The sequence below is a fragment of the Cherax quadricarinatus genome, unplaced genomic scaffold (genome assembly GCF_038502225.1).
Source record: "Cherax quadricarinatus isolate ZL_2023a unplaced genomic scaffold, ASM3850222v1 Contig1686, whole genome shotgun sequence".
NCBI lineage: Eukaryota > Metazoa > Arthropoda > Malacostraca > Decapoda > Parastacidae > Cherax > Cherax quadricarinatus.
Window position 1 is genome coordinate 1 of NW_027196712.1, and position 72,089 is coordinate 72,089.

A 72,089-nucleotide genomic window follows, 5' to 3' on the forward strand; every position below is an offset into this window, starting at 1 on the left:
TTACTGTTCGTGTAGCAACAGTCACAATGTTACTGTTCCAGTGTAGCAACAGTCACAATGTTACTGTTCCAGTGTAGCAACAGTCACAATGTCACTATTCCATTGTAGCAACAGTCACAATGTTACTGTTCCAGTGTAGCAACAGTCACAATGTTACTATTCCACTGTAGCAACAGTCACAGTGTTACTGTTCCAGTGTAGCAACAGTCAAAATGTTACTGTTCCAGTGTAGCAACAGTCAAAATGTTACTGTTCCAGTGTAGCAACAGTCAAAATGTTACTGTTCCAATGTAGCAACAGTCACAATGTTACTATTCCACTGTAGCAACAGTCATTGTTACTGTTCCAATGTAGCAACAGTCACAGTGTTACTGTTCCAGTGTAGCAACAGTCACAATGTTACTATTCCACTGTAGCAACAGTCATTGTTACTGTTCCAATGTAGCAACAGACAAAATGTTACTGTTCCAGTGTAGCAACAGTCACAATGTTACTATTCCACTGTAGCAACAGTCATTGTTACTGTTCCAATGTAGCAACAGTCACAATGTTACTGTTCCAGTGTAGCAACAGTCACAATGTTACTGTTGTGTAGCAACAGTCACAATGTTACTGTTCCAGTGTAGGAACAGTCACAATGTTACTGTTCGTGTAGCAACAGTCACAATGTTACTGTACTAGTGTAGCAACAGTCAAAATGTTACTGTTCCAATGAAGCAACAGTCAAAATGTAACTGTTCCAATGTAGCAACAGTCACAATGTTACTGTTACAGCGTAGGAACAGTCACAATGTTACTGTTCGTGTAGCAACAGTCACAATGTTACTGTTCCAGTGTAGCAACAGTCACAATGTTACTGTTCCATTGTAGCAACAGTCACAATGTTACTATTCCACTGTAGCAACAGTCACAGTGTTACTGTTCCAGTGTAGCAACAGTCAAAATGTTACTGTTCCAGTGTAGCAACAGTCACAATGTTACTGTTCCAGTGTAGCAACAGTCAAAATGTTACTGTTCCAGTGTAGCAACAGTCAAAATGTTACTGTTCCAGTGTAGCAACAGTCACAATGTTACTATTCCACTGTAGCAACAGTCACAGTGTTACTGTTCCAGTGTAGCAACAGTCAAAATGTTACTGTTCCAGTGTAGCAACAGTCAAAATGTTACTGTTCCAGTGTAGCAACAGTCAAAATGTTACTGTTCCAATGTAGCAACAGTCACAATGTTACTGTTCCAGTGTAGCAACAGTCACAATGTTACTGTTCCAGTGTAGCAACAGTCACAATGTTACTGTTCCAGTGTAATAAGTCACAGTGTTACTGTTCCAGTGTAGGAACAGTCACAATGTCTCTATTCCATTGTAGCAACAGTCACAATGTTACTATTCCACTGTAGCAACAGTCACAGTGTTACTGTTCCAGTGTAGCAACAATGTTACTGTTCCAGTGTAGCAACAGTCACAGTGTTACTGTTCCAGTGTAGCAACAGTCAAAATATTACTGTTCCAGTGTAGCAACAGTCACAATGTTACTATTCCACTGTAGCAACAGTCACAGTGTTACTGTTCCAGTGTAGCAACAGTCACAATGTTACTGTTCCAATGTAGCAACAGTCACAATGTTATTGTTCCAATGTATCAACAATCACATTGTTACTGTTCAAGTGTAGGAACAGTCACAATGTTACTGTTCCAATCTAGCAACAGTCACAATGTTATTGTTCCAATGTAGCAACAATCACAATGTTGAAGATTGAGACACTTATGCAGCATATGTGAATCTTTATTCAGGAAACGTTTCGCCACACAGTGGCTTCATCAGTCCAATACAAAGAGGAAGGCGTAAGGAGAGGAGGAGTATGAGTTAATCAGTCCCTCAACTTGGAGTCGATGTGTTCAGTCCATCAATCTTGTAGAATGTACAGCATAGGGCCGTAGACGTGGCTTATATACTGTAGTGAGGTGAGGTGAAGCAGGCGGAGGCGGGGTGATAGTGGTACCATCCACACGTCTACGGCCCTATGCTGTACATTCTACAAGATTGATGGACTGAACACATCGACTCCAGGTTGAGGGACTGATTACCTCATTCTCCTCCTCTCCTTACGCCTTCCTCTTTGTATTGGGCTGATGAAGCCACTGTGTGGCGAAACGTTTCCTGAATAAAGATTCCCATATGCTGCATAAGTGTCTCAATCTTCAACTTGTCGGTATTTCAAACCATTCATCACAACTGTCAGAAACTGCAGCATCATGGGATCTTGTTACAAAGAATTCTTCAACACTTGTTCAACCTTTGGACGAAGACCTACTTCGACTAGTGGATGGTACCACTATGACCCCGCCTCCGCCTGCTTCACCTCACCTCACTACAGTATATAAGCCACGTCTACGGCCCTATGCTGTACTGTATGCTGTGCTGTACACACTGCGAAAATAACACGGCTACACTGCGACAACAACACTGCTACAATGCAACAACAACACTGCTACACTACCACAACGATGCTACACTGCAACAACACTGCTACACTGCAACAACAAAACTGCTACACTGCAATAACAAAACTGCTACACTGCAACAACAACACTGCTACACTGCAACGCCAGCACTGCTACACTGCAACAACACTGCTACACTGCAGCAGCAACACTGTTACACCGCAACAAAACTGCTACACTGCAACAACATCACTGCTACACTACAACAACAACACTGTTACACCGCAACAACAACACTGCTACACTGCAACAACAGCACTGCTACACTGCAACAACACTGCTACACTGCAACAGCAACACTGTTACACCGCAACAAAACTGCTACACTGCAGCAACAACACTGTTACACCACAACAACAACACTGTTACACTACAACAACATCTCTGGCTTTAATTAGAAAAACAACATACTTTGATAACTGTTATGAAAGTCTTTTACAAGGTTTCATTACATAGACAAACTGAGAGCTGCGAGAGGGACTACTATACTGAGGAGATAGGGGAGGAAGAAGGAGCAGAGGAAGAGGGGAAAAGAGAAAGAAAACACAGATACACATATAACAATTGATATTTAAGTAGCATTTAGCACAAATACTTGCACCTGGCGCAAAAGTCTGGTCTGTACACTCTTCTCCATAGTCGCAGTTCACAGTTTCCTGCCTACAAGGCTGCAAATTTATTTATATATTTTCTTTATAACAGAGCTTATTAATATTAACAGTTACCTGTTGATACTTCAGGTAAATTATTTATAAGAGAAACTGAAATTGTTTCTTGGCTGGACAAACACTGGAAAGATAATGCAGTATTATTCATCAAGAAATGGGACAACTTCTACGGGAGAAATTATATGTATGAAAGGGATGGAATAAACTTATCTAAGACAGGTTTGTGTGCTCTGGCTAGTTCAGTGGAGGCTGTACTTAGGGCCTTAAAAGTAGGAATAATTAGAGATAATGGCTTTGAAAGAGAAATGGATTGTGGAAATATTGATGTTGATATTATGAAATTTAGAAATAAGAATCAAGTAACACTGGTTATATATGATAACAGAAATCGTGGGAAAATAAAACTGAACAGGGAAAAGTCGAAGCGTTTGTTGGAATCACTTATGTTAGTGCAATAACTGAAACATGGCGTAATGTAAATAGTGGGGACATGATTGCCGAGTGTCATATTCAAGTCGTTCTATGTTGATGTAAGTAATGGGAAGGGGATGAGAGATAACATAAATTGTTGCTTAAAAACAATTATAAAATCGATGAGTTATACACAGAATCTCTTTGGGTAGAATTTCTAGGACAAGAAAAATTATTGTAGATGTAATATAGCAACCCCTGAACTTCACAGTACATATACAGCGTACATATACTAGCGTCACACACATTAACATCTACACATCACAGTACAACATAGTGTACTACACTAGTGTAATATACACTATCATCTACACAACACAGTACATAACACAACATAGTGTACTACACTAGTGTAATATACACTATCATCTACACATCACAGTACATAACACAACATAGTGTACTACACTAGTGTAATATACACTATCATCTACACATCACAGTACATAACACAACATAGTGTACTACACTAGTGTAATATACACTATCATCTACACATCACAGTACATAACACAACATAGTGTACTACACTAGTGTAATATACACTATCATCTACACATCACAGTACATAACACAACATAGTGTACTACACTAGTGTATACACTATCATCTACACAACACAGTACATAACACAACATAGTGTACTACACTAGTGTAATATACACTATCATCTACACATCACAGTACATAACACAACATAGTGTACTACACTAGTGTAATATACACTATCATCTACACATCACATACAGTACATAACACAACATAGTGTACTACACTAGTGTAATATACACTATCATCTACACATCACATACAACATAGTGTACTATACACATAGTGTATACACTAGTGTAATATCTATCATCTACACATCACAGTACATAACACAACATAGTGTACTACACTAGTGTAATATACACTATCATCTACACATCACAGTACATACACATAGTGTACTACACTAGTACATAACACAACATAGTGTACTACACTAGTGTAATATACACTATCATCTACACATCACAGTACATAACACAACATAGTGTACTACACTAGTGTAATATACACTATCATCTACACATCACAGTACATAACACAACATAGTGTACTACACTAGTGTAATATACACTATCATCTACACATCACAGTACATAACACAACATAGTGTACTACACTAGTGTAATATACACTATCATCTACACATCACAGTACATAACACAACATAGTGTACTACACTAGTGTAATATACACTATCATCTACACATCACAGTACATAACACAACATAGTGTACTACACTAGTGTAATATACACTATCATACACATCACAGTACAACATAGTGTACTACACTAGTGTAATATACACTATCATCTACACATCACAGTACACATAGTGTACTACACAGTCACAGTACATAACACAACATAGTGTACTACACTATACACTAGTGTAATATACACTATCATCTACACATCACAGTACATAACACAACATATCACACTACACACAACACAGTACATAACACAACATAGTGTACTACACTAGTGTAATATACACTATCATCTACACATCACAGTACATAACACAACATAGTGTACTACACTAGTGTAATATACACTATCATCTACACATCACAGTACATAACACAACATAGTGTACTACACTAGTGTAATATACACTATCATCTACACATCACAGTACAAAACACAACATCTGTGCGGTCTCAAGACCTCTGAAATACAATTATATTTTAAAAGGAAAATCATAGTTTGCACTCAACGATTAAATAAAACTTGCTGAATTACGTATTTTTATTTATTTAAATATTACTTAAACACTTACCAGTCTCTCTCAGGAAAAAAATTTGGAATGATTTTGACGTAGAGATGACTGGGGTTATGCAGTACGGGTATATATTGACGTAGAGATGACTGGGGTTATGCAGTACGGGTATATATTGACGTAGAGATGACTGGGGTTATGCAGTACGGGTATATATTGACGTAGAGATGACTGGGGTTATGCAGTACGGGTATATATTGACGTAGAGATGACTGGGGTTATGCAGTACGGGTATATATTGACGTAGAGATGACTGGGGTTATGCAGTACGGGTATATATTGACGTAGAGATGACTGGGGTTATGCAGTACGGGTATATATTCATCAGATCGCTCGGCTACCAAAATAAATTAAGGTTTTTGTTTGTCAACTGATTCTGCAGATACACCTCTGATGTAATTATTATCACTAGCTACCGCGAACATTTTAGTTTCGGTTGATCCAGTTCAGACTTCGCGGGTTCTCTATTAGTGTGATGTAAACCTGCCAATGTATTTTTATGAAAAACTGAAATATTTTTCTATGCAATAACAGGGATATGCCGCTTTTGAGCGGCTTCAGTCTTTAAGGCAGATGTCTCTTGTGAACAGATTAAAATTTGAAGGAGCCTTGGCTGTGCAAGTGTAATTTTTTCTATTTACTAATATAACTAATACACTTAGAAATTAGAAAACGTTTCGGTCCTGGAACCGAACTGCATAAGAATATTATGTCTCACTCTGTACTGTTCCTTTTTTGAACATTTGAGGAAGAGTGGCGGAGGTCCGATACATATTTAGTTGTTACTTACTTACAGTATGTTCTTTATCATAGGTTTGGTTCGTGCGACGCTGCGAACAACTGGTGATAATTATTCATATATAATATAATGTTAATCACTGAGGGAAGCACTTGATTCTATAAGACATAAAGCACAGTGTGTGAAAGAATTTTCCAAATAAAATGACTAAAAACATAATCTAGGCAGAATCACTTTTAATCAGCTTTTGCTTTAGGGCTGGAGAAACAAAGCCAGGAACACAGGTAAACTACAAGTCGTAGTGAGACGTAGCTGAGAATGATGAACAATACAGTCACTGATGCCCACACGTCTACATTATACAACTGATACCTGCAATTATAACAGAGATCGTTAGACTAGATAGCATTTCAGAATTAAACAGAAAAAGTCAATCAAAATAAATGAATAAAAAAAATTAAGTCAAATATTAAGCTTTACATTAGTAAATCGCTACATTAGTAAATCGCATTCTTTCAATTGGACTTTTCTTGGGAATATCAGGAGCTGCAACTTCCTAAGTTAGAATGGTGCAAACCTAAAGAACGTTCACTATTTATATATATATATATATATATATATATATATATATATATATATATATATATATATATATATATATATATATATATATATATATATATCGTGCCGAATACGTAAATCTGGTCAATTAGCAAGAACTCATTTAAAATTAAGTCCTTTCTAACATTTTCTCTTATACGTTTAAAGATGCATTTTTTCATTAATGTTGATTTAAAAATTTATAATTTTGCATCAAAGGGAACTTTGAAAACTTACCTAACCTTATTATAACAAGCGCAATTTATTTTAGCGTAACCCAACTAAATATATTTTAGATTTGTTTACAATAATTAAATACTAAACAAAGACAGTGAAATATATTTTTTTCGTTAGGTTCAGAATGATTTTGGCGAAATTATTGGATACACAAATTTTCATTTGTCGTATATGGCAAGATGAGCGCTGCTATTTAAGCCAAGATGGCAAGTTCTTCCTATTCGGCACGACATATATATATATATATATATATATATATATATATATATATATATATATATATATATATATATATATATATATATATATATATATATATATATATATGTATATATGCAAGGAATTCGCAAGAGCAGGCGAAATATACACAACCAGAGATCAGTGTTTGTGTATATTTCGCCTGCTCTTGCGAATTCCTTGCATACTTAATATCTCTAGTAAGGCTGATGCATGCAGGGGATGAGATGAAAAGCTGTAAGCCTTCTCTCTGAAAGCTGGCTGCCATGGATCAAAGTCTAGCGCAAGCTGGACTCCAAGGTATTGGTCCAGTGTGGGTAGATTGGTAAAGCACTGCGTACCTTGTTCCAAGATTCGTAGGTTCGAGTCTCCTTCAGCCAGAGATCAGTGTTTATATATATATATATATATATATATATATATATATATATATATATATATATATATATATATATATATATTATGTCGTGCCGAATAGGCAGAACTTGCCATCTTGGCTTAAATTGCAAAGCTCATCTTGCCATACAGGACAAGTGAAAATTTGTGTATGCAATAATTTCGCCAAAATCCTTCTGAACCTAACGAAAAAAATATATTTCACTGTGTTTGTTTAGTATTAAATTATTGTAAACAAATCTAAAATATATTTAGTTGGGTTAGGCTAAAATAAATTGTTCTTGTTATAATAAGGTTAGGTAAGTTTTCTAAGTTTCTTTTGGTGCAAAATATTTTTTTTTTTACATCAACATTTATGAAAAAAATATATCTTTAAACGTATAAGAGAAAATTTTAAAAAGGACTTAATTTTAAATGAGTTCTTGCTAATTGACCAGTTTTACCTATTCGGCACGACATATATATATATATATATATATATATATATATATATATATATGTATATATATATATATATATATATATATATATATATATATATATATATATATATATATATATATATATATATATATATATATATATATATATATATATATATATATATATATGATCATTATTTAGTTGTAGCTACAGTTAGAGTAAGAGGTAGATGGGAAAAGAGGAAGGTGGCAACAACAAGTAAGAGGGAGGTGAAAGTGTATAAACTAAGGGAGGAGGAAGTTCAAAGTTTATTCTCTATAAGGATTACAATGCTGAGTTTACAGAAATTTGGTTATTGTTTGGTTTACATGTAGTAAAATTGTGATTACAGAGTGTACCACTAGAACGCTTAGCATGGCTAGGCATTTCGGGCATACTTAGTTTTATTCTTAATTGTAAAATATTACAAATTATGAGGTAAGTTGGTATTATGGCTAAGTGACTAAATACTAGTTTGTGAGTTTAGCAATGTGAATGCTTTTGTTTTGGCACAGTACATAGTTTCAGTATTGGAGTATCACAGGATTCATTATTTTAAGACTGAGATTAATATTTCTGTTTATGGTCAAATGAGTGAGCGAGTGTAAGTGTGAACCACCAGGTGGTATTCGTGTAGTTAGTTGACGGGGTGTATCAGGGAGATAAGATGTTTTCTAATGGTAGTTTTGAAGGTGATGAATGTGTCTGCAGTTCTAGAGTTCTCAGGTAGGGTATTCCAGATTTTAGGGCCTTTGACATACATTGAATTTTTGTAAAGGTTTAGTCGGACACGGGGAATGTCGTAGAGATGTTTGTGTCTGGTGTTATGCCTGTGGGTTCTGTCACAACTATCAAGAAAGCGTTTTAGGTCAAGGTTGATATTAGAGTTTAAGGCCCTGTAGATATAGATTGCACAGTAGTAAGTGTGGATGTACTGAACTGGGAGTAAGTTTAGATCTATGAAGAGTGGGGGGGTGTGTTGCCAGGGATGGGATTTAGTGATTATTCTTACTGCAGCTTTTTGTTGGGTTATTATTGGCTTTAGGTGTGTTGCTGCAGTTGATCCCCAAGCACAAATAGCATAGGTGAGGTATGGATAAATAAGTGAGTGGTATAGTGTGAGAAGGGCATTTTGCGGCACGTAGTATCGTATCTTGGAGAGGATCCCAACCGTTTTGGATACTTTTTTGGCTATATGCTGGATATGGGTGCTGAAATTCAGGTTGTTGTCAAGGTATAAGCCTAGGAATTTTCCCCCATTATTTCTGGTAATTAGAGTGTTGTCAATCTTAATGTTAATTTGTGCATCTCCTGCTCTGCTACCAAACATAATATAGTAGGTTTTGTCAGTGTTAAGCGTAAGTTTATTGGCTGTCATCCAAGTCGATATTTTAATCAGCTCCTCATTCACAATGGTGTTGAGGGTGGCAAGATTAGGGTGAGAGATGACATAAGTCGTGTCATCAGCAAAGAGAATGGGTTTCAGGTGTTGGGATACGTTTGGAAGGTCATTGATGTATATGAGGAAGAGCAGGGGACCAAGGACACTTCCCTGCGGAACTCCAGTATCAAGTGGCCGTGTTGCTGATGCTGTGTCTTTAATGGTGACGTACTGATACCTATTAGTAATGTAAGATTTGAAATAAGCAAGCGCATGGCCTCTTATACCGTAGTGATCAAGTTTGTGGAGTAGGATGTCGTGGTTTACTGTGTCAAAAGCTTTTCTTAGGTCAATAAAAATTCCTAGTGGATATTCCTTATTTTCCAATGCTGTGTAAAGCAGATCTAGCATTTTTATGATTGCATCATTAGTGCTTTTATTTTTCCTGAATCCAAACTGGCAGGGGTTGAGTATGTTTTGAGCCGTTATAAATGAATACAGTCTCCTGTGCACGAGTTTCTCAAAGATTTTGGATAGCAATGGTAAGTTAGATATTGGCCTATAGTTGTTTAAGTCTGTAGGGCGAGATATAAGCGACTATTGGCAGAAACGTGGGCTAGTGCAAAGATGAGTAGTGGGGGGGGGTTGAAGAGGGTTGGAATAGATTTAAAAATGCAGTATTAGAATGTGGGGCAGAAGTGTGTGGTTATAGGAGGGTGGGGGCAGGAGGAAAGAGGAGTGATTGGTGGAATGATGAAGTAAAGGGTGTAATAAAAGAGAAAAAGGTAGCTTATGAGAGGTTTTTACAAAGCAGAAGTGTTATAAGAAGAGCAGAGTATATGGAGAGTAAAAGAAAGGTGAAGAGAGTGGTGAGAGAGTGCAAAAGGAGAGCAGATGAAAGAGTGGGAGAGGCACTGTCAAGAAATTTTAATGAAAATAAGAAAAAATTTTGGAGCGAGTTAAACAAGTTAAGAAAGCCTAGGGAAAGTATGGATTTGTCAGTTAAAAACAGAGTAGGGGAGTTAGTAGATGGGGAGAGGGAGGTATTAGGTAGATGGCGAGAATATTTTGAGGAACTTTTAAATGTTGAGGAAGAAAGGGAGGCGGTAATTTCATGCACTGGCCAGGGAGGTATACCATCTTTTAGGAGTGAAGAAGAACAGAATGTAAGTGTGGGGGAGGTACGTGAGGCATTACGTAGAATGAAAGAGGGTAAAGCAGCTGGAACTGACGGGATCATGACAGAAATGTTAAAAGCAGGGGGGGATATAGTGTTGGAGTGGTTGGTACTTTTGTTTAATAAATGTATGAAAGAGGGGAAGGTACCTAGGGATTGGCGGAGAGCATGTATAGTCCCTTTATATAAAGGGAAAGGAGACAAAAGAGATTGTAAAAATTATAGAGGAATAAGTTTACTGAGTATACCAAGAAAAGTATACGGTAGGGTTATAATTGAAAGAATTAGAGGTAAGACAGAATGTAGGATTGCGGATGAGCAAGGAGGCTTCAGAGTGGGTAGGGGATGTGTAGATCAAGTGTTTACATTGAAGCATATATGTGAACAGTATTTAGATAAAGGTAGGGAAGTTTTTATTGCATTTATGGATTTAGAAAAGGCATATGATAGAGTGGATAGAGGAGCAATGTGGCAGATGTTGCAAGTATATGGAATAGGTGGTAAGTTACTAAATGCTGTAAAGAGCTTTGATGAGGATAGTGAGGCTCAGGTTAGGGTATGTAGAAGAGAGGGAGAATACTTCCCGGAAAAAGTAGGTCTTAGACAGGGATGTGTAATGTCACCATGGTTGTTTAATATATTTATAGATGGGGTTGTAAAAGAAGTAATTGCTAGGGTGTTCGGGAGAGGGGTGGGATTAAATTATGGGGAATCAAATTCAAAATGGGAACTGACACAGTTACTTTTTGCTGATGATACTGTGCTTATGGGAGATTCTAAAGAAAAATTGCAAAGGTTAGTGGATGAGTTTGAGAATGTGTGACGGTTGGAGGCAGTGGAGATGTCCTGTCTAAGGGCAATGTGTGGTGTAAATATTATGCAGAAAATTAGGAGTGTGGAAATTAGGAGAAGGTGTGGAGTTAATAAAAGCATTAATCAGAGGGCAGAAGAGGGGTTGTTGAGGTGGTTTGGTCATTTAGAGAGAATGGATCAAAGTAGAATGACATGGAAAGCATATAAATCTATAGGGAAAGGAAGGAGGGGTAGGGGTCGTCCTCGAAAGGGTTGGAAAGAGGGAGTAAAGGAGGTTTTGTGGGCAAGGGGCTTGGACTTCCAGCAAGCGTGCATGAGCGTGTTAGATAGGAATGAATGGAGACGAATGATACTTGGGACCTGACGATCTGTTGGAGTGTGAGCAGGGTAATATTTAGTGAAGGGATTCAGGGAAACCGGTTATTTTCATATAGTCGGACTTGAGTCCTGGAAATGGGAAGTACAATGCCTGCACTTTAAAGGAGGGGTTTGGGATATTGGCAGTTTGGAGGGATATGTTGTGTATCTTTATACGTATATGCTTCTAAACTGTTGTATTCTGAGCACCTCTGCAAAAACAGTGATAATGTGTGAGTGTGGTGAAAGTGTTGAATGATGATGAAAGTATTTTCTTTTTGGGGATTTTCTTTCTTTTTTGGGTCACCCTGCCTCGGTGGGAGACGGCCGACTTGTTGAAAAAAAAAAAAATATATATATATATATATTTATATATATATTTATATATATATATATATATATATATAGATATATATATATATATATATATATATATATATATATATATATATATGTCGTGCCGAATAGGCAGAACTTGCGATCTTGGCTTAAATAGCAACGCTCATCTTGCCATATAGGACAAGTGAAAATTTGCGTATGCAATAATTTCGCCAAAATCATTCTGAACCTAACGAAAAAAATATATTTCACTGTGTTTGTTTAGTATTAAATTATTGTAAACAAACCTAAAATATATTTAGTTGGGTTAGGCTAAAATAAATTGCGCTTGTTATAATAAGGTTAGGTAAGTTTTCTAAGTTCCTTTTGGTGCAAAATTATAAATTTTTACATCAACATTAATGAAAAAATATATCTTTAAACGTATAAGAGAAAATTTTAGAAATGACTTAATTTTAAATGAGTTCTTGCTAATTGACCAGTTTTACATATTCGGCACGACATATATATGTGTGTGCAAGGAATTCGCAAGATCAGGCGAAATATACACAAACACTGATCTCTGGCTGAAGGAGACTCGAACCTACGAACCTTGGAACAAGGTACGCAGTGCTATACCAAACTCACCACACTGGACCAGTACCTTGGAGTCCAGCTTGCGCTAGACTTTGATCCAAGGCAGCCAGCTTTCAGGGAGAAGGCTTACAGCTTTTCATCTCATCCCCTGCATGTATCAGCCTTACTAGAGATTTTAACAATGCAAGGAATTCGCAAGAGCAGGCGTACCTTGTTCCAAGGTTCGTAGGTTCAAGTCTTCTTCAGCCAGAGATCAGTGTTTGTGTGTGTATATATATATATATATATATATATATATATATATATATATATATATATTTATATATATATATATATATATATATATATATATATATATGTACGATTGCAAATAAACCATACCCCCGGCCGGGATTGAACCCGCGGTCATAGAGTCTCAAAACTCCAGCCCGTCGCGTTAGCCACTAGACCAGCTAGCCACAATAAGATTCATCCAACTAGGTATATTTCTACACCATAGGAAAGTTAGCACAGGCACCTCTGTGACCACAAATGCAAGTTTTTACAGACCGCGGGTTCAATCCCGGCCGGGGTATGGTTTATTTGCAATCGTGTCATTACGATTTCTTGAGTCATGTAGTCTTGTTAAATAAGGAAACACTCGTAAATGATCTGGAGATCTCTGAAGAGCTTGGCGCAAGTGATCACAAATCCATCACTTTTAGCATTAACTGGGAATACAAGAATAATGATAATACGATAAAAATACCTGATTTTAGTTCTGCCGATTACAATGGACTTAGGGAACACCTGTACTAATCTCGATTGGGGTTATCTAGCTAGTGATTTTATTGACGATGATCATACTTATGATTACGAAGGGATCTTCATTTATTATTTTTTTCTTAATAATATGCACCATGCTCAGACTATGTACATTCCCTAAAGAGAAATTAGGTGTAATAATAACTATCCCAAATGGGTTAACAGGAGGCTGAAGAATCTATTAGGGAAGAGAATGGGAATTTATAGGCGCATCAGAAGAGGAGAGGTTAACCTTACTGACCAATATGTTCAGCTTAAAAGAGAAGTAAAAAAAGGGGAATAGAAAGGCTAAACGTGACTCTGAAATTAGAGTTGTTATTGATCAATACCACTCGTTCGTGGTCACAATAATATAAAATACTGCTCGTTGAACCAGTACACCAAACAGGGACTAGAATGAAATTACCCTAGAGTCATTCACACCATCGTGTGTCCTTGGGTAGGAAGTACAACATCCAGTTCCGTTGGATGCCCTACTCCTAAGGATCGTATGGTTCAGTGGATAAGGGCGTCATGTGTTTTCGCCCACCATGTGCCGAATATGTAAAACAGGTCAATTAGCAAGAACTCGTTTAAAATTATGTTCTTTCTAAAATTTTCTCTTATACTTTTAAAGATATATTTTTTTCATTAATGTTTATGTAAAAAATTTTAATTTTGCACCAAAATAATCTTAGAAAACTTACCTAACCTTATTATAACAAGCGCAATTTATTTTAGCCTAACCCAACTAAATATATTTTTGATTTGTTTACAGTACTTTAATACTAAACAAACACTGTAAAATATAATTTTTTCGTTAGGTTCACAATGACTTTGGCGAAATTATTGCATACACAAATTTTCGCTTGTCCTACATGGCAAGATGAGCGTTGCTATTTAAGCCAAGATTGCAAGTTCTGCCTATTCGGCACGACATATATATATATATATATATATATATATATATATATATATATATATATATATATATATATATATATATATATATATATATATATCAATAACAACAGCCAAGGATTCGAACCCATGTTGTACTGGCCTGCCTTACGGTAAGCGAGAATCAAATGACGCTTTAATCCACAGGTCTACCCAACCCTACAAGAATAGTGCAACCAGCAGAGCTAGCTGTTGGGCCGCCATCCGAGGGCATACGGAGGTGTGGGAGCTTCTACTCTAATTTCGGATGGCGGCCCAACAGGTAGCTCTGCTGGCTGCGTCATTCTTTTAGGGTTGGGTGGTCCTGTGGTTTAAAGCGTCATGTGGTTCTCACCATGAGGCAGGCCAGTACAACATGGGTTCGAATCCTTGGCTAGCGCAGTGTTGTTATTGATCAATATCACTCGTCCGATGTTACTAAAATAAATAAATATATATATATATATATATATATATATATATATATATATATATATATATATATATATATATATATATATATATAATATAATATAATGTACAAAATAGGCAAAACTAGTCAATTAGGAAGAACTCATTTAAAATTAATTCACTTGCAAAATTACTGCATACTCAAATTTTCGCTTCCTTTATTCGGCATGAAGAATTGCTATTTATGCTAAAATTGCAACGCTCGGACCGACACCACATACACACACACACACACACACACACACACACACACACACACACACACACACACACACACACACACACACACACACACACCAGTGCTATTTTTGATATATGTGAACGACATGATGGAAGGAATAGACTCTGAAGTGTCCCTGTTCGCAGATGACGTGAAGTTGATGAGAAGAATTAAATCGGACGAGGATGAGGCAGGACTGCAAAGAGACCTGGACAGGCTGGACATGTGGTCCAGCAACTGGCTTCTCGAATTCAATCCAGCCAAATGCAAAGTCATGAAGATTGGGGAGGGGCAAAGAAGACCGCAGACAGAGTATAGGCTAGGTGGACAAAGACTACAGACCTCACTCAGGGAGAAAGACCTTGGGGTGACCATAACACCGAGCACATCACCGGAGGCACACATCAACCAAATAACCGCTGCAGCATACGGGCGCCTGGCAAACCTGAGAATAGCGTTCCGATACCTTAATAAGGAATCGTTCAAGACACTGTACACTGTGTATGTTAGGCCCATACTGGAGAATGCAGCACCAGTCTGGAACCCACACCTGGTCAAGCACGTCAAGAAGTTAGAGAAAGTACAAAGGTTTGCAACAAGGCTAGTCCCAGAGCTCAAGGGAATGTCGTACGAGGAAAGGTTAAGGGAAATCGGACTGACGACACTGGAGGACAGAAGGGTCAGGGGAGACATGATAACGACATACAAGATACTGCGGGGAATAGACAAGGTGGACAGAGATAGGATGTTCCAGAGAGGGGACACAGGGACAAGGGGTCACAACTGGAAGCTGAAGACTCAGACGAGTCACAGGGACGTTACGAAGTATTTCTTCAGTCATAGAGTTGTCAGCAAGTGGAATAGCCTAGCAAGTGAAGTAGTGGAGGCAGGAACCATACATAGTTTTAAGAAGAGGTATGACAAAGCTCAGGAAGCAGAGAGAGAGAGGATCCAGTAGCGATCAGTGAAGAGGCGGGGCCAGGAGCTGAGTCTCGACCCCTGCAACCACAATTAGGTGAGTACAATTAGGTGAGCACACACACACAACCATTATATATATATATATATATATATATATATATATATATATATATATATATATATATATATATATATATATATATATATATATATATATATATGCAAAACAACCACTCTGAAAAAATAGAGAAATTCCAAGCGCTTTCGTGACTACTCACATTATCAAGGAACTATGTGAGTAGTCACGAAAGCGGAATTTCTCTATTTTTTCAGAGTGGTTGTTTTGCATATTCCGAAATCACCTGTTTACTGTGATCAAATTGCATATATATATATATATATATATATATATATATATATATATATATATATATATATATATACAAGGAATTCACAAGAGCAGGCGAAATATACATGAAGACTGATCTCTGGCTGAAGGAAACTCGAACCTACGAACCTTGGAACAAGGTACGCAGTGTTATATCATTCTCACCATTCTCACCATACTTGGCGTCCAGCTTGCGCTAGACGCTGATCCAAGGCAGCCAGCTTTCAGGGAGAAGGCTTACAGCTTTTCGTCTCATCCCCTGCATGCATCAGCCTTACTAGAGATTTTAACAATGCAAGGAATTCGCAAGAGCAGGCGAAATATACACAAACACTGATCTCTGGCTGAAGGAGACTCGAACCTATGAACCTTGGAACAAGGATCAACGTCTAGCGCAAGCTGGACGCCAAAGTATTGATCAAGTGTGGTGAGGATGGTATAGCACTGTGTATCTTGTTCCAAGATTCATAGGTTCGAGTCTCCTTCAGCCAGAGATCAGTGTTTATATATATGTTTATATATATGTATATATATATATATATATATATATATATATATATATATATATATATATATATATATATATATATATATATATATATATGTATATATATATATACAAGAACATCGGCCGTATACCACCAAGGCAGGGTGACCCAAATAGTGAGAAAAACCCGAAAATAAAAGAAAAACTTTCATCATAGTTCATACATAATCACTGTCTTTGCAGAGGCGCTCAGTTATGAAAGTTTAGATGTTCCTCTAAGCAGTCAATATCTCTAACCCATTCTTTAAAGTGTAAGCATTGTACTTCCCACCCTAAGGACTCAAGTCGGGCTAACCGGTTTCCATGAATCCCATCACAAAATGTTACCTTGTTCATACTCCAACAGCCCGTTAGGTCCCAAAACCATTCGTCTCCATTCACTCCTATCTAACACGCTCACGCACGCTTGTTGGAAGTGCAAATCCCTCGCCCATAAAACCTCATTTACCCCTTCCCTCCAACCTTTCCTAGGATGACCCCTATCCCACCTTCCTTCCCCTACAGATTAATAGAGTAGGGGAATTAGTAGATGGGGAGATGGAGGTATTGGGTAGATGGCCTCTCTAAATGACCAAACCATCTCAACAATACTTCGTCAGTCCTCTGACTAACACTTTTAGTAACTCCTCACCTACTCCTAATATCTACTCCCTATAGCCTCATCCTTGCTGCAGCCTTTGCAGCCCTTGCTTCACACCCATATTAAAGTGTTAGTTCCACTATACTCTCGCACAGTCCCTTCTTTGCCTCCATGGATAACCTTTCGTAGCTACAGTGAGAGTAAAAGGTAGATGGGATACAAAGAGAATGGAAACACGTAAGAGAGAAGTGAAGATTTATAAACTAAAGGAGGAGGCAGTTAGGGTAAGATAAAAATAACTGTTGGAGAACAGATGAGCTAGTGAGAGTATAGGCAATAATGGGGTTGAAGATGTATGGGATAAGTTTAGGAATATAGTGTTAGAGTGTTCAGCAGAAGTTTGTGGTTACAGAAAAGTTTGTGCATGAGGGAAGAAGAGCGATTGGTGGAATGATGATGTAAAGAGAGTAGTAAGAGAGAAAAAGTTAGTATATGAGTGGTTTTTACAAAGTAGAAGTGATGCAAGGAGGGAGGAGTCTATGGAGAGAAAAAGAGAGGTTAATAAAGTGGTGAAACAATGTACAAAGAGAGCAAGTGAGAGGGTGGGTGAGGTGTTATCAACATATTTGGTTGAATATTAGAAAAAAATTTGAAATGAGATTAATAAGTTGAAAGCCTAGGGAAGTAATGGATTGTTAGTTAAAAAATAGGAGAGGAGAGTTATTAAATGGAGAGTTAGAGGTATCGGGAAGATGGAGGGAATATTTTGAGGAATTGTTAAATGTTGATGAAGATAGGAAAGCTGAGATTTCAGGCAAGGAGGAATAACATCTTATAGGAGAGAGGAAGAACCAGTTGTGAGTGTGGGGGAGGTGCGTGAGGCAGTCAGTAGAATGAAAGGGGGTAAAGCAGCTGGGATTGATGGGATAAAGATAGAAATGTTAAAGGCAGGTTGGTATATAGTTTTGCAGGGGTTAGGGTAAGGTACCTAGGGATTGGCTGAGAGCATGCATAGTTCCTTTGCATAAAGGCAAAGGGGACAAAGAGAGAGTAAAAATTATAGGGGAATAAGTCTGTTGAGTATACCTTGTAAAGTGTATGACAGTAAGGCGGAGAGCAGGATATCAGATGAACAAGGATGCTTTAGAAAGGGTAGAGCGTGTGTGGACCAAGTGCTTGCAGTGAAACATAAATGTGAGCAGCATTTAGATAAGGGTAAAGAGAAATTTGTGGCATTTAGGGATCTGGAAAAAGCGTATTATAAGGTGGATAAGGAGACAATGTGGCAGATGTTGCAAACGTATGGAATAGAAGGTAGGTTATTGAAAGCAGTGAAAAGTTTTCACGAGGATAGTGAGGCTCTGGTTAGAGCATGTAAGCGAGAGGGAGATTATTTCCCTGGCCAATTCATGAAATTACCGCCTCCCTTTCTTCGTCGACATTTAAAAGTTCTTCAAAATGTTCTCGCCATCTACCCAATACCTCCATCTCCCCATCTACTAATTCCCCTACTCTATTTTTAACTGACAAATCTTGTTTAACTCACTCCAAATTTTTTTCTTATTTTCATTAAAATTTCTTGACAGTGCCTCTCCCACTCTATCATCTGCTCTCCTTTTGCGCACTCTCACCACTCTCTTCACCTTTCTTTTACTCTCCATATACTCTACTCTTCTTATAACACTTCTGCTTTGTAAAAACCTCTCATAAGCTATCTTTTTCTCTTTTATCACACGCTTTACTTCATCATTCCACCAATCACTCCTCTTTCCTCTTGCACCCACCCTCCTATAACCACAAACTTCTGCCCCACATTCTCATACTGCATTTTTAAAACTATTCCAACCCTCTTCAACCCCCCTTCCCCCAACTACTCATACTTGCACCAGCCCACCTTTCTGCCAATAGTTGCTTATATCTCACCCGAACTTCCTCCTCCCTTAGTTTATACACTTTCACCTCACTCTTACTTGTTGTTGCCATTTTTCTCTTATTCCATCTACCTCTTACTCTAACTGTAGCTACAACTAAATAATGATCACATATATCAGTTTCCCCTCGATAAACATGTACATCCTGGAGCCTACCTATCAACCTTTAATGATCATTGAGGCTACCCTCAATGATCATTAAATCTTTAAGAGACTTTCCTAGAACTGATAACCACATTTGCCTTCCCCTTCAATACAAAAACGGGAGAGGCAGAACCCCCACTCACTCCACTGACAGTGAAAAAGTCAGAGTGCAGGTGAACAAGAAAATTAAAGAGGGCAACGCAGTGGGGGCAATCAGAATCATTACCAGTGAAGAAACAGTTGCCCCCAGGGATGCTGACATGGCGGAAGCACTTAGAGGAAAGCACCCTGCCAGGGAAACCAGGGACACCAACAGTTCCAACACCTCTGTCCCCACTGTGGAACCATTGATCGTGGAAGACTCAGACTTTTACAAAGCAATAATGTCGTTCCCATCTGGCTCTGCTGGGGGTTACACTGGGATAAGGCCACAGCATTTAAAGGAAATGGTTAATCCAGTTATTGGGGGCATTGCAGAGACACTGCTTTCAGAGATCACAACATTCGTCAACAATTCCTTGGCTGGTCTTATTCCTGACGAAATTAAACATTTCTTTTTTGGTGCAACACTTTGTTCACTTAAAAAGAAGGATGGAGGAATTAGGCCTATTGTAGTAGGCAACACTTTTCGCCGCCTCGTTTCCAAAGCTGCTGTCTGAAGCATTCGCGCAGAGGTAGCCATGATGCTTCAACCAAACCAGCTTGGTTTTGGGGTCTCTCAAGGAAGTGAAGCAGTGGTTCATGCAACAAGGGTGTATATCAACAACCTGCCTGAGGACAATGCAGTGGTAAAATTAGACTTCAAGAATGCATTTAATCTCCTGAAAAGAGATGTGGTATTAGCAGCGGTACAACAATATTTCCCTGGTCTCTTCCCCTTTGTTTCAGCTGGATACAGCAATGAATCAATGCTCCTGTTTGGAGAGCATGAAATCACATCATCAGAGGGTGTCCAGCAAGGGGATCCTCTTGCACCATTTCTCTTCTGTATAGCAGTTAGGGAAATCACAGTCAGACTGACCAGTGAGCTAAACATCTGGTTCCTGGATGATGGCACAATAGCAGGTACAAAGGAGTCCCTCTTAGGTGATCTTACATAAGTGATGACACGGTGACAGGTCTCATCCTGAATCCATCCAAATGTGAAATCATTTCAGTCAACAAGTGATAAAATGCAGTGAGATCCAAACTACCAGGAGCATCAATCATTGCCCCTACAAATAGTGTCTTGCTTGGAGCACCTCTGGGAAGCGATGCCATTGACACAATCCTCAGGAAGAAATTAGAAGAACTGTGGAAAATGGAACAACGAATAGGCAATCTTGACACCCTCGATGCCTTGTACCTTCTCACAAAGTGCTTGAGTCTGTCCAGGTTGACATATTTCCTAAGATGTGCATCTTCATATGATAACTCTATACTGCACGAGTAAGACAGTATCCTGTGGCAGATTTTTACGAAAGTACTTAACCTTACTCTAGAAGACGGGCAGTGGAACCAAGCTACACTTCCAGTCAGACTAGGAGGCATTGGTGTCCGCAAGTCATTACAGATTGCACTACCTGCTTTTCTGTCCTCATGCATTGTATCCAGAGGGCTTATAGCAGCAATTCTCCTTGAACATCTTATGGACAAGACTGGACTCCAGGACCAAAAGTTCATTGACGGAGCCATGATCTGGGATAATCTAACGGGCTCTGAAACCAGACCTGCTCCCCCCAACAACTACAAACAGTCGCACTGGGATGGCCCGATAGTGGAGAAAACAGCCTCAACAATGCTTCAGAGTGTGTCAGGGAAGGATAGAGCCCGCCTCCTGGCGGTGAGAGCTCCTCATGTAGGGGACTTTTTGTTGGCTGTTTCCAACTCCAGCCTTGGCACACGGCTCAACCCACAGACCTTCCGCATTGGTGTTGCCCTTCGACTTGCCGCCCCTATTCTCGCCGAACACGGGTGTATTTGTGGCAGTGAAACAGCAGACCGATTCGGGTACCATTGTCTTGTGTGCCGTAAATCCGAGGGAAAGACTGCAAGACATGAGGAGGTTAATAACATCAAGAGGAGCCTCACAACAGCTGGATGCCCAGCAGTAAGGGAGCCACCCCAACTGTACAGATCTGATGGCAGCCAGAAGCGTCCAGATGGTATCACACTTCAAGCCTGGACACACGGTAAGCAAGTGGTGTGGAACTATGCATGTGCATCTACCTTGGCTGATACCTATCTCCAATACACCAGGGAGGAAGGAGGGGTAGCTGCCAGCTTCAGGGAGTCCCAAAAGTCTAGAAAATATGGAGAATTTGCCGATCATTATATGATTGTTCCCATAGACTCAGAGATCCTTGGCTCATGGGGAAAGAGTGCATCTAAGTGCCTGCTGTATTTTGGGCACGCGCCCCAGTTCTGAAGAGCTTAATGAGATTTTCGTATTATAATCATTGACAAACATGTAACAATATGTACTAGACATTTATCTCTCACATCCATGTACTGTATATGCCATTGTATATCAACAATGCATCTCTTAAACCTTTTTATACCATATGTAATAAATGTACCTATTTGTAAAAAAGAATGAAAAAATGGGGTGGTAGGGGAAGTAGAATATTCAAACGGCTTCAGGCAGAAAACCAAATATTCTCCCTTGAAGCCTTTCCATCTACTTTTCTGAGGCTATGGGTCCCACAATTTACACCAGAGGTGGGACACGAAATGGAAGCAGCCCAGCCACCGTGGAGAGAAGACGTCGTCGTTCCTGCTCTTCAGCTGAGCAACTCTGAACACTGTTGCTCGAGATTTTTCTTGGGTTATCCTTAGTAGTTCTTCACCAGAGCTGAGAGGAAACTTGCTTGCAGTCACTTCGAGCCCCATCCCATCAAGAGGGTAAGGCGGTGACTTGCTTGCTTGTTCACCCCTCTCATCCCCATCCCCCCATCCTTCCCCATCCTCCCCTCACCCATACATCAACACTGGCCCACACACTTAACACACTACATACATTGCTATCCTTCTGACTTTCCTATCTTCTTCTTTTTCGGCAACTTCGCTTTGGCGAGTTAACACAAGGCATTTTGACCATCCGGTAGCCCGTGTGGTTTTTTTTAAAATCCGGCCGATCTTTGCCTTGGGCCCTTTCCCCTCACTACTCGAGGGTAGGCTATCTTAGGGGCTGACCTTCATAAGTCAGCTGAAATAGGATGCTAGTATAACATCAAGGAAAGTTCCCCTTTTGTTAAGAAACTCCTCTGCCAGATGTTCCTTCCTAGACATCATGGCGAGGATACGAGTAAGATTACGTATTGATGGAAATCAAATGTCAATGAAAGAAATTCTAACATGTATTTGCTCCAACTCAACTGTTGCTCCAGTGGATGTTTTTCAAACCCACGCTGGAGCAGTACTTCTCCTCTCTTCGGAAGAAGAGTTACTTCAACTGCTGAAGCATGATGTCCTTGAAAAACTGAAGACTTCTGGTGTTACCCCAGTTGCACCTGAGAGCTATCAAGCTCAGAGGACTGTGTTTGTGGCCAGAATCAACAGTTTCATGAAACATAGCACAGCGAATGAAATTGTTGAGGACATTAATACAGAGAATTCTGAATTTAGGGCTGTAGAAGCACATAAATTCTCTAATCCTAACAACAACAAGGTAACCTTAAAGTTAATACTTGAGACACCTGAGGAGGCCAAACTTGTGTGTCAAAATGGCTTCAAATGTTTTGGCACCAGATGTACACCTGACCAAATCTCTCTTGAACGATTTGTCAGTGTGACACAATGTTTTAAATGTTATGCCTTTGGTCATAACACCAACAAATGCAGTACTCAAGGGCAGATTTGTAGCATTTGCTCTGGCCAACATTCTTATAGAGACTGTAATAATAAAAATACACCCAAATGCGTCCTCTGCAACGGAAAACATCATGCTGTTTCTGCTATTTGTCCTGAAAGGAAAAAGGAAATGCAGAAAATTATTGAGGCCAAGAAACTGTCCACTTCTAAGAAGACCACTCCCCAGGCACCGCCAACGATGTCCCAAACTTCCTTCCCAGCTCTGCCTGGATCAAGTGGGACTTCTCAAGTCTCTACCAATGGTTCCAATGTTTGGAATTCTGCCCCTCTTGGAGCGCCCCAATCTAACCCTCACTTACAACATACACAAACGCAACAACAAGGTTCAGTCTCATCTCCTATGTCTCAGGTATCCACAGCCGGGGATATGACGAGAGCACAACTAATGTATATGATGGCCAAAGACATAGCAGGTGGTGACATTCAACTCTGCTCTCAGGTTTTAAATGATCTGTTAATGACTAATGGGATCACTCCCATCACTATCCCAGAAAATGTGAAGGCTATTATGACCCAGCCTTCTCATAACAAGCAGTATGTACCCTACTCTACATCTAAAAATAAGCCTAAGTCATCCCTGGCCCAGGGATCGCCCACCTCGCAAACCCAGGTTGTCAACTCCCCTCAACCCGATAAGTCAACACCTGAACATAACAATGCCCCAGAAATTGGTGCCTACTCTCCTGCTATTGTAGCTGATCCTGTTTAACAGGAACTTTCCCAGGGTAACTCACCTTGCCTACCTAATTTTCCCTTGGAGCCTCCACAGTCTCCCATTAACTCTCACGAGCCTCTGCTTCCTGTAACTGGGAATATCATACCTCACTTTTCTGATGATGACTCTAACGATTCTAATGAGTCTGTTAATATTACTACCTCTAGTGAAGATGATGGCATTTTTAATACACAAGCACCTACGCAAAAGTTCCCTCCTCCCCTTGACGAGTCCAGCAGGGATAGTGTGGATACAACACATGACATTACTTGCAGGCGTTCAGACCGCAGTACACGAGCGAAGTGCAAGAAATAATGGGGATTACAATTTTCCAACTTAATGTTCAACATTTCTTTAATAACCGTTACCTTCTTGAGGTTGAACTACATAATTACAATCCCGATGTTATACTTTTGAACGAGACAGCTGCAAGAGTTGATCAACATATTAAATTACGTGGTTACTCTACTGTGGAGAAATCGAGAGGACCCTTTAGTGGTGTAGCCATCTTAGTTAAATTAGGCTATACATTTAAAAATATTCATGTTGATGAAGATAACATTCTTGCAATAGAAATGACAACGTCTCATGGACAACTAGTGATAGGAACTGGATATTTTCCCCCGAGACAACAATATATAGAATCAATTCCTCTACATAGGATATTAAGCAAGAATATTCCAACAATTCTAGCGGGAGATTTTAATGCTCATCACCCTGCCCTCTTCAACTGTGGAGCTGGTATTCCACTGGGTGACTTAAAAGGAAAACAACTCTTTAATATCATGACAGCTAGAAACTTGTCATTTCAAGGCCCATTCTTTAAATCGTACATTGGACCTCATCCAGGGACACCAGATATAGTACTGACAAACAGAGACTGTGACATCTTTCACTGTCGTATATCTCCTGGTGGAAATGTAGGATCTGACCATATCCCTGTTATAATACAACTACAAACTTCTCCATTTAGAATACCTGTACCTCCTAAACCCAATCTTAACACCCTAGGATTTGACCCCTTCAGGGCATTTCTGGGTGACGATGAAATTGTGTCATTGGAAAATCTACCTTCCACTGCAATTGATGATGCAATCAGGTCCCTGCATAATCGAATAATTGAAGCTACTAATGCAACTTGTCAATTAGCTTCCACAAAGATATACCAACAATATAAACCTACTAGGGAAATTAGAGACAATTTAAGAAATTATCAAGCAGAATGTCGAAGGCATCTTCAAACGCGACAACCACCAGCAGCTACACTGCACCGATTAAGGCAAGAATTAATTAACATGATTAGTCATCACAAACGGGACTTATGGAAATTGCTAGTTCTTCAAGCTAATCAGTATAAACGTGAACCAGCAAAATTTTGGAGTAAGATCCGACAACTTTTAGGGGCAAAGCACAAGGCTCCTAACTACCTAGTTCATACCTTCACTGATGAGGATGATGAAGATGTTGAAATTAAACTTGACGATCCACAGGACCAGGCTAATTTGATGGGTGATGTATGGGAGAAAATTCTCTCCCACAATAACAGTCGTCAATTTAACAATAATCATTATCAGTTGGTAAATGAATGGAGAGATGAGAACTTGGATGATCTACAACCACTACCTTCCATCGATACTTCAACTCTTGAAGATACCCACCCGCTTACTAGACCTATTACATTACTAGAGATGAGTCAGGTTATTGGAAGAATGAGAAATAGAGCCCCTGGCCTCTCTGGAATAACAATGAAACAAATAAAGTTCCTACCCAGAAATTGTAAACAGTCTTTGGTAAATATCTTTAATGCCATCTTGGCCTCAGGACATTTTCCAGTGGTTTTTAAGACTGCTAGGATGATCTTTCTTGGTAAGCCCAATAAAGACATCCACCAACCTGGGAACTATAGACCTATATCTTTACTTGAAGTCACTGGAAAAGTTCTTGAGAAAGTCATTTCCAACAGATTGAACTACTATATGGAGTTTAATCACTTTTTTACTGAAAAACAATTTGGCTTTAGAACACATAGAGGTACCAATCATGCAATAAATGTTATTTTCGATACTGTAGCAAGTCTAAAACATCAGGGCAATCTTGCCTTAATTGCCACCAGAGATGTTCATAAAGCTTTTGATAGCTTATGGCATGATGGCCTTATATACAAACTCATTGACCTACCAGACCATAACTGGACTTTTCTCAGATTAATATATAATTTCTTAACTCAAAGAAAAATCATTCCCACCTTTCATGGCAGGTCGACAGAGCCTTTTATACCGACAGCTGGTGTCCCACAAGGTTCTTGTCTCAGTCCACTTCTGTTCAACATTTATGTGAATGACCTTCCTCAACCAGAGTTTAATGATACAATTGTGACACAGTTTGCAGATGATGTTATTCATGTCGTCTCATCAACTCCGGTAACAGGAAAATACAAGTATGAGAGAGTCATAGAAAAAATGAATATTGAACTTCGTCGAACATCTAATTGGGAAAAGAAATGGAGAATTACGACTAATCCTGACAAGGTCCTTGTTAGCACGATAGGATGTTTTGCATCAACAATTGAAGATAAAGGGGGTATCTCCATCAGAGGTACACCTGTAGCCATTAGAAACCCTAACAAGATTTTGGGATATGAAATAGACAGGCTGCTCCACTCAACATCTCATGTAACTAAAAAGATCAACATAGCCAAAGCCGGTCTTAGCAGTCTCTTTCGATTCAATCAAGCCCCTCAACATGTCAAAAAACATCTGTATAAAATGATAATAAGACCAATACTCGAATACCCTTGTGTCCCAATGTCATTAACAACAAAGACCAACATGCTACGGTTACAAAGGGTCCAGAATAGAGCTCTTCGCTTCATTACCGATACCAGGAGGAGAGACAGAGTTAAAATGGCAGATTTACACATACAACAAGATATTACTGCCATAAATGTACGCCTTGACACCCTAAAAAAGAAACAACTCTATACAATGCAAGAACTATACATGCCAGATAGAGAACATCCTATACAAGTGGTAAATACCACGGATTATATCATCAATACTCCTCCTCACAGGACTCAAAGAATGACTCTCCCACAGAGGGTCCGTCGTTTTATACATAAAGATGATTACCATCGACCCATGATATTGAGCAACCTCCCTGATGAAGAAGATTGGGTACCACCAGAACCCTTCTATGTATACTGAGAAAATCATCGCCCCCAATTAGGGAGACATCTTATATAACAATCTAATGTAAAAATTATGCTATTTACTATGGCTGGACACCACCTGTAAGAAGCCATTGTCACGTAATTCTATAAACTGGCCAGAAAATTATTGCCTTCATTGTCGCATAAATATCCGTTGTGCAATCGCAAAAAAAAAAAAAAAAAAAAAAAAAAAAAAAAAAAAAAAAACAAAAAACAATTGCAACTTGTATAATTACTACCAATTCAGAGTCATGTACTTATATATCTGTTATATCTATGTGACTCTGATGGGTTAGTATTATACCCCTTAAAGAATATCTTATCATTTCACGTACACTTTTTAAATTACACCAAAGTGGTTGGGCCACTTACCTTTTATATCCTACCTCTCCCCCCCCTCCCACCCTTTTCCAATATTTCTATCCTTACCCATCCTTCTTCCTTACCCATCTCACCAAAGCTCTGGTCTAAACGTTCAGAAACCTTCCATTTCTGATTTGTTGTGGAACTGTGAAGTGTTCACTTTTCATTGTATTTCTTAATATACCTGTCTATCAAATTTATAATGTTGTTGTTGTTGTCGTCGTCGTTTTTGTTGTTATTATTATTTTAATTCTTATTAGTATTATTATTAATACTATTATTGTTTATATTAACTATTATGCAATAAGTAAACAGATGATATCATAATCTACAGAACAACGACTATAAAAGAGATTTTTTTTGCCACCCAAGTGGCTAGTTTATAGTGTATCCATATGCTCTTGTGCCACCATCCACAGGATGGACATCAGTTGCACAATAAACTAGCCACTTCGGTGCCAAAAAGTTATCTTCCACATTGATTGTTCTGCATATTATGTGGAAAGAATAGAGAATTTCCAACCGATTTCGTGATTTCTCACATCAAAGAATTATGATATTGTGAAATCACGAAATCGCTTGGAAATTCAGTATTCTTTTCACATTGGTTGCTCTGCACATTAACTATTATATTTCATCATTGCTGAGCGGTACTGACCAAGTCATGGTGGACGCAGGACAGCGGAGATGTAGGGCTCCCTTGTGCCGTATAACATACTTGGTCCAGTAGACGGCCACATCTGCTGGTTCTTGCGGACGATCCTTCATAAATTTGGACCTTCTTGCTACTTCAGCTCTCATGCTGCCTCGTCACACACACCAAGAAATTATTTGTATTATTTATTTGATTTACAAATAGCATCATTACCCACGTCATTAAAGAAACATTTATTAAAGTATGTTAGCTAATTCTTGAAAATAGAGATGCCTTAATTCTGGTGAAGCACTCTTGATTAAAAATAAATGAAACTACCATCTCATTCTTTGGATCAAGTCTAATGAACCTCTATTTTCCAGATGATATATAACATTAATATAACAAAAGTAATTACACTTAGCTATTCCCTTTCGGGTTTTGACACCTTAGATAATCTATTTCCTTTCATACTGCGGATCATCTCCAGCATTAAGTTAAGTTTTTTATATTATTAACACGTCGGACGTTTCTCAACGAGGCAGTGTGACTCGAAAAAGAAAAAAACTATTTTATCATCACTCACTTCATCAATGTCTTGCCAGAGGAGTGCCTACACTACAGTTCAAAAACTGCAATAAATTTACAGCATGAGATTTGGATCAGTTTATCTTATTCTCAAAGGTCTCTAGAGTATACCTAGAGAGGATTATCGGGGGTCAACGCGGCCCGGAAGGAAGCAAGTCATTGTTTTGAAAAATATTCACTTTCATTATATCCATTATCATATTCTTTCATAATCCCTTACAGGGATATAACTTCCCTTTTAATTATATAACGAGCGCTTGTTAGACCCGACCGATGTGTTGCCTTGTGGAGAAATATTGAAATAGTCATGTCCTTGTATGTCTGGAGAGATCTTGTGAATGAGTGATGGTAATATCTTTATCTTTTTCGTCAACCTTGGTGGGAAAAACTGAAGCACTGAAACAAAGTCAACCTTTACGATACAACTAAAATCTTGTGGTCACAATTACCTCTTATCATTCATGATGATGCTGATCGCATTCTTGAGATTATCAAAAGTAAGTTGTTGCCAGAGAAGAACTCTGCCCCAGCCGTCCCTCTGAGCAGTGTTCATGTTGGAATACTGGTCAGCAAACACAGGCATTCCCAGCACCGCCACACCGTGGTACATGGACTCCAAGGTGCTCAGCAACCCACCGTGTGTGATGAACAAACGCAAGCGAGGATCACCTGTATTAAATAACTAGTTACCTTTTTTCCCTCTCTTCTTCCCCTTCTCTTTCTTCTTCTTCTTCTTTGAAAATCCTTTTTATTATCATTTTTATTATTTTATCTATTAGGAAACACAGTGAAAGTTCCAAATATTGCAGTAGTTTCTGTAAGGAACACGTATAAATTATGTACATAGTTGCTATTCTGTCGCTGGTATGTCACAGGTGTCTTCTGAAAAACTCTGTAATGCTGGATTTTTGTCTTCGTTATTGGTCTTATTTATAATATATTTAATGTGAATTAATGAACCTGGTTAAAGTCCTGTAGGGTCTGCAGCAATTTTTAATTAGAGTCTTACAACATCCGAATAGAATTCATTATTAATAAAAAACTTATTATCAAATACTAAACATTATTTTTTCCACATTACTTGAATAATGATAAAAAATTTATAAAATATTTTTTTCAGCATGGTTTAAATATTTTTATTTTAAAATACTTCAAAATAAATTCGAAATGATGTCTTAATATTTTTTTTTAGCGATGTGTCTTGATGTAAGGCTTAAGATTTACTTACCAAGAATATCTTGTTGTGGGAGCCACTTGCCAAGACGGACATTAGGTGGTAGGTCATCCATGGTGTCCTGATCCCACTTCCATAAGACTCTCTGCTTGAGGGAAGCAAACACTTGAACCAAGGTTGTGCGGTACCTGTGTGTATAGTGTGTTAGCTTAATTATACGGCTGCTCTCATCTACTGAACCGTAAAAAAAATGTCAAATATAAAGACAAAGAAACAAGTTGGAGAACAAGCTTTATAATAACATGTCGCTCTGAGTAGTGTTTTATAAAGTTATGAACTGTTTGCAAGGGTGTTAAAGGAATGTAAAGAGAAACTTAGCATACCTTTGGCTATCTCTTCAACATATCACTACAAACTGGCATAGTGCCTGATAAGTGGAAAATGGCAAGTGTAATACCTATTTACAAGGCAGGTGACAGGTCCTTAGCTTCGAACTATAGATCAATAAGCCTTACCTCCAAAGTGGGAAAATTTATGGAATCAATAATTGCCGAGGCAATTCGTAGCCTTCTTGAAAGGCATTAATTGATTAATGAATCTCAACACGGTTTTACAAAGGGGCGTTCCTGTCTTACGAATTTTCTAACTTTTTTCACTAAGGTGTTTGAGGAGGTAGATCATGGTAATGAATATGATATTGTGTATATGGACTTCAGTAAGGCTATCGATAGAGTTCCACATCAGAAGCTATTGAGAAAACTTAAGGCACACGGAATAGGAGGAGAAATGTTTCCCTGGGTAGAGGCATGGCTGACAAATAGGCAGCAAAGAGTTTGCATAAATGGGGAGAAATCAGATTGGGGGCTCGCCACAAGCAGTGTTCCACAGTGGTCAGTGTTGGGCCCATTGTTGTTCACAATTTACATAAACGACATAGATGAGGGAATAAATAGCGACATAAGCAAATTTGCTGATGTCACCAAAATAGGCCGTCCAGTTCATTCTAATGAGGACACTAGAGCACTCCAGGATGATTTGAATAGACTGATGCAATGGTCGGAGAAGTGGAAGATGCAGTTTATTGTAGACAAATGTTGGACAGGAAAATAACCATGCCACTTATAAGCTAAATAACGTATATCCTAATACTACTGATTGCGAAAAGCATTTAGGAGCTCTGGTTAGCAATAATCTGAAACCAAGACAACAGTGCATTAGTGTTCGCAATAAAGCTAACAGAATCCTTGGCTTCATATTTAGAAGTATAAATAATACAAATCCTCACGTTGTTCTTCAACTCTGTCACAGACCGGGCCGCGGGGGCGTTGACCCCCGGAACTCTCTCCAGGCAAACTCTCCAGGTATTATTGGTTAGGCCTCATTTAGATTATGCTACACAGTTTTGGTCACCGTATTACAGAATGGATATAAATGCATTGGAAAACGTACAGAGGAGAATGACAAAGTTGATCCCATGAATCAGAAAGCTTCCCTATGTGGATAGACTGAGGGCCCTGAATCTGCACTCTCTCGAAAGGCGTAGATTTAGGGGGATATGATGGAGGTGTATAAATGGAAAACAGAAATAAATAAAGGGGATGTAAATAGCGTGCTGAAAATATCCAGCCAAGACAGGACTCGCAGCAATGGTTTCAAGTTGGAAAAATTCAGATTCATGAAGGATATAGAAAAGCACTGGTTTGGTAATAGAGTTGTGGATGAGTGGAACAAACTCCCGAGTACAGTTATAGAGGCTATAACGTTGTGTAGTTTTGAATATAGGTTAGATAAATACATGAGTGGGTGTGGGTGGGTGTGAGTTGGACCTGACTAGCTTGTGCTATTAGGTCTGATGCCTTGTTCCTTCCTTAAGTGGAAGTAACCTGACTAGGTGGGTCATTGGGCTAATTCGGGGGGAGGGGGCATGGTCTTGCTTCGCATGGGACAGTAGGTCTGTTGCAGTGTTCCTTCTTTCTTATGTTCTTAAGTATTCATACGTGGTTGAATATTCAGCGCGTCTAGGATTCTCTATGGCTACGATGATGGCGGTGGGAAGATGCCGTCATGCTGCTGAAACTCTTGATAACAAACCTGATAGTTTCTCATTCCCAGCTGCTGTATGACTCATCTTGGTTAAAAACTATCCCATAAATATAATAATAATGTTTTAAAAATAAGTTAATAATAATTGAGAGGCCTTCACTGTTGTCTATATTTTACTTACGCCTATATTTTTACTTACGCCTGATAATTAAATTCATAGTATTTTAATACAAAAGCAGTAAAAAAAGTAGCATAAAAGATGGCGTAGTACATGACGTACCTTCATCTGATGAACTAATGACAAAAAACACTCAGACACGAACACGCTGAGGAGAACCAAGTCAAAATCTTCCTTCAGTAAATTTTGAACTTCTTTCGTTCCTAGAGCATCAACACAAAGGTCCGGCAAAATCGTCATCATTGCCGTAGGGGCTGTCATTTTATTTCCAGTAAACAAATTTGGAACTTGACGAGAAAGATCCCCGCCTGAGAAGACTACCTCATGAACATTTTCCAGCACCTTTGATGGCTTAAATGGCGACACCATTGTAACCTGTAAAAAAAAATCTGATTTTTAGTTCTCAGAAAAAAGGGGAAATTTCTCCCGACTCGAGACTTTGACATATCATTGACTCTGAGTTTAAGCATCAAGCGGAAACCATAATTAAGTTTAGCACGACTAAAAATACCCTTCTTATATAATATCGTACGACATATGATATCATTGTTTTTTTTTCAAGCGTTGTATTCATATTAGTCTAAAATACAAATCTTTAATTAATATTCGTCTGTTATAGATAAACATGAAGATTTCGATACGAAATGGGAGGTGGACACAAAAAGAAAGCTAGCATCAGGTAGGGTAGGTTCCAAAACCTGGTGGTCCCTGGTCAAGGACAGACAAGTTTATCTGCCTGATGAACTCATTCCACCTCTAAATCGACAGGATGGGACCACCTCTACTAGTAGTCAAGAGAAAGCGGACCTCTTTGCCGAATACTTTGCTACGAAAATGCAAATTCCTGATCCAGCAAGGGACCCTCCTTGGCTAGCTGCAAGAACTGTGTCAAAACTGTCAGTAGTGACAATAAGGCAGGAGGAGGTGCATTTCCTTCTTAAATCGCTTGACCAAGAAAAGGCTGTGGGCCCAGACAAGTTGAGCCCAAGATTGCTGAGAAGATGTGCAGACCAGCTAGCAGCACCTCTAACTCGCATCTTTCAGCACTGCCTAGTACAGTGTAAATGGCCTTCTCTGTGGAAAGAGGCAAATGTAGTCCCTGTTCACAAAAAGAAGAGCAGAGCAGAAATCAGCAACTACAGACCAGTATCACTCCTGTCAATCACTGGTAAGATTATTGAGACAATAATCTCAAGACAAATGACAGAGTTTTTTGACTACCACTCACTACTTTGTGACCGTCAATATGGCTTCAGGAAAGGTTACTCTGCTGCTGATCTGTTGCTAAACCTCTCCACTAAGTGGCACCAGTCACTGGATGAATCCAAAGTCAGCTGTGTGGTAGCACTGGACATTGCTGGTGCTTTCGACCGGGTGTGGCACCAGGGCCTCTTAGCAAAACTTCAAGCACTGGGAATTGCAGGCTCTACGCTATGTCTCCTCAGTGATCATCTTCATGGTAGATCTCTAAGGGTAGTTCTCAATGGAACGGAATCACCAAGACATCCTATTGGGGCAAGTGTTACACAAGGAAGCGTGCTGGGACCATTGTTATGGAATGTCTACTTCAATGACCTTCTTCATCTCATCCCAGAATCCCATGCATATGCAGACGCCTGTACACTGACATTCACTTATCCAAGAGAAGAAATGCCAGCTGCTCTAAGCTACATCACTCACCAGCTAAGAGCTAAATCAGCTTGGGGAAATAGATGACAAGTAACATTTGCACCTGAGAAAACGCAGATGATGGTCTCTAGGCAGCATGATGGTAATGCTGGTGCAGTAGTAAGGATGAATGGGAGGGTGATGGCACCTGGAGAAGAAGTTGATATCCTTGGGGTGAAATTTGACTCCAAACTGACCATGAAGAACCATGTAAATCTTGCAAACAAGGCAGCTAGGAAGCTTACAGCACTTCGCCGTATCTCGCATCTGCTTGACAGTAGGGGTTGCAAGATTCTGTACGAGGCACAAGTACGCTCACACCTTGAGTATGCTCCACTTTCTTGGTTTGCCTCCCCCCCCCCTCTCATCTGCGACTGCTTGACAGAGTAGAGAACAGAGCAAGACGTCTCATCTCTCGCCTGGACCCATCCTGGATAGATCTGTCATTTCAGCAGAGCCTTCAACACAGGAGGGATGTGGGTGGCCTTACTGTTATGTACAAGGCCAATATTGTCAAAGTACCACACTTGGATCCACTTCGAGGACAGCGTGAAACAAGCTTTTATGCCACAAGACGGGCAGAAAGCAGCAACTTCACTCTGGCTGTACCCTTCTCCAGAACATCACTCCATCTGAGATCATATATACCCAGGATGACTCGAGTATGGAACACATTCGTACAGCATAATGATGTCAATGAGATAAAGTCAGTTGATCAAATGAAAATGCTGGCCCACAGATGGCTCCAACTTCATCCTGTTCCTTACTTGTATGTCTCATAACAATAAAAATGCTTTCAAATGAGCTGATGTAGGTAACAGCTCTTAGCTTGCCAATAAAGTTAGGGATCTTTAACCTGTAAATGGGGATCCTTAACCTTGTCAAACCCTGTGTAAAAAAAAAAGGGATACGTTGTTATCAGGACAACCAGCTGCATCCAATGTCTTATTTGTCTGTACAAGAAGACTTATTATCTTGAAAATCTGCGACTCTAGAATATGAGGGATTTTACAGCAACCAATATTTGTCAGCGGTTGTGCCAAATCTCTCTCTCTCTCTCTCTCTCTCTCTCTCTCTCTCTCTCTCTCTCTCTCTCTCTCTCTCTCTCTCTCTCTCTCTCTTATATATATATATATATATGCAGGGTTTTAATTAAAGATTGCGTTAAGGTTCCTAACTTTATTTACAAGCTAAAAGCTGTTACCTACATCAGTTCATTTGAAAGCCTTTTAATTGTTATGAAATATACATATAGGGAGCAGAATGATTTCCGAGTTATCTGTGGACCAGCGATTTCATTTGGTCAATTGATTTCATTTCGTTGATGTCATTATTCTGTATGAACGTGTTCCAGACAGGTGACATCCTAGGAATGAATGATCTCAGATGAAGCGATGTTCCGGAGAAGGGTACCTTCTCCAGAGCCTTGATGCTTGCTGCCCGTCTTGTTGTGTAGAAGTTCCCTTCTCGCTGTCTTCGGAGTAGAGGCAAATGTTGTACTTTGACAATGTTGGCCTTATGCATAGCAGTAAGGCCTCCCCACATCCCTCCTGTGTTGAAGGCTCTGCTGAAATGGCAGATCTAGCCAGGCTGGGTCCAGCCGAGAGATGCGCCGCCTTTCTCTGTTTTCTGTTCTGTCAAGGATTTGCAGATGAGACAGGGTGCAAGCAACTCAAGAGAGCGGAGCACACTAAAGGTGTGACCGTACTTATGCCTCATACGGAATCTTGTAACCTCTATTGTCGAGCAGATGTGATACGTCGAAGTGCTGGAAGCTTCCTAGGCACTTTGTTTCCAAGATTTATGAAGTGGTTCTTCACAGTTCGTTTGGAGTCAAAATTTCCCCCAAGGATATCAGCTTCATCCAGGCTGTCATTTGTGATGACCAGACCATCATTTGTGTTTTCTCAGGGGCAAATTTGTCCTGCCATTGTTTTCTCAACGCTAATATAGCTGTAAGCTGGTGATTGATGTAATTTTGAGCAACTGGCATTTCCTGTCTTGGATAAGCAAAAGTCTGAGTACAGTCGTCTGTATATGCCTAGGATTATGGGATGAGATGAAGGTTATTGAAGTACACATTCCATAGCAATGGGCCAAGCAGGCTTCCCTGTGGCCCGAGTGCTCCAATAGTGTCTTGCTAACACTGTTCCGTTGAGAACTACGCTTATAGATCTATCTTAAAGGTAATCACTGAGAAAACCAGCGATTCCCAGTACTTGTAGTTTTGCCAAGTGTCCCTGGTACCATACACGGTCAAAAGCTTCACCAATGTCTAGAGCCACTACACAGTTGAATTTGGATTCATGTAGTTACTGATACCATATAGGGAAGAGATTTAACATCAAATCAACAGCAGAGTGACGTTTCCTGAAGACGGATTGACTGTCACAAAAAAGTGAGTTGTAGTTGAAAAACGCGAGTGATTGACAGGAGTGACACTAGTCTGTAGTTCCTATTTCTGTTCTACTCTTCTTTTTGTGAACAGGGACTACATTTGTCTCTTTCAGCAGAGAAGGCCATTCACATTGTGCTAGGCAATGCTTATAGATGCGAGTAAGCGTTGCTTCTAGCTGGTCTGCACATGTACTCAGCAATCTTGGGCTCAACTTTTCTGGACCCACAGCCTTTTCCAGGACCAGCAATTTAAGGAGAAGATGCATTTCATCCTGCCATATCGTCACCACTGACAACTTTGTCACCGTTCTTGCGGATAACAAACGAGGTTCCCTTTCTGGATCAGGAACTTACATCTTGGCAGCAAAGTGTTCGGCGGCAAAAAGGTCAGCCTTGTGCTGACTGCTAGGCGAGACGGTCCCGTCCTATCTATTTAGAGGTGTAATAACTTCATCAGGTGAATAACCTTGTTGGTCTTTGACCAAGAACCACCAGGTTTCGGAACCCACTCTACCTGACGCCAGCTTTTTTTTTTCTTCTTCTTTTTATTTATTTTTTTTTTGTGTGTGTGTGTACTCATCTATTTGTGGTTGCAGGGGTCGAGTCCTAGCTCCTGGCCCCGCCTCTTCACCGGTTGCTACTGGGCCCTCTCTCTCCCCGCTCCATGAGCTTTATCAAACCTCGTTTTAAAACTGTGTATGGTTCCTGCCTCCACTATGTCATTTTCTAGGCTATTCCACTGCCTGACAACTCTATGACTGAAGAAATACTTCCTAATATCTCTCTGACTCATTTGTGTCTTCAACTTCCAATTGTGGCCTCTTGTTTCTGTATCCCCTCCCTGGAACATCCTGTCTTTGACCACCTTGTCTATTCCACGCAGTATTTTATATGTCGTTATCATGTCTCCCCTGGCCCTCCTGTCCTCCAGTGTCGTCAGGCCGATTTCCCTTAATCTTTCTTCATAGGACATTCCCCTTAGCTCTGGAACTAACCTTGTCGCAAACCTTTGTACTTTCTCTAGTTTCTTGACGTGCTTTATCAAGTGCGGGTTCCAAACAGGTGCTGCATACTCCAGTATGGGCCTGACATACACGGTGTACAGTGTCTTGAACGATTCCTTACTAAGGTATCGGAATGCTGTTCTCAGGTTTGCCAGGCGCCCATATGCTGCAGCAGTTATCTGATTGATGTGTGCTTCCGGAGACATGCTCGGTGTTATACTCACCCCAAGATCTTTCTCCTTGAGTGAGGTTTGCAGTCTTTGGCCACCTAGCCTATACTCTGTCTGTGGTCTTCTGTGCCCTTCCCCTATCTTCATGACTTTGCATTTGGCAGGATTAAATTCGAGAAGCCATTTGCTGGACCAGGTGTCCAGTCTGTCCAGGTCTCTTTGAAGTCCTGCCTGGTCCTCATCTGATTTAATTCTCCTCATTAACTTCACATCATCTGCAAACAGGGACACTTCTGAGTCTAACCCTTCCATCATGTCGTTCACATATACCAAAAATAACACTGGTCCTAGGACCGACCCCTGTGGGACCCCGCTCGTCACAGGTGCCCACTGTGATACATCATTACGTACCATGACTCGTTGTTGCCTCCCTGTCAGGTATTCTCTGATCCATTGCAGTGCCCTTCCTGTTATATGCGCCTGATGCTCTAGCTTCTGCACTAATCTCTTGTGAGGAACTGTGTCAAAGGCCTTCTTGCAGTCCAAGAAGATGCAATCAACCCACCCCTCTCTCTCGTGTCTTACTTCTGTTATTTTATCATAAAACTCCAGAAGGTTTGTGACACAGGATTTGCCTTCCATGAATCCGTGCTGGTTGGCATTTATACTCTTGTTCCGTTCCAGGTGCTCCACCACTCTCCTCCTGATAATCTTCTCCATAACTTTGCATACTATACACGTCAATGACACAGGTCTATAGTTTAGTGCCTCTTTTCTGTCTCCTTTTTTAAAAATGGGAACTACATTTGCCGTCTTCCATACCTCAGGTAGTTGCCCAGTTTCCAGGGACGTGTTGAAGATTGTGGTAAGTGGCACGCACAACATATCTGCTCCCTCTCTAAGGACCCACGGGGAGATGTTGTCCGGTCCCATTGCCTTTGAGGTATCTATGTCCCTTAGCAGTTTCTTCACCTCCTCCTCATCTGTATGTATGTCGTCCAACACTTGTTGGTGTATTCCTTGCTGGTGTCCCCATCTGGTCTGTCCCCCCAGAGTCCTTCCTGTCTCTATTGTAAATACTTCCTTAAATCTCGTGTTGAGCTCCTCACATACCTCTTGATCGTTTCTTGTGAGTTCTCCACCTTCTTTCCTCAGCCTTATCACCTGGTCCTTGACTGTTGTCTTCCTCCTAATGTGGCTATACAGCAGTTTCGAGTCAGATTTGACTTTCGATGCTATGTCATTTTCATACTGTCGCTGGGCCTCCCTCCTTATCTGTGCATACTCGTTTCTGGCTCTTCTACTAATCTCCTTGTTTTCCTGGGTCCTATGCCTCCTGTACCTTTTCCATTCTCTGTTGCACTTAGTTTTTGCCTCCCTACACCTTCGGGTAAACCAAGGACTCGTTTTGGTCTTCCTATTATTTCTGTTTCCCTTGGGAACAAACCTTTCCTCTGCCTCCTTGCACTTTGTTGCCACATATTCCATCATCTCGTTTACTGATTTTCCTACCATTTCTCTGTCCCACTGAACCTCCTGCAGGAAGTTTCTCATACCTGTGTAGTCCCCCCTTTTATAGTTTGGCCTGTCCCCTTCAGTTCCTGTTACCTTCTCCACTTGTAACTCTACTATATAATCAAAACTCAGAACCACGTGATTGCTAGCTCCAAGGGGCCTCTCGTAAGTGATGTCCTCAATGTCTGAACTGCTCAGGGTGAACACAAGATCCAGTCTTGCTGGCTCATCCTCCCCTCTCTCTCTGGTTGTGTCCCTGACATGTTGATGCATGAGGTTTTCAAGTACCACATCCATCATCTTGGCTCTCCATGTTTCGGGACCCCCATGTGGCTCCAGGTTTTCCCAGTCGATCTCCCTGTGGTTGAAATCGCCCATTACCAGTAACTTTGCTCTGCTCGAGTGAGCTCTTCTTGCCACCTCAGCCAGTGTGTCCACCATCACCCTGTTGTTTTCTTCGTACTCCTCTCTTGGCCTCCTGCAGTTCTGTGGTGGGTTATACATCACTCCAATAACTACTTTATGTTCTCCGGACTGAATTGTACCTACAATGTAGTCTCTTTCTTCAATCATGTCCATGCCTTCCATTTCCTCAAATCCCCATCGGTGTTTTATGAGCAGTGCAACCCCTCCTCCCCCTCTACTCCTTCTATCTTTCCTCAGGATCTGATATCCCGTTGGGAAGATTGTGTCTGTTATTGTCTCAGCGAGTTTTGTTTCTGTGACTGCTATGATGTCTGGGGATTTCTCACTGATTCTTTCGTTCCACTCCTCATGTTTATTCGTTATTCCATCCGCGTTTGTGTACCAAACTTTCAGTTTCTTTTCTATCACTGTGGTCATGCAAGAATATTGGGGTTGGGGGAGCGAGAGCCTTGGTGGGGGCCTATATGGGGCTGTGGTGTAGGTGGGGTTTGTGATGATGGGGGTGGGGTCAGAATGCCCATAAGGGACAGCTGTTGGGGTGAGGTTTGTGATATGGGGGTTGGTGGCAGAGGGAACAGTGAGTGGGTTGTAGTATAGGTTGCTCAGTTGCGTTGGGAATGTCGCGGTTGGAGTCTTTTGGTGGGAGATTCTGTGGGGTGTGTTTGCCCTTCCTCCTGTGTCTGGGTCCTGCTCATCTTCGTCATTGCCTCTCGTTCCTCCTTGCGTCTCTGTACCCTCTCTTTCAGTGTAGTCCTTTCTTCTTGTGTTCTGTCGCGGTCGAGGTATACTCTCTGGTACCCCTGTTTGTCCCTCAGTCTTGCTTTCTCTTGCAGAATCCTGGTTCGAACTGATTCTTCCTTGAAAATTACTTTGACAGGCCGTATCCTTCCACTCGCAAACCACCCAATTCTCTGAAAATTTGTCACCTGGGTCATATCGCCCTCACCTATTGTTTTCATGATGCCTTCAATCATTTTTTTCTCCTCCTGTTTTATTTCTTCAAAGTTGTCCCCCTTGGCTTCTTGGAGCCCGTACACAAAAACTGACCTCGCCCTTTCCTCCTCCCATTGAGTCTCCATCTGCTTCCTCTGAGGCATTTGATTTCCTTCCATTGACATGTTCTTGCCTTCAGTCCCTGTCATATCTGAAACTTCTATTCTCAGTGAACTGTCTTTCATGACCAGCTGTCCCTTGCTACTGCAGTTGGCTGTTAGAATCTCTGCATATAGCATACCTTCATTGTCTTCGGACCTGTCATTTGATCTTAGTGTGCTCCTCGTCTTTTCCCTGGCCCCACGTGGGTCTGATAGGGCCTTCGCGTGCGGCATGTCTCCTTTGTTGCTTACCATCCCCTTGTCTGCGCCTGACATTGAATTTCCTGATGTCACATCTGAATTGTCATTTGTCTCTCTAATCTGTTTCAGGCTTTGCAGTTTCTCTTCTAAGCACTGTATCCTAGCTTCTGCTGCTAAGACCTGTACTTCCCACTTCCTGCACTCTTCAGCTATCTGCTCCTCCATTTTCTTACCAAGTTCTACTATCTTCCTTCCCCACTCTTCCTCCCTTTTTTGGAGCTCTAACTCCCAGTCTTTCCTCCCTGGTTTGTCCACCAGATCTCTGGTTTTCTGTCCTCTAGGGCCACCCATTTTTTTTTTTAATTTTACCACAGACAGAAGGCTAGAGGAGTGAGAGGGGTAGAGAGAAAGGGTAGAAAGAGGGAGAGAGAGGAGAGAGTATGGGGGTGAGGGATAAGACCAAGGGGGAAGAGAGAGAGAAATGTGAGGGGGGGAGAGAAAGGGTAGAGAGAGGGAGAGAGGGAGAGAGAGATAGAGAGAGGGAGGGAGAGAGAGAGAGAGAGAGAGAGAGAGAGAGAGAGAGAGGGAGAAAGGAGGGTGAGGGAAAAGGCTATGAGAGAGAGAAATGCGAGGGAGGGGTAGAAATATAGAAAAAGGGAGATGGAGAGAGAAGCCTATAAGAGCGAGGTGGGTGGGGGTTTGGGTTTTGGGTGTGAGAGAGAGAGAGAGAGAGAGAGAGAGTAGGGGGAAGGGGAGGGAAAAAGGCTATGAGAGAGAGAAACGCGAGGGGGGGGGAGAGAGAAAGATAGGAGGGAGGAGGGAGTGAAGGCAAGAGTGGGGGAGGGGAAAGGTCTGTGGGGGAGGGAAAGGTGTGTGGGGGGGTAAGGGAACGCGGTCAGATTCCAAGGATCAGCTGTGTGGATGAGTGGGTGTGTGTACTCACCTAGTTGTGGTTTCAGGGGTCGAGACTCAGCTCCTGGCCCAGAGTGTGTATGTGTGTGCGCGCGTGTGTGTGTGAGCACGTCAGTTGTTTATATGTCCCAGAAATACAGTTCAAATCTGTGTATCCGTAATACTAATAAGATACCATTAACACTGAGAGTAATTCTAATAATTATAATACTAGCGTGTGTTAACGAGTCTTTTTTTCACCCAGTTATGTACTACCTTTTACTACATGTGTACCCAATACTTGCTTCTCAGATTGTACTGTCTTTGTGTCCTAAAACATTATCTCTCGAAACTGTTGTCAGGGCTGTAGTCCCATTAGCCACGACTTAATCCTCCTGCCTATTCCTTGCTCCTACAAATTTTATCTTCCTACTACTGCTAGGTGTTGTGTGTATGATAATCGCTCTGGAGCAGGGTTTGTGATAGCCAGCTACCAGTGATCGTAGGGCCGGCTCTACCACTCAAAACTTCCCGCCAACCACAAACAGGTGATTTGTACGTTACTCCTCAGAGGGGACGTCCATCCAGATGCCTGATGTACGATGCTCGCTGTACGATGCTCGCTGTACGATGACTCGTGCACCTCGCCCTTCCGCCTCTGACTTCTTCAACTATTCTTTTCTCGTTGCCCTTTTGAGTCCTCATTTACCACACTTATCACTTGTATATTGCTACTTTTATAATTTACACTTCACTTTTGGTAAGTACACTTCTTATTTGTGATGACACCCAACCTGTTATGGCGGCGCTACTTCCTCAGGCCTACTGCTGCCACCTTCTCTGCTTATATATATTTATGTATATATATATATATATATTTATATATATATATATATATATATATATATATATATATATATATATATATATATATATATATATATATATTTCCCCTTTCTGGCTAGCTTGTTCACGCTGGCTGTGTGCTACATCACAGTTTCTCGTTAGCCAACCTCTCTTAATTCTATTTGATCTTTTGTCTTTAGTCACTCGCTTTGTACTTTGTATATTTGTAACAGTGTGGTAACAAGTGCCAACTAGGCCTCAACGAACTGGCACTCTGAAATTTTGTTGTATATTTTCAGGCTTTCTCTCGCCTTTACTTTATTTTTTTTGCTAATACTTTGGTTATCACTTGTAGGGTTGTTCACTGACGTTGTCACTAACACTGGTTGCTTCTAGCTGCTAAACACGCCCTAAAAACACTAAAATTCTCGGAGCCTCGCGCTTGTGACCCACTACACTACGTGTGTGTGTGTGTGTGTGTGTGTGTGTGTGTGTGTGTGTGTGTGTGTGTGTGTGTGTGTGTGTCAACTTCCCATATAGAGATGGCCCACTTTTGGACTTATCCTACTTGCTCACTGGCTTGCAGGTTCCTGTTATAGATATTGGGATGGCTCTTACACCTTCTCCAAGCCTTGTATTTAGCAGTAACAGCTTCACAACGAAAGCCGAACGAAGGCTGATCTGTAGGCTTCGTCACATACTGCCCGTGAAGGATGTGTTCTTGTTGGAGATTACATGTATGTTAAGTGAAGGCATTCACTTTGTTGTTAACATCACCTTGAAAAAGAGTATTCCAATCGGAGGTGGTGACCTCACAGCAAAGGGCTAGCCACTTTCCTCTTTCCCACAGCCAGGTTATGCGTGTAGACTCTTCATCTCGTTCTGTTGGAATCTTCTATGTCGTAAAGACAGCCTTGCGGTCAGAAAATCCAACGTAACCATAGTGGTTGATAAGTGACGATGCCTTCATGTAGATGACTCACCACTACTGGGTCAAGGGAGGAGCCAGAGATGTGAGTAGGGAAATCAACAAAAATTCTCATGTCAAACACTGTAAAGAAGCTCATCAAAGTTCCTTTGTTTATATAAGATGTTGGTTGAGGTCTGCAACAATTATAATATGCTGTCATTCATGTTGAGACAGGAGTCCACATTTTCCATCAGGAAGTTAACGGGGTCTGCATGTTGCAACCGAGGTCTATACATTACACATGCTCGTACAAAGGTACTAGTGTTTATGCAAAGCTTAAAGAACATCATTTCTAGGTAAGTAGGGATGACAACATCATTGGGCTGGATATGTACACTTTTAGATAAGCACACAGCAACACCGCCTCCACGTCCTTGCTTTTCATCCATGAGGTAGCCAGCAATTCCAGCAAAAATTTCCTGAGTCCCGTCGTCCAAAAATATCTAAACGACAGTGATCATTCGGGCCGATGAGTGTTGACGAAACTGTGTGTGAGCTCTCCAACACTGGTCATGAAGCCTTTAATGTAATGTTAGCCGACAGGATCCTGATGGATTGTGTTCAGCCTGAGTTGATGGGTATGTAAGGTGCTTGCTCTCGAGACAGGTAGGATACCGTGGCAGCCGCTTGGATGTAACACACACACACTCTCTCTCTCTCTCTCTCTCTCTCTCTCTCTCTCTCTCTCTCTCTCTGTCAAACAGTCAGATATGACTAACCTGGATGTTATCGTCCGCCAAGGCATTAACAATGCCCATATAAAAGTTCTTGTGACTTTTTGAAGAGATAGGCCCCAGGAAGAGCACTTCGGTGGTCAGCACTGACTGCAGTACTGCAGCACATACCAACACTAGTATCCACCACTGCATCTAAAATAGAAGGATTAAATCAATGCTGCAGATAATAAATAAAAATAAAATAAATTCCAAAATATTGCAGCTCAAAGAGAGAAAACTTCCAATTTCCTTTTCTTGAGCTGAGCCGAAGAGAAGAACACTGCGGCGAAGGGAAAACATTGTGCAAGAGAGGCTTTCACATTATCTTCGGAAAGTGTTCGCCCTATAGGTGGTCATTCAGCATTTGGGAAATAAGAGAAAATCGGCTTTGATTCGAGGGAGGATACAGAGCCCTTCACAAGGATCAATAGAATTTCTCTTCCTACTTGAAGGGTTGGAGGGAGAAGCAGCCGGGGCATCCCACGAGAGATTGGAGGAAGAAGCAGCTAGTGCATCCCACGAGGGGTAACACCTTTTGTCCTAAATGAAGGTCTTAGTGAGAATGCGCAGAGGAACATTCTTGGAGTTCAATTATTATTATTATTATTATTATTATTATTATTATTATTATTATTATTATTCAACATAAATCTCTCAACCCATTCTAATCATTCAACACCAAGATTTGTGTTGGATCGATCCTCTATTTGCTATAAGCGAGAGGAAAATTCTGTATTCTTAGTCAACTTTCCCCACTAAAATTTGACATGAAGCACCTGCAGGGAGCAGACCCACAACCCACACCCGACTTATGATGAGGCAAGTGTGGGACCATACACTCACCTTGTCATTACGTAATTAGGTGTGGAAAACTCACTCCCCAGCACCCTCCTTGTCAGGAGATGGGAGTAGATTATGTACCGAAAGACATCAGCCTTCTAAATAGGAGTCTTGAGATATCGTACATGTTTTTAAAATCAGTAAAAAATTAACTTTAATCTGACGGGCAACTCAACACTGGGCAACAACAACAACAACAACAACAACAACAAAACTCCAATAAGAAGCTCTGCCCCTGAATTAATGTTTTGGAATCTCGTATATTTTTTTAATTCACGTTAAAAAGAACTTTAAAATGATGTCACTCAGCATAATGCAAGCAAAAAAAATGTGCACTTGAAAGGGATCCCTCCGCTTAATAATAGTTATGGATATCCGTCTTACCTAAAACCTTTTCTTGGGTACTAGGAAGCCTGTTACAAAATTTACTCGCACTGTCCTTCATGTTGACCGAGTTATAAGGAAACACACAACTGGAAAACTTGATCGTCAAGTTGACAAACACTCAGAAGGTGATCACTTGCTGATACCGGCCAGTGCTCCCCGGTAAAGAAGTTGTGTGTCGAAATAGCGAGGCACGAACGAGTAGGTGATATAGGAATCAAGAATCTGAGAGTTATATTTAAAGTGTTTGAAGGCACCATTCGGGCAGGCAGAATCATATGTACTCAGGAAAATGCCACGACAGGAAAATGTGCCGCATAGTCAGCAGGTTGGACAACATTATGTCAGGGAATGACAACAAGCCCATTATCTGTCTTAGTGCTGGTGGAGACAGGAGACAGAAGCTGCTGGATAAGTACAGGTCAGCCATAGTTGTAGTCAGGTCTAAGGGAGGGATACCAATCATGTGTAGCATCTTGCCTAGAAGGGGAGTGGGCAATGAATGTAATTGGTATAAACTGCTGGCTAGACAGGTACTGCAAGGAACTTGCAATCCCATTCATTGATAACTGGGACATATTTTATGGCAACATGATATGTATGCAAAGGATGGGGTTCATCTCTCTGGGGTTGGAGTGGTTGCATTAGCCAATTCGAATGAGGGGGTAATTGATGACTTGTCTAGGACTTTAAACTGATCGATTATAGAGGTATAGGTGTTTGTGGGAAACAATCAGGCTGCAGCATTAGGGTTGAAAACAGCAGATATAACCAGGATACCTCAGGGACATGTTTAAATGACATTATTCAAAATAAAGTTGCTAGTAAAGTCATAGTAATTGATCAACAAACAAAGACAAACAGTAGAGGGCAACGAGTGACTAGCTCCCTTAAAGTTTACTAAACAAATAGTAGGAGTCTAAGAAATAAGATAGATGAGCTAAGATTACTTGCAAGTGCAGGTAATATAGATATGATTGGAATAACAGAGACCTGGTTCAACCTGAAAAAGAGAAATACCTTCAGAATGGAACATACAGGATTATAAACTATTCCACACTGATAGGGTCACTAGGAAGGGTGGTGGAGTGGTGATGTACGTCAGAGATAATTTAAATTGCTGTGTTAGACAAGATATAAGATTAGAAACATCGGACACAGAATCTGTTTGGCTACAGTTTCTCGAGGGTCGTAAAAAGTTAATTTCGGGTGTGATTTATAGGCCCCCAAACCTTCACAGAGAGTGCAGTAAGCTGTTTTGGGACGAAATTCATAAGGCATCTAGACATGAAAATGTTGTGTTAATGGGAGATTTTTACTTTAGACAAATTGATTGGAACAATGTGACAGGAAATCTGGAGTCTAGTGCTTTCTTGATACAGTTCAGGATTGCTTTTTAGAACAGATTATGACAGAACCAACTAGAGGAAACAAATTGCTTGACTTGGTTCTTGCCAACACAGAATCACTAATAATCTTAAGGTTAATGATGAACTTGGGAAAAGTGATCACAAATCACTTAGTTTCGATATATCATGGAATTACCCAGATGACTGCAATCAAATCTCTGTCCCTGACTTTCGCTTGGCCGATTTCATAGGACTGAAAAATTACCTGTTTGGGCTAAATTGGGATGATCTGACTATGGGTCAGGTAGGTGGTGTTCGTTGCCAATATGTTGTTTTTCAGAGCATAGTTCTAGCTCCCCAGACAACTTTTGTTCCTAGTAAGGAAATTAGATCTAACAAAAATGATCTGAAATGGATGAACAATAGATTAAAACATCTCATTGGTCAAAAGAGAAGCATATATAGGCGTATCAAAACAGGGGATGGGCAGTTAAGAAAAAAATATATTTAATTAAAAAGAGAGAAATAAAAAAAAGAATAAGAAAAGCAAAAAGGGATTATGAGGCTAAGGTCGCAAGGGATTCGAAGACTAACACCCAAAAGGGTTCTTTCAGGTATACAGAAGTAAGATTAGGACAAGATATGCCTACTTAAGAGTAACTCATGTCAGATCACTGACAGTGATAAGGATATGTGTGAAATATTCAATACTTACTTCCTCTCAGTTTTTACTTAAGAAAATACTACTAAAATTCCTGAAATAATAAATTATGTAGAACAGGACGATAATAAACTATGCGCGATTGCAGTAAATAGTGACATGGTCCTGAGACAAATAGAGAAATTAAAACCTAACAAATCCCCAGGCCCTGATGAACTGTTTGCAAGGGTGTCAAAGGAATGTAAAGAGGAACTTTGCAAACCATTGGCTAATCTTTTTAACATATCACTACAAACTGGCATAGTGCCAGATAAGTGGAAAATGACAAATGTAATACCTATTTACAAGGTAGGTGACAGGTACTTAGCTTCGAACTATAGACCAATAAGCCTTACCTCCAAAGTGGGAAAATTTATGGAATCAATTGCCGAAACAATTCGTAGCCATCTTGAAAGGCATAAATTGATTAATGAATCTCAACATTAAGGACCCCAATGGAAATAAGTTAGACAGTCCTCGATGACGCACTGACTTTCTTGGGTTATCCTGGGTGGCTAACCCTCCGGGGTTAAAAATCCGAACGAAATCTTATCTCACTCCCTATGCCCGAAGTGATAGGCCGTAGTGGGATGCCAGGTTTGTGTGTCTTAGGAAGGCCATACAGGCGTGCTGGTTTCGGTTGACCTGGTAAAAGTTTAAGTAGTTTTTTGTCTTTTTCTGATTTTCGTAAGATGCTACGAGCCTTTTGAAGAAAAGTCTGGGTACTTTGAAGTAGCACTGATTCTGATACAGGCTGGTATGTGTTGGCATCGTTGAGAAGATTTAAAACTTTATTGTTGTAGTCGACAGTGTTGAGTAACACCACACCACCTCCTTTGTCAGCGGTTGTAGTGACGATATCATCGTCGTTGTTGACCAAGTCCCTGAGTGCTTGGATGTATCTTCTGGGAATGACCGGTCTTAAAGGCTCAGTAGCTGCAGCAGTGATAATTCCTTGAACAAAACCTTTTTGAAACTCGGAGTCTCCAAAAGGTTGGTTCTTGGTTACCATATCCTCCAGATTATGTTTCTTGTTGATGCCGGTAGTAAACTTGAGCCCTAGGCTGAGGGCTTCTGTCTCGGTGACGGTTAGTGTATAGGAAGATAAGTTGTTTATGATTTCTGGTCGTCCCATTTCGCTCCATTTGCTGTGGGAGCACAGGTCTTGTAGTTTTCGTGATAGCTTCAATTTCTGTTGGATGTTGGATGTTTTGAAACTCGGAGTCTCCAACCTTTTGGAGACTCCGAGTTTCAAAAAGGTTTTGTTCAAGGAATTATCACTGCTGCAGCTACTGAGCCTTCAAGACCGGTCATTCCCAGAAGATACATCCAAGCACTCAGGGACTTGGCCAACAACGGTGATATCGTCATTACAACCGCTGACAAAGGAGGTGGTGTGGTGTTACTCAACACTGTCGACTACAACAATAAAGTTTTAAATCTTCTCAACGATGCCAACACATACCAGCCTGTATCAGAATCAGTGCTACTTCAAAGTACCCAGTACTGAGGGTGTCGAACAAGGTAAGAATCAGAAATAATGGATTTATGTTGGATAAATTTACATTTAGAAAGGACATAGGTAAGTACTGGTTTTCTAAGAGTTGTGAATGTGTGGAAAAGTCTTCCCAGTAGGGTGATAGAGGCTAGGACCTTGGGTAACTTTAAAAAGAGATTGGACAAATATATGATGTGGGAGGGGCTGGGTTTGCTTGGTGTCATTGGGTGCGGGAGTTAATCTTGGGTAGCTTTGGGTTGAGGTCATTTTGATAAGGACCTGCTTTGTATGGGCCAGTAGGCCTTCTGCAGTGTTTTTCCATTCTTATGTTCTTATTTTCTTAACTGAAACATCGTCATAAGTTTCTTTCTCCTATCTACAGGTTATTTGTATATTGATAAATTAGACACATGTGCAACTCTTGGGTATCTTTATTGAGGAAACGTTTCACCACACAGTGGCTTCATCAGTCCATACGTAGGAGAAACTTGAAGATCAGGAGGAGAATGAGGTAATCAGTCCCTCAACCTTGAGTCGATGTGGTCAGTCCATCAATCTTGAATAGAATACGGCATATGAGCGGAGAAGCAGCTTATAAACCGTATGGCAGGAGAGGTGCAGCAGTCATAGGTGGTGTCACATTTGTTCAATGTGGAAGTAGGTCGTGCCCAAGAATTAGGCAAGCGAAGAATTCCCAAGTATTAAGATCCCAAGAAGTTGCAGTGTCTGACAGGTTTGTAGATGAATGGTTCAGAGAACCGACATGTTGATAAATTAGACACATGTGCAACTCTTGGGTATCTGAATGGTTCTCTGAACCATTCATCTATTTGTATATTGTTCCAATCACTGTTTGCCCATTTTTATTCTTTATTTTAGTTATTTTTTTCAGTTTATCGTTTATAGTATCAATAATCTTCAATGCTTTATTTCATTGTAATAATTTTTGATAAGTTAATTTCATCACATACACCGTCTACGTCCTTCTCTTTGTTATAATTTATTTTTGTATTTGTTATTTTCAATTTTCGATTATATTCATATTATATTTCCATAGTAATTTTCATAACAGGAAACCAATTTCCTTATCACATAATATATACGTGAAGAGAAACATGCCTGTGTATATAGATGCATATGTGTATATAGATGTCCTATATACACCTCTGCGTATATAGGACAGTGTGACGTAATGGGGTGAATAAATAGTCGATTAGCGTCTATCAACTACTGGAGTGTTGTGTACGAATGGTATATAATACCGACAAGATGAGATTAAGACACATGTGCAACATCTGGGTATCTTTATTGTAGACGTTTCGCCATCCAGTGGCTTTATCAATACAAATTCTAGGACATAACTTGAAGACAGTAGAACTATGTACATGTCCTCAGAATCAAGATTCCATGATGTTGCAACATCATGGAATCTTAATTCTGAGGACATGTACATAACCTTCACGACTACGACAACTACTACTACAACTAACCCATCTCTTTGGGAAGGACCTACTTCCACTGGGGAATCCCGCCTACCAGTGACTATGCCCTCGTCTGCTACACCTGACGTTACTATATAAGCGCCAGGCTCCTTTCTTCTGCTTCAGAATCTCCACGACTATGGTGCTCTTCGCACCTACTCCTAGGTTGAGGGACTGATTACCTCATCTTCTGTACATAGTTCTACTGTCTTCAAGTTATGTCCTAGAATTTGTATTGATAAAGCCACTGGATGGCGAAACGTCTACAATAAAGATACCCAGATGTTGCACATGTGTCTTAATACTGGAGTGTTATAAAAGTCAAGAATACTTTAACACGGGGACAAAAGTGTGATGTAAATGGCTTACAAAACCGACGAGTTGAAGAATTTGACACTTTTGTAATATCTGGGAATCTCTGTTGTGGAAACTTTTTGCACAAAAGAGATTCCCAACTGTAGCAAGAGGGTTGCAATTCTTGAACTTATTGGTTTTCTAAATCACTTACATCATATCTGTCAGACAACATCGTGGGATCTTGATATAGGAATTCTTAAATGGTAGTCTAACCTACAAGTATGACCGTGTGGAAGTCTTCACTGGTGACTCCTCCTACTGCTGCTTCATCTCACTGTCTGCAGTATATAAGTCACTTCTCCATGTTTATACTGTATTTTTCTCAAGATTGCTGGACTAGAAACATCGACTCCAGGCTACCTCAAACTCCTCATCTTCCACTATTAATCTATGTATAAACGAAGTTTGGTTATAAGACTGGTATTGGTGAGTGAATAGACTTCGGAGAAGAAGTTTTCCTTAGTTGGGTTCTTTGTACAGACAGTGTGAACATTAAAATGGTATAAAAGTCATCTTCAGTTAGCAGGATACAGTGGAAGGTCGGATACAGTGGAAGATAATGAACCTGTCATCTTCAATTAGTGGGATACAGTGGAAGATAATGAACCTGTCATCTTCAGTTAGTGGGATACAGTGGGAGATAATGAACCTGTCATCTTCAATTAGTGGGATACAGTGAAAGATAATGAACCTGTCATCTTCAGTTAGCGGGATACAGTGGAAGATAATGAACCTGTCATCTTCTATTAGTGGGATACAGTGGAAGATAATGAACCTGTCATCTTCAATTAGTGGGATACAGTGGAGGGTAATGAACCTGTCATCTTCAGTTAGCGGGATACAGTGGAAGATAATGAACCTGTCATCTTCAATTAGTGGGATACAGTGGAAGATAATGAACCTGTCATCTTCAATTAGTGGGATACAGTGGAAGATAATGAACCTGTCATCTTCAATTAGTGGGATACAGTGGAAGATAATGAACCTGTCATCTTCAATTAGTGGGATACAGTGGAAGATAATGAACCTGTCATCTTCAATTAGTGGGATACAGTGGAAGATAATGAACCTGTCATCTTCAATTAGTGGGATACAGTGGAAGATAATGAACCTGTCATCTTCAATTAGTGGGATACAGTGGAAGATAATGAACCTGTCATCTTCAATTAGTGGGATACAGTGGAAGATAATGAACCTGTCATCTTCAATTAGTGGGTTGCTGGGAACTGAATCAGAACTTCTTTCAAAATTGATGAAAAGCGAAACTCAGAAAAGTGCAGACTCTTGAAGACAATTTCTAGGTGAGAAAGATTAAGAGTAAATTTGACGATCACTTTACTCACCTGACGTACGTGAAGATTTCTAGCAATTTGTTAGAAGGAATGTTCATACAAATCTGTCTAACACTTTTGATGCCTCATCATGTACAGTACTGGAGTAGGTTGAAATAATGAATAGTTTCCCACAGAGCTTATAAAGAGCATAGTTAACATGGAAATAGAAAATTGAAAATTCTATATTTTTGATTAGTATTTTTCTATTTTTTATTAACACATCGGCCGTTTCCCACCAGCTTTCATCATCATTCAGTATATCACTGTCTTGTCAGAGGCAAGGGTACACTACAGTTATAAAACTGTAGCATTAACACCCCTCCTTCAGAGTGCAGACACTGTACTTCCCATCTCCAGGAATCAAGTCTGGCCTGTCGGTTTCCATGAATCCCTTCATAAATGATACCTTTCTTATACTCCAACTGCACGTCATGTCCTAAAAGTCATTAGTCTCCCTTCGCTCGTGTCTAACACGCTCACGCACGCTTGCTGGAAGTCCACCTTTCCTCCACTACAGATTATTATGCCATTTCTCATTTAGAGGATGCCAAAAATTACTTAGCATATTTTCTTTGAAATACAAATATTCATTCAATCATATATTTACTTTTTAGTTTCTCAAGTTTTGATGAAAACACAATATATGAACTTACGTCAAAGACTCTCGTAAAAGCTACGTCAACAGCGACTCAAAATGTTCCTCTGTTGGTAGAGTGGCACAACATGAACGTACCGGAAGCCAGGAATGTTGCTTACTGAACGTACCAGGAGCCAGGAATGTTCCTTACTGAACGTACCGGAAGCCAGGAATGTTGCTTACTGAACGTACCAGGAGCCAGGAATGTTCCTTACTGAACGCACCGGAAGCCAGGAATGTTGCTTACTGAACGTACCGGGAGCCAGGAATGTTGCTTACTGAACGTACCGGGAGCCAGGAATGTTGCTTACTGAACGTACCGGGAGCCAGGAATGTTCCTTACTGAACGTACCGGGAGCCAGGAATGTTCCTTACTGAACGTACCGGGAGCCAGGAATGTTGCTTACTGAACGTACCGGGAGCCAGGAATGTTCCTTACTGAACGTACCGGGAGCCAGGAATGTTGCTTACTGAACGTACCGGGAGCCAGGAATGTTCCTTACTGAACGTACCGGAAGCCAGGAATGTTGCTTACTGAACGTACCGGGAGCCAGGAATGTTCCTTACTGAACGTACCGGAAGCCAGGAATGTTGCTTACTGAACGTACAGGAAGCCAGGAATGTTGCTTACTGAACGTACCGGGAGCCAGGAATGTTGCTTACTGAACGTACCGGAAGCCAGGAATGTTGCTTACTGAACGTACCGGGAGCCAGGAATGTTGCTTACTGAACGTACCGGGAGCCAGGAATGTTGCTTACTGAACGTACCGGAAGCCAGGAATGTTGCTTACTGAACGTACCGGGAGCCAGGAATGTTGCTTACTGAACGTACCGGGAGCCAGGAATGTTGCTTACTGAACGTACCGGAAGCCAGGAATGTTGCTTACTGAACGTACCGGGAGCCAGGAATGTTGCTTACTGAACGTACCGGAAGCCAGGAATGTTGCTTACTGAACGTACCGGGAGCCAGGAATGTTGCTTACTGAACGTACCGGGAGCCAGGAATGTTGCTTACTGAACGTACCGGGAGCCAGGAATGTTGCTTACTGAACGTACCGGGAGCCAGGAATGTTGCTTACTGAACGTACCGGGAGCCAGGAATGTTGCTTACTGAACGTACCGGGAGCCAGGAATGTTGCTTACTGAACGTACCGGGAGCCAGGAATGTTGCTTACTGAACGTACCGGGAGCCAGGAATGTTGCTTACTGAACGTACCGGGAGCCAGGAATGTTGCTTACTGAACGTACCGGGAGCCAGGAATGTTGCTTACTGAACGTACCGGGAGCCAGGAATGTTGCTTACTGAACGTACCGGGAGCCAGGAATGTTGCTTACTGAACGTACCGGAAGCCAGGAATGTTGCTTACTGAACGTACCGGGAGCCAGGAATGTTGCTTACTGAACGTACCGGAAGCCAGGAATGTTGCTTACTGAACGTACCGGAAGCCAGGAATGTTGCTTACTGAACGTACCGGGAGCCAGGAATGTTGCTTACTGAACGTACCGGGAGCCAGGAATGTTGCTTACTGAACGTACCGGGAGCCAGGAATGTTGCTTACTGAACGTACCGGGAGCCAGGAATGTTGCTTACTGAACGTACCGGAAGCCAGGAATGTTGCTTACTGAACGTACCGGGAGCCAGGAATGTTGCTTACTGAACGTACCGGGAGCCAGGAATGTTGCTTACTGAACGTACCGGGAGCCAGGAATGTTGCTTACTGAACGTACCGGGAGCCAGGAATGTTGCTTACTGAACGTACCGGGAGCCAGGAATGTTGCTTACTGAACGTACCGGGAGCCAGGAATGTTGCTTACTGAACGTACCGGGAGCCAGGAATGTTGCTTACTGAACGTACCGGGAGCCAGGAATGTTGCTTACTGAACGTACCGGGAGCCAGGAATGTTGCTTACTGAACGTACCGGGAGCCAGGAATGTTGCTTACTGAACGTACCGGGAGCCAGGAATGTTGCTTACTGAACGTACCGGGAGCCAGGAATGTTCCTTACTGAACGTACCGGAAGCCAGGAATGTTGCTTACTGAACGTACCGGGAGCCAGGAATGTTGCTTACTGAACGTACCGGGAGCCAGGAATGTTGCTTACTGAACGTACCTGAACGTACCGGGAGCCAGGAATGTTGGGAGCCAGGAATGTTGCTTACTGAACGTACCGGGAGCCAGGAATGTTGCTTACTGAACGTACCGGGAGCCAGGAATGTTGCTTACTGAACGTACCGGGAGCCAGGAATGTTGCTTACTGAACGTACCGGGAGCCAGGAATGTTGCTTACTGAACGTACCGGGAGCCAGGAATGTTGCTTACTGAACGTACCGGGAGCCAGGAATGTTGCTTACTGAACGTACCGGGACCCAGGAATGTTCCTTACTGAACGTACCGGGAGCCAGGAATGTTGCTTACTGAACGTACCGGGAGCCAGGAATGTTGCTTACTGAACGTACCGGGAGCCAGGAATGTTGCTTACTGAACGTACCGGGAGCCAGGAATGTTGCTTACTGAACGTTCCGGGAGCCAGGAATGTTGCTTACTGAACGTACCGGGAGCCAGGAATGTTACTGAACGTACCGGGAGCAGGAATGTTGCTTACTGAACGTACCGGGAGCCAGGAATGTTGCTTACTGAACGTACCGGGAGCCAGGAATGTTGCTTACTGAACGTACCGGGAGCCAGGAATGTTGCTTACTGAACGTACCGGGAGCCAGGAATGTTGCTTACTGAACGTACCGGGAGCCAGGAATGTTGCTTACTGAACGTACCGGGAGCCAGGAATGTTGCTTACTGAACGTACCGGGAGCCAGGAATGTTGCTTACTGAACGTACCGGGAGCCAGGAATGTTGCTTACTGAACGTACCGGGAGCCAGGAATGTTGCTTACTGAACGTACCGGGAGCCAGGAATGTTGCTTACTGAACGTACCGGGAGCCAGGAATGTTGCTTACTGAACGTACCGGGAGCCAGGAATGTTGCTTACTGAACGTACCGGGAGCCAGGAATGTTGCTTACTGAACGTACCGGGAGCCAGGAATGTTTCTTACTGAACGTACCGGGAGCCAGGAATGAACGTGCTTACTGAACGTACCGGGAGCCAGGAATGTTGCTTACTGAACGTACCGGGAGCCAGGAATGTTGCTTACTGAACGTACCGGGAGCCAGGAATGTTGCTTACTGAACGTACCGGGAGCCAGGAATGTTGCTTACTGAACGTACCGGGAGCCAGGAATGTTGCTTACTGAACGTACCGGGAGCCAGGAATGTTACTGAACGTACCGGGAGCCAGGAATGTTACTGAACGTACCGGGAGCCAGGAATGTTACTGAACGTACCGGGAGCCAGGAATGTTGCTTACTGAACGTACCGGGAGCCAGGAATGTTGCTTACTGAACATACCGGGAGCCAGGAATGTTGCTTACTGAACGTACCGGGAGCCAGGAATGTTGCTTACTGAACGTACCGGGAGCCAGGAATGTTGCTTACTGAACGTACCGGGAGCCAGGAATGTTGCTTACTGAACATACCGGGAGCCAGGAATGTTGCTTACTGAACATACCGGGAGCCAGGAATGTTGCTTACTGAACATACCGAGAGCCAGGAATGTTGCTTACTGAAGTGACTACGTACACTTTACACCACACACAAACACCTTCATATAATCATGACTTGCTACTTGAAGAAAGATTACTGAATATATCTCGTTCAAGGCTACAGTAGAGAGGTCAACGCTGATAGTAACTGCTACAAGGCTACAGTAGAGACGTCAACGCTGTTAGTAACTGATCAATATAGATCGTTCAAGGCTACAGTAGAGAGGTCAACGCTGATAGTAACTGATCAATATATCTCGTTCAAGGCTACAGTAGAGAGGTCAACGCTGATAGTAACTGATCAATATAGATCGTTCAAGGCTACAGTAGAGACGTCAACGCTGATAGTAACTGATCAATATAGTAACTGATCAATATATCTCGTTCAAGGCTACAGTAGAGAGGTCAACGCTGATAGTAACTGATCAATATATCTCGTTCAAGGCTACAGTAGAGAGGTCAACGCTGATAGTAACTGATCAATATATAACTGATCAATATATCTCGTTCAAGGCTACAGTAGAGAGGTCAACGCTGATAGTAACTGATCAATATAGATCGTTCAAGGTAGAGAGGTCAAATCTGATAGTAACTGATCAATATATCTCGCTCAAGGCTACAGTAGAGAGGTCAACGCTGATAGTAACTGATCAATATAGATCAATATAGATCGTGATCAATATAGATCGCTCAAGGCTACAGTAGAGAGGTCAACGCTGATAGTAACTGATCAATATAGATCGTTCAAGGCTACAGTAGAGAGGTCAACGCTGATAGTAACTGATCAATATAGATCGTTCAAGGCTACAGTAGAGAGGTCAACGCTGATAGTAACTGATCAATATAGATCGTTCAAGGCTACAGTAGAGAGGTCAACGCTGATAGTAACTGATCAATATAGATCGTTCAAGGCTACAGTAGAGAGGTCAACGCTGATAGTAACTGATCAATATAGATCGTTCAAGGCTACAGTAGAGAGGTCAACGCTGATAGTAACTGATCAATATAGATCGTTCAAGGCTACAGTAGAGAGGTCAACGCTGATAGTAACTGATCAATATAGATCGTTCAAGGCTACAGTAGAGAGGTCAACGCTGATAGTAACTGATCAATATAGATCGTTCAAGGCTACAGTAGAGAGGTCAACGCTGATAGTAACTGATCAATATAGATCGTTCAAGGCTACAGTAGAGAGGTCAACGCTGATAGTAACTGATCAATATAGATCGTTCAAGGCTACAGTAGAGAGGTCAACGCTGATAGTAACTGATCAATATATCTCGTTCAAGGCTACAGTAGAGAGGTCAACGCTGATAGTAACTGATCAATATATCTCGTTCAAGGCTACAGTAGAGAGGTCAACGCTGATAGTAACTGATCAATATAGATCGTTCAAGGCTACAGTAGAGAGGTCAACGCTGATAGTAACTGATCAATATAGATCGTTCAAGGCTACAGTAGAGAGGTCAACGCTGATAGTAACTGATCAATATAGATCGTTCAAGGCTACAGTAGAGAGGTCAACGCTGATAGTAACTGATCAATATATCGTTCAAGGCTACAGTAGAGAGGTCATAGTAACTGCTCAAGGCTACAGTAGAGAGGTCAACGCTGATAGTAACTGATCAATATAGATCGTTCAAGGCTCGTAGAGAGGTCAAGATCAACGCTGATAGTAACTGATCGTTCAAGGCTACAGTAGAGAGGTCAACGCTGATAGTAACTGATCAATATAGATCTCGTTCAAGGCTACAGTAGAGAGGTCAACGCGCTGATAGTCAAGGCTACAGTAGAGATCAATATAGATCGTTCAAGGCTACAGTAGAGAGGTCAACGCTGATAGTAACTGATCAATATATCTCGTTCAAGGCTACAGTAGAGAGGTCAACGCTGATAGTAACTGATCAATATAGATCGTTCAAGGCTACAGTAGAGAGGTCAACGCTGATAGTAACTGATCAATATAGATCGTTCAAGGCTACAGTAGAGAGGTCAACGCTGATAGTAACTGATCAATATAGATCGTTCAAGGCTACAGTAGAGAGGTCAACGCTGATAGTAACTGATCAATATAGATCGTTCAAGGCTACAGTAGAGAGGTCAACGCTGATAGTAACTGATCAATATAGATCGTTCAAGGCTACAGTAGAGAGGTCAACGCTGATAGTAACTGATCAATATAGATCGTTCAAGGCTACAGTAGAGAGGTCAACGCTGATAGTAACTGATCAATATAGATCGTTCAAGGCTACAGTAGAGAGGTCAACGCTGATAGTAACTGATCAATATAGATCGTTCAAGGCTACAGTAGAGAGGTCAACGCTGATAGTAACTGATCAATATAGATCGTTCAAGGCTACAGTAGAGAGGTCAACGCTGATAGTAACTGATCAATATAGATCGTTCAAGGCTACAGTAGAGAGGTCAACGCTGATAGTAACTGATCAATATAGATCGTTCAAGGCTACAGTAGAGAGGTCAACGCTGATAGTAACTGATCAATATAGATCGTTCAAGGCTACAGTAGAGAGGTCAACGCTGATAGTAACTGATCAATATAGATCGTTCAAGGCTACAGTAGAGAGGTCAACGCTGATAGTAACTGATCAATATAGATCGTTCAAGGCTACAGTAGAGAGGTCAACGCTGATAGTAACTGATCAATATAGATCGTTCAAGGCTACAGTAGAGAGGTCAACGCTGATAGTAACTGATCAATATAGATCGTTCAAGGCTACAGTAGAGAGGTCAACGCTGATAGTAACTGATCAATATAGATCGCTCAAGGCTACTGTACAGTGATCAATACTCATAGTGACTGATCATTATCTTTGATAAAATAACACAACCTATGCACACAGAAAATCAGTATTCCAGTTCTAGGTAGAGGTTTATCTACTAGAGGTTTATCTTCTAGAGGTTTATCTATTAGAGGTTTAATTACTAGAGATTTATCCACTGTGGATTTATCTGATAGATGTTTATCTACTATTGAGTTTATCTACTAGATGTTGATCTATTATGGGGCTTATCTACTAGGAATTTATCAAATAGATGTTTATCTACCATTGTTTTATATGCTACGTATGTATCTACCATTGGTTTATCTACTATGGATTTATCTACTAGATGTTTATCTACTAGGGTTTTATTTACAAGGGTTTTCAAAGGGTTTATCCCCACGGTGATTATCTAACAGTGGTTTATCTACAAGGGATTTATCTACTAAGGGTTTATCTACATGAAGCTTATCTATAAGAGCTTTATCTACAAGGGGTTTGCAAGGGGTTTATCTAAAATGGATTTGCAAAGGGTTTGTAAGAGGTTTACCTACAAGAGGTTTACAAGGAATTTATATACAAAAGGTTTATCTACAAGTGGTTTGAAAGGGGTTTACCCAAAAGCTTTACAAGGGTTTTATCTACTAGGGGTTTATCTACAAGCGGCTTACAAGGGGTTTATATGCAAAAGGTTTTTTTATAAGGGTTTTATCTATAAGGGTTTTTATCTACAATGGATTTATCTACAAAGGTTTTATTTACAACGGATTTATTTGCAAAGGGTTTAGCTACATGAGGTTTATCTACAAGAGGTTTATCTACAAGGGATTCACAGGAGGTTTATCTACAAGGGGTTTACAAGGGTTTTATCTAAGTGTTTTACAACCAGAGTGTCACGGATAATGCCAAGGAGTGCCGTCGCACCCTGGTGTGCCGGTTATAATGCCAAGGGTGCCTTGGTGTGCCGCTGATAGTGCTCAGTGGTGCTGCGACACCCTGGAATAACTCATAATACCCAGTGGGTGCTGCGGTACCCTGGAATAACTCATAATACCCAGTGGGTACCGCTGCACCCTGGCGTGCCACTGATTATTCACTATGAAACACAATTTTTGTTCCTGGCAAGTAAGTGTTGTTTTCCAACTCCTTTTATTGCAAAAAAAAAAGAAAATGCCCATTATTCCTTTTAAACTTTGCTTTTGTGCCTTACAGGATGAATTTTTGGCAACAAATGGCTAAATTTCAATATTTTTTTGATAGTTTTGGATGTAAAACAAAAACATATAATAAAATCAATAAAATTTACATAACTAAAACAAAATTTACACAAATTTTATTTTAAACTTTCTGAGACATATTTACAAAGTTAAAAATGGGCAGTTTTTCTAGATTTGCGAGCAGCAACAAATCTCTTTCCCGTTTAAGCCCCCAAATGTCTGCCATCATGTTTTCTTTATAAGATCCTTGATATGTGTGTTCCAAGTCCATTATGTCTTGGTGGAAGCGCTCCCCTTGCTCCTCTCAGTATGCTCTCATATTCTCCTTGAAATTGTCAAGATGAGCATCAAGGATATGGACCTTAAGGGACATCCTACAGCCCATCTGACCATAGCTTTTTACCAAGGTCTCAACAAGTTAAACATAATTGCCAGCCTTGTTGTTGCTCAGAAAGCCCTGTGATACAGCAACAAAACTCTCCCAGGCTTCTTTTTCCTTCTCTGTGAGTTCCTTTGGAAATTCTGAGCACTCCATGATTTTCCTGACTTGTGGTCCAGTGAAGATGCCAGCCATCACCTTTGCCTCTGATAGCTTGGGAAAGACGTCTTGAAGATACTTGCAGGCTGGAGACTCTTTGTCAAAAGCTGTAACAAACTGTTTCATTAGCCCTAGTTTGATGCGTAATGGAGGGAACAGAACCTTTTGAGTATCCACCAATGGTTTATGCTTGATATTATGTCTCCCTACTGAGAGCTCAGTCCTTTGAGGCCAGTGCTTCCTCTGGTAATGTGCTGCTCTGTCTCTACTATCCCAGTAACAGCGATAACAGGGAAACTTGGTAAAACCTCCTTGGAGTCCCATCAAAAATGCCACCATTTTAAAATCTCCAATAACCTCCAGGTAATTCTTATCAAAGTTCAAAGCTTCCGGTAGAAGTTTGACACTGTTGCACTCTTCCTTAAGATGCACTGAATGAGCCAAGGGAAGAGATGGATACTTGTTCCCATTGTGCAGAAGTACAGCTTTTAGGCTTCTGGAGCTGTCAATGAAGTCTTCACTCATCTGGATTGCATGCAATTCCATTTGCATCAAATAGGCCTGGTACATCATTACAGTAGCAAAACCTATCTTCATTAGTGAAGAAGCTTGATAAATGTTGGAGACGTTTTCTTTGGCTTGTCACTTGTACACTTTCATCCACCAAGTCCCACTCTTTGAGCCTTGAAATCAAAAGCTCAGCATTTGACTTTGTCAAACCATGATCTCTGATAAGGCCATTTAGGTCTGTTTGGTTTGGGTAGTAAGGATTCCTCCCAACAGCTGCATCTGTGAGATCATAGTCTTGTTCACTGTGCTCTTCATTTTCTGATTTGCTGCTTTGTTCTTCTGACAGTTGACTTCTTTCTGGAGGTGTAGGTACAGGAAGATCAGCACTGTGTGGTACTGGTGCATTAGAAGAGGGAAGGTCTGGATAAGAAATATTAGGTGCATTTTTCCCGGTTCAGCGTTTGGAAGGATCCACCAGGCAGAAGCAACAGTTGGTTGAGTGATCAGTGGGTTCACACTGCAAACTTCATGACTCTTTTTTTCTCCTCTATATCATCCTGTAAAAGAACAAAAGAATTAGTTTCTGTTACATACAGTTGATTAAAAAAAATGTTCCTATTCATGATTTTACCCTTCATATAATTAATGACTTTCTTACCTTCCAATGTTTTCTTACAATGTTCACAACAACATGAGGTACCCAAGTTTTGTCTTCGTCCTCAACTGACATGACAAAATATGCTCTGTGAGCTTCAAACAATTTTTTAGATGTTGTTACAGAGAACTTCTTTGCTCTTGTCTTAATAAAGTGACCACATATGTAGCAGAATGCATCTGGAGAATAATTGCAGCCTCTTGATGCCATGTCACTTCTTCAGATGTGTCTTTTCAGGTAGCCAGAGCTGAACTGAATGTTGGTTTCTGAGCTCCTGTTTTTACATTTGCCAAGCAAAACCCTAGAGCATAATAGTTTTACATCAGTCTTCCTTGAGTGTTCCAGAAGTGTCCTGACCACAAAAGCAAAGTTCTGGGGCCAAAATTGTTTTTTTTTTTAAATATTGTTTAGCTATATAGAATTGGGAAATAATGCTTATTTCCCAGGAACACGACAAAAGTGAAATTTTGTTACATAATGTAATGCCCACGGGTGCCGCGGCACCATGGCATGCCACCGATAATGCCCAGGGATGCCGCGGCACCCTGGCATGCCATTGATAATGCCCACGGGTGCCGCGAACAAGATCAACAAAATTAATGTTCATCGACATAAATTAAGAATTTGGGCTGTCAAAGTGAAGGAAGACAACATGGATGTGTACCCACATATTACTGCAGTAATTGTTCAGAAATAAATGGATGGGAGACAGTATTTACTGAGACTTTAAGAAACCTTTTGATACTGCCCCCATGAATGATTAATTTGAAAACTGTAAATGATTGATGGAATTAAAGGGGGGGGAGGAGGGAGCTCGGACTTTCTGGAGAAAAAAATAGAAAATTTAAAAAAAAAAATGTTTTCTTACCGAAAAATAGTGCATAATTCTGGCATCATTTTGATGTAATCAGCTTGTTTCCATCACATTTCTAAGTATTTTTTTTTCTAAAAATGTATTTTTTTGTGTTCCTACTGTCATAAAGAGGACATGATGCCAATTCAGGTTTTTTTTTTACTCCAAAAATTACGAATTTTATGATTGTTTCTTTGCAAATATACTAGTTGGCACCTTTCCTGTGGCACTGTTATCAGTGTCCGGAACTGTGACACGTCAGTAGCCTGTGGGCTGCCGAGGTTGATGGGGGTGTGTAGTGTGCTGAGGCTCGGTGCATGGTGACTGTAGCCTTTTACACGGAATGTAAATAAAAAAACCCAGTAAGTTATTGATGTTTATAGCCGCACTTTTCGATAACTACTGGACTGATTGTTGCACACATTATTGAGGAATGATGGTTCTACAGAATGGCAATAGGGAATTGCGATATTTCTTACCGTTTTCTTTGTTATTAATTTACCCCCTCCCCCCAAAAAAAAAAAAAAAACTTCAACATTTTTTTTTATTTTGCAATCTACTGACATTTTGCAAAGTTGTATTGTTACGTAATTATTTAGACCTTTATCTTTCATCTCATTGTACATCTTACTAATTCTGCAAAGTGTAGCCAGTTGTAGGTCCTATAAAATGGGGCATTATTTATTTTTTCTATCAATCTATTCGGCAAAAGGTCTACAAACACAATAAAATTTTCATTGAAATTGGTAAAAGGATAAAAAAGAAATTTTTGTCTCTTCCTCCTCCCATAAAGGTAAATTATTACTGTCGAAAAAATAAATTTGCCTCAGAGGAAAAATACAAACAATTATAAGAGAAAAAAATATCTTTCATGGGGCTTTGTTACGAGGTTCTTTACTTGCCCCAATAATGCTTCTAATTTATATAAATTATGTGTCAGAAGGAATACAAATATATATGAATATATTTGGAGATGTGGCAAAACTCTTATGTGAGTTTCATAATGAAAACGACCGTAAATTCTTATAAAAGGATTTTGTATTCAAATTTCTAGGCGCGCGGAAAATTGGATGACTGCCCCCTACTTCCTAACATCCCTTTGACTCATCTGAGTCTTCAACTTCCAATTGCGACCTCTTGTTTCTGTGTCCTCTCCCTGGAACATCCTGTCTTTGTCCACGTTGTCTATTCCGCGCAGTATTTTATATGCTGTTATCATGTCTCCCATGACCCTCCTGTCCTCCAGTGTCGTCAGGCCGATTTCCCTTAACCTTTCTTCATAGGACATTTCCCTTAGCTCTGGAACTAATCTTGTCGCAAACCTTTGCACTTTCTCTAATTTCTTCACGTGCTTGATCAAGTGAGGGTTCCAAACTAGTGCTGCATACTCCAGTATGGGCCTGACGTACATGGTGTACAGTGTCTTGAACGATTCCTTACTAAGGTATCGGAACGCTGTTCTCAGGTTTGCCAGGCGCCCATATGCTCCAGCAGTTATCTGGTTGATATGTGCTTCCGGAGACATGCTCGGTGTTATACTCATCCCAAGATCTTTCTCCTTGAGCGAGGTTTGCAGTCTTTGGCCACCTAGCCTATACTCCGTTTGCGGTCTTCTGTGCCCTTCCCCGATCTTAATGACTTTGCATTTGGCGGGGTTAATTTCGAAAAGCCAGTTGCTGGACCAGGTGTCCAGTCTGTCCAGGTCTCTTTGAAGTCCTGCCTGATCCTCATCTGATTAAATTCTCCACATTAACTTCACATCATCTGCGAGCAGGGACACTTCTGAGTCTAACCCTTCCATCATGTCGTTCACATATACCAAAAATAGCACTGGTCCTAGCACCGACCCCTGTGGGACCCCGCTTGTCACAGGTACCCACTGTGATACCTCATCACGTACCATGACTCGTTGTTGCCTGCCTGTCAGGTATTCTCTGATCCATTGCAGTGCCCTTCCTGGTATACGAGCCTGATCCTCTAGCTTCTGCACTAATCTCTTGTGAGGAACTGTGTCGAAGGCCTTCTTGCAGTCCAAGAAGATGCAGCCAACCCACCCCTCTCCCTCGTGTCTTACTTTTGTTACTTTATCATAAAACTTCAGAAGGTTTGTGACACAGGATTTGCCTTCCATGAATCCGTGCTGGTTGGCGTTTATACTCTTGTTCCGTTCCAGGTGCTCCACCACTCTCCTCCTGATAATCTTCTCCATAACTTTGCATACTATACATGTCAGTGACACAAGTCTATAGTTTAGTGCCTCTTTTCTGTCTCCTTTTTTAAAAATGGGAACTACATTTGCCGTCTTCCATACCTTAAGTAGTTGCCCAGTTTCCAGAGATGTGTTGAAGATTGTGGTAAGCGGCACACACAGCATATCCACTCCCTCTCTAAGGACCCACGGGGAGATGTCCGGTCCCATTGCCTTTGAGGTATCACTGTCCCTTAGCAGCTTCTTCACCTCCTTCTCATTTGTATGTATGTCATCCAACACTTGTTGGTATATTCCTTGCTGGTGTTCCCCTCTGTTCTGTCCCCCCAGAGGCCTTCCTGTCTCCATTGTAAATACTTCCTTAAATCTCATGTTGTGCTCCTCACATACTTCTTGATCGTTTCTTGTGAGTTCACCACCTTCTTTCCTCAGCCTTATCACCTGGTCTTTGACTGTCGTCTTCCTCCCAATGTGGCTATACAACAGTTTCTGGTCAGGCTTCACTTTCGATGCTATGTCGTTTTCGTACTGTCGCTGGGCCTCCCTCCTTATCTGTGCATATTCGTTTCTGGCTCTTCTACTAATCTCCTTATTTTCCTGAGTCCTTTGCTTCTGTACCTTTTCCATTCTCTGGTGCACTTAGTTTTTGCCTCCCTACACCTTCGGGTAAACCAAGGACTCGCTTTGGTCTTCCTATTATTTCTATTTCCCTTGGGAACAAACCTTTCCTCTGCCTCCTTGCACTTTGTTGTTACATATTCCATCATCTCGTTTACTGATTTTCCTACCAGTTCTCTGTCCCACTGAACCTTCTGCAGGAAGTTCCTCATTCCTGTGTAGTCCCCCCCTTTTATAGTTTGGCTTTTCCCATTCAATTCCTGTTACCTTCTCCACTTGTAACTCTACTATATAATCAAAACTCAGAACCACGTGAACGCTAGCTCCAAGGGGCCTCTCGTAAGTGATGTCCTCAATGTTTGAACTGCTCAGGGTGAACACAAGATCCAGTCTTGCTGGCTCATCCTCCTCTCTCTCTGGTAGTGTTCCCCTCAAGGAAGGTTCCTTGATGTTGGTGAGGGGCTCTTGATTTAGGAAATTGGATCTGTGCTCCAGTTCCCCGAATTAAGCCTGAATGCCTTCCACATCCCCCCCCCCCAGGCGCTGTATAATCCTCCGCGTTTAGCGCTTCCCCCTTGATTTTAATAATAATAATCTGGTAGTGTCCCTGACATGTGTGTGTGTGTGTGTGTGTGTGTGTGTGTGTGTGTGTGTGTGTGTGTGTGTGTGTGTTTGTGTGTGTTTGTGTGTGTGTGTGTGTGTGTGTGTGTGTGTGTGTGTGTGTTTGTGTGTGTTTGTGTGTGTTTGTGTGTGTGTGTGTGTGTGTGTGTGTGTGTGTGTGTGTGTATACTCACCTAATTGTGGTTGCAGGGGTCGAGACTCAGGTCCTGGCACGTGAAGTGCTAAACCCATGTGGGTTATGCAGCTCCACACGGTGTGAAGATACAATTCAATGTCTGTTTAGCACTTTAGCGTGACAGTTCATATTTGTCTTCAACTTGAGGGAGAACCTCTGAACCATTATCATGCCAAGAACCTCTGAACCATTATCATGCCAAGAACCTCTGAACCATTATCATGCCAAGAACCTCTGAACCATTATCATGCCAAGAACCTCTGAACCATTATCATGCCAAGAACCTCTGAACCCTCTGAACCATTATCATGCCAAGAACCTCTGAACCATTATCATGCCAAGAACCTCTGAACCAACTGGAAGAAAATCAGAAGACAACTGGAGACAGAGGAGGAAAAATTTAAAAAGACAGGACAAGTGACAACAATAACAGTGAGCGTAATTCTCCCGAGCATTGAAATGCGGCGGGTGTTATCCGTAGACTGTGTCAGTGCTTTCTCCTTCACATCGTTTTCTACCATGTTTACAAGTCCGTTTCTATACGATCGCAAGCAATACCAGGAATTATATATTCATTATTTAACGTTTAACCTAGATTGCTCCTAATTAAATTTGAATGAGGCACAAATAATGAGATTACATAATGTGAAGATGAGCAAGCATTAGCGGGAGGAGTTGAAAACAATACGCTTATGTGTGGTGCCAGGAACTGCAGGTAGGTATTTTATCCTGAGGCTCCAGTATCTGTTTTCTTTCTGTTTCTCTGCCTGTATTATTACATGCATGCATATTTCTAATTATATTTACATTTGTAAGAATAAAACTGTATATTTTTTGACAAATATTCTTCGGTAAATCAATTTAATAATTAAAGACTATTTTTATGAGAACCATCGCCGACTGAATAATCTCACGTTTATGTTGCAAAACTCACACCCTGGAACATTTGGGTGTGAGTTTTGACCCATAAAAGTTCTCAGGTGAATCGTGTTGGTGAAAGTGGTTCCCTCGATGAATTTCAGCATGGAACGTCTGCTAGGTAGTTTCAGACACAAACGTTCCATTATGGAAAGTGTGATTAGTTGATTTTCCCATTTAATGTCGTAAAACAGGTTTTTGTTGCATTTAAAACATTTCCCGCAACTATAATGTTGTGCCTCCTCAACACCAGGAAAGTCACTATTCCCAGATTAAACAAAACTTTAATTTTAAGAATCCAGTAATTAATTACCTCAGGTTTCCGCATTGCTAGACAGATGAATATTAGATCATCAGCGGTCTCTGTCATAGCTCAAAAATGGTCATTGTCTTGGAGGTTATTGAGAAATGGCTTTTTGAATATGAATATGTCATTGTTGGAAAAGATGTAGAGGTCAGTGGAGGAAAAACTATAGCATGGATAGTTTGGTAGTTGGGGGGTACCAACACACCTCCACAATACAAACACACCACAGCACTGCAATACACGGCATAAACCACAACACACTACACACCACAACACACTACACACCACAACTCATTAGACACCACAACACACAACACACCACAACACACCACTGCAATATAACACTACAACACACCATACAACACACCACAAGACACAGCACAACACAAAGCAACCACAACAATATACCAAAACACACCACCACAATATACCACAACACAGAACACAGAGAACACACCAGACACACCACAACACACAATACACACAACACAGACACACACACCACCACAACACACAGCATACCACGCACCACCTTTTCTCATCTTCCACCACCTCTCGTAATATTACTCTCCACGCACTTCCTCACCCTGTAAGAGGTTGCAGCAAAAACAAAAAGCTAGTAACCATAGCAGCAGTGAAACAATTCCTCTCTTCCCCTCAGGCTCACACATTAACGAGAGATCGCTATGCACAGTGTACACTGGTGGGCTCAGCAGCCTCCCTGGAGAGACGGAGAACTAGTCAGTATTTCATCTCTAACATACCGTCCGCGTACCACACCTCTAAATTAACTTGACACTATGAGTGACGTTCCGGGAATAATGTAGCAGCGAGCCTGGATAGTTAGCTGGGTCTGGTTTATGATGGTTGTTGACGTTCTTAGTGTCGTGCTTGTTGGGGTGATGGTTAAGGTTGTAGTTTTTACTGTTGATATTGTTACTGTTGTTTTTACCATTGTTTCCATTGTTGTTTTTACCGTTGTTATTGTTACTGTTGTTACAGTTGTTGTTGTTAACTTCCTCGAAGCTTTCATTTATCACTTCAGAACGCCCTTTTCGATCGGCTTCAAATTTTCAACCCTAGTTAACTATTATTAAATAAAGACATAATTATGTATGTCGTCATGTATGAGCTGGTTAGCTTATGTATGTACCTGTGCATGAGCGCATATGTTTATGTATTCATAAACGTATTCATGTTATGCAAGTATAATTGGTTGTGTATGCAGAACATACACTGAAAAATTGTGAAATTTCAAGCGCTGTCGTGATTTATCACATTACCGAGGAGCTGTTTACTGTGATCTTATTACATGTTTGTGTGTGTATATACATGTGTATGTGTGTGGTTGCAGGGGTCGAGTCACAGCTCCTAGCCCCACCTCTTTGCTTGTCGCTACTAGGATTACTGTGTGTGTATGTATGTGTGTGTGTGTGTACTCACCTAGTTGTACTCACCTAGTTGAGGTTGCAGGGGTCGACTCCAAGCTCCTGGCCCCGCCTCTTCACTGGTCGCTACTAGGTCACTCTCCCTGAACCATGAGCTTTATCGTACCTCTGCTTAAAGCTATGTATGAATCCTGCCTCCACTACATCGCTTCCCAAACTATTCCACTTCCTGACTACTCTGTGGCTGGAGAAATACTTCCTAACATCCCTGTGATTCATCTGTGTCTTCAGCTTCCAACTGTGTCCCCTTGTTACTGTGTCCAATCTCTGGAACATCCTGTCTTTGTCCACCTTGTCAATTCCTCTCAGTATTTTGTATGTCGTTATCATGTCCCCCCCTATCTCTCCTGTCCTCCAGTGTCGTCAGGTTGATTTCCCTTAACCTCTCCTCGTAGGACATACCTCTTAGCTCTGGGACTAGTCTTGTTGCAAACCTTTGCACTTTCTCTAGTTTCTTTACATGTTTGGCTAGGTGTGGGTTCCAAACTGGTGCCGCATACTCCAATATGGGCCTATCGTACACGGTGTACAGGGTCCTGAACGATTCCTTACTAATCTATCGGAATGCTGTTCTGAGGTTTGCCAGGTGCCCATATGCTGCAGCAATTATTTGGTTGATGTGAACTTCAGATGTGCCTGGTGATATACTCACCCCAAGATCTTTTTCCTTGAGTGACGTTTGTAGTCTCTGGCCCCCTAGACTGTACTCCGTCTGCGGTCTTCTTTGCCCATCCCCAATCTTCATGACTTTGCACTTGGCGGGATTGAACTCCAGGAGCCAATTGCTGGACCAGGTCTGCAGCCTGTCCAGATCCCTTTGTAGTTCTGCCTGGTCTTCGATCGAATGAATTCTTCTCATCAACTTCACGTCATCTGCAAACAGGGACACCTCGAAGTTTATCCCTTCCGTCATGTCGTTCACAAATACCAGAAACAGCACTGGTCCTAGGACTGACCCCTGTGGGACCCCGCTGGTCACAGGTGCCCACTCTGACACCTCGCCACGTACCATTACTCGCTGCTGTCTTCCTGACAAGTATTCCCTGATCCATTGTAGTGCCTTCCCAGTTATCCCTGCTTTGTCCTCCAGTTTTTGCACTAATCTCTTGTGTGGTACTGTGTGCGTGTGTGTGTGTGTGTGTGTGTGTGTACTCACCTAGTTGTACTCACCTAGTTGAGGTTGAGGGGGTCGAGTCCGAGCTCCTGGCCCCGCCTCTTCACTGATCGCTACTAGGTCACTCTCCCTGAACCGTGAGCTTTATCATACCTCTGCTTAAAGCTATGTATGGATCCTGCCTCCACTACATCGCTTCCCAAACTATTCCACTTACTGACTACTCTGTGGCTGAAGAAATACTTCCTAACATCCCTGTGATTCATCTGTGTCTTCAACTTCCAACTGTGTCCCCTTGTTACTGTGTCCAATCTCTGGAACATCCTGTCTTTGTCCACCTTGTCAATTCCTCTCAGTATTTTGTATGTCGTTATCATGTCCCCCCTATCTCTCCTGTCCTCCAGTGTCGTCAGGTTGATTTCCCTTAACCTCTCCTCGTAGGACATACCTCTTAGCTCTGGGAATAGTCTTGTTGCAAACCTTTGCACTTTCTCTAGTTTCTTTACGTGCTTGGCTAGGTGTGGGATCCAAACTGGTGCCGCATACTCCAATATGGGCCTAACGTACACGGTGTACAGGGTCCTGAACGATTCCTAATTAAGATGTCGGAATGCTGTTCTGAGGTTTGCTAGGCGCCCATATGCTGCAGCATTTATTTGGTTGATGTGCGCTTCAGGAGATGTGCCTGGTGTTATACTCACCCCAAGATCTTTTTCCTTGATTGAGGTTTGTAGTCTCTGGCCCCCTAGACTGTACTCCGTCTGCGGTCTTCTTTGCCCTTCCCTAATCTTCATGACTTTGCACTTGGTGGGATTGAACTCCAGGAGCCAATTGCTGGACCAGGTCTGCAGCCTGTGTGTGTGTGTGTGTGTGTGTGTGTGTGTGTGTGAGTGTGTGTGTGAGTGTGTGTGTGAGTGTGTGTGTGAGTGTGTGTGTGAGTGTGTGTGTGTGTGTGTGTATGTACTCACCAAGTTGTACTCACCTAGTTGAGGTTGCAGGGGTCGAGTCCAAGCTCCTGGCCAAGCCTCTTCACTGGTCGCTACTAGGTCACTCTCCCTGAACCGTGAGCTTTATCATTCCTTTGCTTAAAGCTATGTATGGATCCTGCCTCCACTACATCGCTTCCCAAACTATTCCACTTCCTGACTATTCTGTGGCTGAAGAAATACTTCTTAACATCCCTGTGATTCATCTGTGTCTTCAAGTTCCAACTGTGTCCCTTCGTTGCTGTGTGTGTGTGTCATGCCCCTATGGTTAACCTTCCTTTAATATTACATTGCGGTCATTTCCTTTAATAGCTAAATTGGAAATGAACGTCCTTGTATTATTAAGATTAATTCTTATTAACAATTATAATTTATGTAACATGGCCATGATAAGTTTAATTGGAGCTATAGTAACCTGCCTGCCGCCCGGTGTGCCGGTGTGTAGTTAGCCGTGATGTTCGATGGTTATACCCCCCCTTCCCCCCCCCCCTTTATGTTCAACTACTCTACTGAGTGTTGGTGAGTCACGTCACGTGACCCACTTTACCTGTATGCTCAAGGTTGAGGGACGAGCAGTGAAGAAGTAGCAGCCAA

The 72,089-nt window shown here is 41.2% G+C and overlaps 1 protein-coding gene across 1 annotated transcript; it reads right to left on the reverse strand.

Moving 5' to 3' along the window:
• Positions 1-5,527: 5,527 nt before the first annotated feature.
• Positions 5,528-30,463, reverse strand: LOC138851700 (UDP-glycosyltransferase UGT5-like). Its single transcript, XM_070081100.1, has 4 exons — positions 30,304-30,463; positions 29,525-29,744; positions 28,512-28,655; positions 5,528-6,588 (listed from the first exon to the last, which is right to left on the reverse strand). Exons 1-4 carry the CDS (start codon positions 30,362-30,364, stop codon positions 6,453-6,455), a joined length of 561 nt encoding a protein of 186 aa, XP_069937201.1. The 5' UTR covers positions 30,365-30,463; the 3' UTR covers positions 5,528-6,452.
• Positions 30,464-72,089: the final 41,626 nt, after the last annotated feature.

Bases quoted from the DNA above. Each gene is read 5' to 3' on its own strand.
- LOC138851700 (XM_070081100.1), bottom strand. From the start codon at position 30,364: ATGGATGACCTACCACCTAATGTCCGTCTTGGCAAGTGGCTCCCACAA. The intron at 29,745-30,303 runs GTAAGTAAATCT...TATTTAATACAG, and splicing joins CCCACAACAAGATATTCTTG to GTGATCCTCGCTTGCGTTTG. The intron at 28,656-29,524 runs GTAATTGTGACC...GTGACGAGGCAG, and splicing joins ATCATCATGAATGATAAGAG to CATGAGAGCTGAAGTAGCAA.